The sequence below is a fragment of the Lepidochelys kempii genome, chromosome 20 (genome assembly GCF_965140285.1).
Source record: "Lepidochelys kempii isolate rLepKem1 chromosome 20, rLepKem1.hap1, whole genome shotgun sequence".
Classification (NCBI taxonomy): Eukaryota; Metazoa; Chordata; order Testudines; family Cheloniidae; genus Lepidochelys; species Lepidochelys kempii.
This window is the reverse complement of record NC_136399.1, coordinates 11,866,922-11,938,264: the sequence shown is the minus strand read 5'-3', so window position 1 is coordinate 11,938,264 and position 71,343 is coordinate 11,866,922. Positions and strand designations below refer to the sequence as shown.

The following is a 71,343-nucleotide window of genomic DNA, read 5'->3' as shown; positions in this document are numbered from 1 at the left end:
GTGTGCTAATAAAGTTTGCGGATGATACAAAGCTGGGAGGTATTACCAATTTAGAGAAGAACCAGGAAATCACAGGAGGATCTGGATGACCTTAATAGTAATAGGATGAAATTTAATAGTGAAAAGTGTAAGGTCATGCATTTAGGGATTAATAGCAATAATTTATTTATAAACTAGGGACACATCAATTAGAAGTAACGGAGGAGGAGAAGGACCTTGGAGTATTGATTGACCACAGGATGACTATGAGCCGCCAATGTTAGGCGGTTAGGGACTATTTAGAAAAGCTGGACGTGCACAAGTCCATGGGGCCGGACGAGTTGCATCCGAGAGTGCTGAAGGAATTGGCGGCTGTGATTGCAGAGCCACTGGCCATTATCTTTGAAAACTCGTGGCGAACCGGGGAAGTCCCGGATGACTGGAAAAAGGCTAATGTAGTGCCAATCTTTAAAAAAGGGAAGAAGGAAGATCCTGGGAACTACAGGCCAGTCAGCCTCACCTCAGTCCCTGGAAAAATCATGGAGCAGGTCCTCAAAGAATCAATCCTGAAGCACTTGCATGAGAGGAAAGTGATCAGGAACAGCCAGCATGGATTCACCAAGGGAAGGTCATGCCTGACTAATCTAATCGCCTTTTATGATGAGATTACTGGTTCTGTGGATGAAGGGAAAGCAGTGGATGTATTGTTTCTTGACTTTAGCAAAGCTTTTGACACGGTCTCCCATAGTATTCTTGTCAGCAAGTTAAGGAAGTATGGGCTGGATGAATGCACCATAAGGTGGGTAGAAAGCTGGCTAAATTGTCGGGCTCAACGGGTAGTGATCAATGGCTCCATGTCTAGTTGGCAGCCGGTATCAAGTGGAGTGCCCCAGGGGTCGGTCCTGGGGCCGGTTTTATTCAATATCTTCATAAATGATCTGGAGGATGGTGTGGATTGCACTCTCAGCAAATTTGCGGATGATACTAAACTGGGAGGAGTGGTAGATACGCTGGAGGGGAGGGATAGGATACAGAAGGACCTAGACCAATTGGAAGATTGGGCCAAAAGGAATCTGATGAGGTTCAATAAGGATAAGTGCAGGGTCCTGCACTTAGGACGGAAGAACCCAATGCACAGCTACAGACTAGGGACCGAATGGCTAGGCAGCAGTTCTGCAGAAAAGGACCTAGGGGTGACAGTGGACGAGAAGCTGGATATGAGTCAGCAGTGTGCCCTTGTTGCCAAGAAGGCCAATGGCATTTTGGGATGTATAAGTAGGGGCATAGCGAGCAGATCGAGGGACGTGATCGTTCCCCTCTATTCGACATTGGTGAGGCCTCATCTGGAGTACTGTGTCCAGTTTTGGGCCCCACACTTCAAGAAGGATGTGGATAAATTGGAGAGAGTCCAGCGAAGGGCAACAAAAATGATTAGGGGACTGGAACACATGAGTTATGAGGAGAGGCCGAGGGAGCTGGGATTGTTTAGCCTGCAGAAGAGAAGAATGAGGGGGGATTTGATAGCTGCTTTCAACTACCTGAAAGGGGGTTCCAAAGAGGATGGCTCTAGACTGTTCTCAATGGTAGCAGATGACAGAACGAGGAGTAATGGTCTCAAGTTGCAGTGGGGGAGGTTTAGATTGGATATTAGGAAAAACTTTTTCACTAAGAGGGTGGTGAAACACTGGAATGCGTTACCTAGGGAGGTGGTAGAATCTCCTTCCTTAGAGGTTTTTAAGGTCAGGCTTGACAAAGCCCTGGCTGGGATGATTTAACTGGGAATTGGTCCTGCTTTGAGCAGGGGGTTGGACTAGATGACCTTCTGGGGTCCCTTCCAACCCTGATATTCTATGATTCTATGATTCTATGTGATATGGCCGTGAAAAAAGCTAATGTGGTCTTGGGATGCATCAGGGGAGGTATTTCCAGTAGAGATAAGGAGGTGTTAGTACCGTTATACAAGGCACTGGTGAGATCTCACCTGGAATACTGTGTGCAGTTCTGGACTCCCATGTTTAAGAAGGATGAATTCAAACTGGAACAGGTACAGAGAAGGGCTACTAGGATGATCCGTGGAATGGAAAGCTTGTCTTATGAAAGGAGACTCAAGGAGCTTGGCTTGTTTAACCTAACCAAAAGAAGGTTGAGGGGAGATATGATTGCTCTCTATAAATATATCAGAGGGATATATACCGGAGAAGGAGAGGAATTATTTAAGCTCAGTACCAATGTGGACACAAGAACAAATGGATATAAACTGGCCATCAGGAAGTTTAGACTTGAAATTAGACAAAGGTTTCTAACCATCAGGGGAGCGAAGTTTTGGAATAGCCTTCCAAGGGAAGCAGTGGGGGCAAAACACCTAACTGGCTTCAAGATTAAACTCGATAAATTTATGAAGGAGATGGTATGATGGCATACCATGATTTTGGCAATTAATTGATCTTTAACTATTCATGGTAAATAGGCCCAGTGGCCTGTGATGGGATGTTAGATGGGGTGGGATCTGAGTTACTACAGAGAATTCTTTCCTGGGTATTTGGCTGGTGAATCTTGCCCATATGCTCAGGGTTCAGCTGATCGCCATATTTGGGGTCAGGAAGAGGCAGATTGGAAGAGGCCCTGGGGTTTTTTCGCCTTCCTCTGTAGCATGGGGCACGGGTCACTTGCTGGAGGATTCTCTGCACTTGAAGTCTTTAAACCATGATTTGAGGACTTCAATAGCTCAGACACAGGTGAGAGGTTTATTGCAGGAGTGGGGGCGGGCGGGTGAGATTCTGTGGCCTGCATTATGCAGGAGGTCAAGACTAGATGATCATAATGGTCCCTTCTGACCTTAGTATCTATGAGTCTATGAGACCCTGCAGACACAGCATTCTCCATCTGGCATCTTTAGATCCAGATTGGATGTCTCTTTCTAAAAGAACTTAAGCTCCAGTTCAACCACAAGGTGAATTGTGGGTGAAATTCTCTGGCCTGTGCTGTGACGGAGGTCAGTCTAGGTGCCCAAAATGGTCTTGTCTAGCTTTTACACCTAAGCCTTTATGGGTATGTCTACACGGGCATACAAACCCTGCGGCATCGCTGTGGTTGGCCCGGTAAACTGACTCGGGCTTGTGGGGCTCTGGCTGCATGGCTCGAAATAGCAGCGTAGACGTCCAGGCTTGGGCTGGAGCCTGGGCTCAGAAACCCAGCAAGGGGGAAGGGTCTCAGAGCTTGGGCGCCAGCCCGAGCCTGAACGTCTGTCTACACTGCAATTTTTAGCCCTGCAGCACGAGCTGAAGTCCATTGACCCCGGTGCTGAGCCTCATCTCCATGGATTTAATTTGCAATGTAGACATGCTCCTTGCCTAGAGATAAACAGAGCGTTATTATTATCAGATGGATGCAACCGATCTAGAAGAACCGGCTGATCCATTGTCAGTTAATTAGGAAGAGGTCTCAAAAGGAATGCGTGCTGCATGCTAAACCATGGCATCATGGGCCTGGCTTACATCAGACAGGAAAAGTGGGGGGGCGGCAATGTCTCAGAATGAGCTGAGCCTGCCTGACAGTTAGAGTCGCGTCATTCTTCAGTCGGGGGAGGCTGATTTCATAATTGAACTAGGCCAGGAGGAGCATCCAGTTAAAGCAAATGAGCTCTTCAGAAGAGCAACAAAAGAGTTCTTGATTTTCTCCTCATCAGAGGATATGGCTGCTTCTGCCACTCATTCATTGGTTAATAGCTGTGCAATTTATCATCATCCCGAGATAATGGTGCCTCTTAGCACAATGTGGCATATTCTGTGGCAAGCTTCCCTTAAATCTCGATGTTGCAAGGTTGCCTTGTTTCTGCAGTAGAGGCCTAACTCTCAGCAGGATGCGATTTTTCAGTTTGTCTGTAATCTGATAACTTTTGCTGGCAGTGTCCAAACAGCTCCAACATTTCGGGGAATGTTCTAGGCATTCATGAGAAGAACCCTCTGGATTTTGGTGACAACTGGGAACCAGAAAGGTCTGATTTCTACTAAAACAGCTGATTGGCTGATTTGCCTTTGATGTCACAATCCCACTGGGGAGCTTCTCTGGTGCTGAGACTGGGGAAATGGAGGACACAGAGAGCCCCTGGCATGGGGGGCAGAATGGGGGGCCTTGGTATGAGGGAATGGGGCAATGGAGGGTCACATGGGGGAAAAATGGGGGACTTTGGCATCGGTGGGCATGTGGGGCAGGGCCCTGTCCATCAAACTATTAATTCTATGACAGGTTTCAGAGTAGCAGCCGTGTTAGTCTGTATTTGCAAAAAGAAAAGGAGTACTTGTGGCACCTTAGAGACTAACAAATAAATAAATTTGTTAGTCTCTAAAGTGCCACAAGTACTCCTTTTCTTTTTATTAATTCTATGGCATCTTCTATTAACCCTCTGCCACATTAAGGGAGAATGACTTTGCAGGTGCATGGCTGGCATGGCTGGTATGCTGAGGAGGCCACCATCGGAGGCTGCAGAAGTTTGCTTTGAATGGAGGGGTGATGGTAGGGTTGCCAATTTGGTAATATTTAAAAAACGGTTTCAGAGTAACAGCTGTGTTAGTCTGTATTCGCAAAAAGAAAAGGAGTACTTGTGGCACCTTAGAGACTAACCAATTTATTAGAGCATAAGCTTTCGTGAGCTACAGCTCACTTCCTCAGATGCATATCGTGGAAACTGCAGCAGGCTTTATATACACACAGAGAATATGAAACAATACCTCCTCCCAGCCCACTGTCCTGCTGGTAATAGCTTATCTAAAGTGATCATCAGGTTGGGCCATTTCCAGCACAAATCCAGGTTTTCTCACCCTCCATCCGCAGGAGAGTGAATTTGTGTGGGGGGGTGGAGGGTGAGAAAACCTGGATTTGTGCTGGAAATGGCCCAACCTGATGATCACTTTAGATAAGCTATTACCAGCAGGACAGTGGGCTGGGAGGAGGTATTGTTTCATATTCTCTGTGTGTATATAAAGTCTGCTGCAGTTTCCACGGTATGCATCCGATGAAGTGAGCTGTAGCTCACGGAAGCTCATGCTCAAATAAATTGGTTAGTCTCTAAGGTGCCACAAGTACTCCTTCTCTTTTTATTTAAAAAACGGACACTCCAGCAGGAGTTCTGGAACCTCCCCTGCCCCTCTTCTTCTCCCCAAAGCCCCCGCCTCCCGTCCACTCCTCTTCCCCTCGCCCCCCTGTCACTCGCTGCTTTTCCGCTCCCACCCACCCCCACCCCTGCCCAGGCTGGGAGGGACTTGCCTGTAGGAGGTGGCCCAGAGCCTCCCTGCCTCCCCTGCCTGCAGTAATCAGACATTGGGTGTCTGGTCAATAGATCCGACTGGACAATGTCAGGTCCCCTTTTCGACCAGAAAGTCCAGTTGAAAAGGCAGGCACCTGGCTACCCTAGATGGCCAGGTGAGGAGAGGAGGAGGAGCAGGGCAGGCACTCTGTGTGAGAGCCGCTGAGACTCAGCAGGCAGGGCGGGAGCTAGCTCCAGGCTGGGAAGTCTGTCTCAGCCATTCTCTGTCTTGCCAACCATCGGGTAGCTGCTCCCAGCCCCAGCCTGATCACTCCGGTTCCTACCTGGTCCTTGTCACTGCAGCAGCCACTCTAGCCTCCAGATCCTGCTGTCTCCTCTGCCCCCGCCCTCGGAGGCATGTGTGCAGTTTACAGGGCATATTGGGTCCCGGGACGTGCAGTGGAACAGTGTGCATGGACAGGACGACAGATCAGCCCCCACAATATTTCCATTGCAGAGGCGCTAGCCCTCCCCCTGGTTCTGCGTGAGGGGGCGAGTCTGACAATGCACAGGGTGTATTGCTTGGAAGGGCAGGCTGCATAGAGCACTAGCATGTGTTAAGGACAGTGTTGTGAGCAATATGAAAGACGCGAGTGTCAGGCCAGAGCCCAGGACCTGTAGATTTAGAACCACGCACACCTATGGCCTGAGCTACAACAGCTGCGGCTAGGTCAGTGGCTGCAGCAGACTCACAGCTGTGAGATGTGTCTCTCTGCCACGGCGCAGCGTCTCAGGGCGGTAGGGGCAGGTGGCACAAGCAATGCAGGGGACTTAGGGCCATATTTACAAAGGTATTTAGGTGCCTAAAGATGCAGATAGGCTCCTAATAGGTTTTACACAAGCACCTATGTGAATTAGTCGCTTACTATATGTGGCCTCGTGGAGTACATGCTGGACTGGGGGTGTGGAAATGTGGGGTCTAGTCCCACCTCTGTAACTGGGTGACCGAGGGCAGGTCTGCTTCCTGCTCTGAGCCTGTTTCACCATCTACAAGACAGGGATAATAATTCTTGCCTCCTTTGGAAAGCACTTTGAAACTGACTAATGGCGAGGGGTATATAAGAGCTAGGAATTATTATTAATAATTAGAGGTTTCAGAGTAGCAGCCGTGTTAGTCTGTATTCGCAAAAAGAAAAGGAGTACTTGTGGCACCTTAGCGACTAACCAATTTATTTGGGCCTAAGCATTCAGTGCATCTGATGAAGTGAGCTCACGAAAGCTCATGGTCAAATAAATTTGTTAGTCTCTAAGGTGCCACAAGTCCTCCTTTTCTTTTTATTAATAATTAATTATTATAATTATTATTAATTAGTATTATGTACCTTTTTAAACCTGTCCCTTTTCTCTTTGCTTGTTGTTTGCTTTTAAGGTTTTGGATGGGTGGGTGGAGGTTTCTGACATCACTTTAAACTGTCACTAAACCACAGGTTTGTTGGTGTTTGTTCTGATATTAAACCCAACGCATTGTCATACATTTTCCATCTGCTGCAGGTTTTTCATATTAACACATCAGTGAGTCGTAACTGTCAAGGGGGAAGCTGGATGTTCCCAGCATCTGCCTGGGGCTTCTGAGATTCAGTGGGAAGCAATTGGCAGTTGTGACTGGCATGAATATATTTGCTTCAGCTAAGAAGATCATGGCGGAAATTGCAATCCTTACGGAATTTTCTTCCCCCTAGCAGACAAAGGCAGGATGAGATCTGACAGCTGGGATGTGGAGGGAGACAGGCTGGAAATAAGATGCACGTTTCTAACGTGGGAGGTAAGCATGGGAACAGATTCCTTTGGGATGTGCTGCATTCTCCAGGATCAGCCCGGGATAATGAACAAACTTTTGTAGCCTGTTGGGTTCGTCTGAACTGGAAGGTTTTGCCCTCAAAAGTTCTGCCGGCTGCTCTGCTGAAAATGAGAATGCATCACAGAATAGCTTGGCTTTCTTGTCCATTTAAGGACAGTGCAAACCATTTATTTATTTATTTATTTATGGTACGTTCAAGGCCACAATCTTCAGGCACAGGCTACTGAGGATGGGCAAAAAATAGAGCCGAGCAAATAATAGATTTTAAAAAAATCCAGTTCCATTTGAACTGAAGACAATGTTTTCTAATATTACATCAAATCTAAACTGGAACACTTTTTGTTTCAAATCGACTAAAATGTTTTGAATAGACTCAACACAATTATGTTTTGATTTTTATTTATTTCAAGTTGAATGAAACGTTTTGGTCAACTGGAAATGAATTTTTTCCTCCAAGTTTTTCATTTTGATTACGCTGTTTTGGGTGTTTTTCACCCTCTTGTTGGTTTTTTTTTAATTGGCCAAATCTGAAATGGAAACCCTGTTTGGAATTGAAAAGTCAAAGTGAAATGTTTTTGACTTTTTCAAGATTTCTTTTCCGCAGCGGAAACCGTTCTTCGAATTCAACCCAGATTCAGTGAATAGTTTCTAAACCCCCAAAATGGATTTTTCACTCAAAAACCCCCAAAGAATTTGTGGAAAAAATGTGGCGATTGAATGCAGTGGATGCATCTGTAGAGCTATTCATGGGACAGCTGCATATGATGGGGAGGGGTTTGCTGTCCATCCAACAAGCACTGAGTGGGTGACTCCACAGATCATGATGAGCACCTAGGATGGCCAGCAGCAGCTCCAGAACTTTTGGATGCAAAAGGCCACACTCCTGGAGTTATGTGCTGAGCTCACCCAGCCCCCACCCCCAGTGCCCAGATGCCAGGATACAGGGTGCCCTGGCTATAGAGAACCGGGTGGTGATTGCCATCTGGAAGCTTGTCAACCTGGATCACTATCAGTCAGAGGGGAATCAATTTCACCTTGATCACCTTGATTGATCAGTCCTTCAGCCTCTATATAAATTGTGCCGATCACAACACGTCTTCCATTCTTCTCTTATCCTGGCCTTCCTTCTCCATGTGCCTTTTCACTATAAAATCTTCCCATCTCTTTGGAGGTCGGCCGAGTGGTCGTTTCACTTCCCGCGGGTACCACTCAGTGACAGCTGCAATCCATCAATGGTCAGTGACTCGCTATATGCCTGGTCCATCGCATTTTATTGTACCTACCTGCTTTCAACAACGACGTCCTGCACTCCACTCTGCTGTCTGATCACTTCACTGGGGAGTCGGTGACAGATTGAAATCCCCCAAATTCTTCTTTCCATCGCCCTCTCCGTGACAGACAGCTGTTGCTCTTCTATCTTCGTCAGTGCCCATGTTTCACTGCGGCACCACATTGCTGGCGGTACTGTTGAGTTGAAGAGGTTGGCGTGTATCGCCTCATTGATTTTTCCTTTGAGAACATCCTTGATAGAACTGAATGCGTGCCAACCACTTTTCTTTCTTCGCGAGAGTTCACCTTCCTGATGGTGGCACACGTTAATTTCTTGGCCCAAATAAACGTATAGCTCAACTTCTTCTATGTGTTCTCCCTTGACTATTATGTGGGCTTTTGGCAAGACAGCAGCCCGCATACGCTTCCTTTTAGAGCGGCTCCTTTTCAGTCCGACATGGCTGCTTTTTTGTGTCGAGCCCTCGCAGCATTTGCTGTAGTTTGAGAGTGTTTTCGGCAATCAGCACACTGTCGTCCACCAATCGGAGGTGGTTTAACTGCTCTCCATCGAGGCGGATCAATTTGGCGCTGAAAGATCAACAGGTTGTCAGTGAAGTCTCTTTCTCAAAGACCTGCTCTAGCTCGGCCGGAAGCTATTGGGCTGGACACTGGCGTGAGAAGGCCTGCGTGATGCTGTGCAGGTGGTTGACCAAGATAATCATGGAACCTTTTAGCCTTCAAAGCAACAAGTTGCCCGTATTATGGGGGCCGTGTACATCATGCCTGCAGCGCAGCACAATCACTGAGTCAACCCATTGTCCTCCCAGCCACAGAGCTGCCCAGCCTGTTAGCTGAGCCCAGCTGGCATCTCCCTACAGTCATCAAAGGAAAAACGTGAAACACATCACCGATGAGTGTCCTGGATGAAAAGCAGCTGCAGGGAGGAATGGGGGTAGCAGCCCAGAGCTCATTGCCATGGCAATGGGCTCAGCTGGGACTCTGCTATTGAGAGGGGATGGCTGTAATTATATTAATGGGACTCAGAGACTGACTCGGGCATAGCTGGCAGCGGACATAGTGACGGGCACTCAGAGCCAGCAGGGGTTGCAGCGGGCTCTGGGGAGCTGCCGCCAGCCCCGCTCTCAGCCTTCGGGGTACACAGAGAGGGGGAGGGAGAGCAGGCAGCTGTGGGTGTGGTGGGGGGCAGCCACAGCCAGCAGCTCCTAGCAAGGGGGCGGGAGGAGGGGACAACGTGGTTCCAAGTGCTGATAGGTCATAAACCAAATCCTGAGTGCCCCCGTTCTCTGTCTCCCTTTCCCCACCCCCAACAGCCCCAACCAGTAGCTCCAGGGCAGGGGAGAAGACTGCAGTGTGTCCCCTCCCCCGCTACCCCCATATAGGGGGCACTGAGGCCAGACAGCGAGCGTGGGAGAGAGCTGCCCTGTCACCAACGGGCTCCTGTACCCAGCACTGAAGAGGCACAAGAGGGGCAAGAGCAAGACCAAGGGGCGGGTTGGGAAAAGAGGGGGGACCTTGCTGCTGCCCAGGCTGGAGCTGTTCTGGGGACAGAAGCCGTCAGTCTCCAGGACTGTCAATCCAGCCTCCCCGGCCGTCACTTAAACGCTGTGTGAGACGCAAGCTAGTGCAGAATGGAAATGCTGAGCGGGCAGGTCACTGCAGACCCAGCTCACCCCCGTGCGGTCGGGGGCTCGTTAGCCGTAGGGGGTGGGGCTAGGGTTGCCAACTTTCTAGTCGCACAAAACCGAACACCTTTGCCCTGCCCCCTGCCCTGCCTCTTCCCTGAGGCCCCACCCCTGCCCTCTCCTTCTCTGAGGCCCCGCCTCCCGCTCACTTCTTCCCCCCTCCCTCTGTTGCTCACTCTCCCCCACCCTCACTCACTTTCACCGGGCTGGGGCAGAGGGTTGGGGTGCAGGAGGGGGTGAGGGCTCCGGCTGGGGGTGCAGGAGGGGGTGTGGGGCTGGAGATGAGGCATTTGGGGTGCAGGAGGGGGCTCAGGGCTGGCAGAGGGAGTTAGAATGTGGGAGGGGGTTCTGACCTGGGGCAGGGGATTGAAGTGCATGCTCTGGGAGCAGGCTGAGGCAAGAGGTTGGGGTGAGGGGTGCAGACTCTGGGAGGTGCTTACCTCAGGTGGCACAGCTGTACACAACCCCTCCCCCTGCGGGGAAGGGATGTTTTACAGACGGGGAAACTGAGGCACAGAGAAAGTGACTTGCCCACAGCAGCTGGGAGGTGAACCCAGCCCTTTTGAGGCCCAGCCCAGTGGCTCTCAATCTGATCCAAGCCAGGAGTCCCGAGCCCCCTCACCCACATCTGGCCAGGCCCCCTCCCAGTGAGCAGTACCAGAAAGGCAGGGTGGTCCTGTCCCCACCCTCAACACCCGTCGAGAATTCCTGTCTTGCCCAGTAAGGATTTTGCTTGAGTGAGGATGGAAGAATAGAGTTCAGGGAGGGCACACCAGGACCCCCTGATACGAAAGGTGTGAGGGGAGATATTCTGCCATCTGATTCCATTGTCCCGTCAAAGGTGCCCAGAGAAACCACGCTGCCAGCTTTTCCGCGCCCAGATCCCAAGCTAAGTCACCCCTTATGGGAAAATCGGAAATCCTGTTGCAATTCAGCCACTATGGCACTACAGAAATTTCCTAGGGACCTATAGAAACCATGCTAACTCTAACCTGTAGATTTGAATAGATTGAAATGCCTTCTATAGGGGGTTTTTAGATGCACACTGCAGAAGTCTACAGCAGGCATCTGTTTAAATTCTACAGGATGGTGCAAAAAGAAAAAAAAGGCGACTGAAAAATGCTGATGTGCGGCTCAGTTCTAACAGCATTTTAGGAGCCAGAGCCATGAGGAAAGGGATAGATAATAGGGCAGAAAATACCATCACGCCTCTGTATAATTCCATGGCATGCCCACATCTTGAATCCTGTGTGCAGATCCGCTCGCCCTATCTTAAAAAAGATATATTAGAATGGGGAAAGGTACAGAGAAGGGCAACAAAAATGATGAGGGGGATGGAACAGCTTCCGTAGGAGGGGAGATTAAAAAGACTTGGACTTTTCAGCTTGGAAAAGAGACGATTAAGGGCGATGTGACAGAGGTCTACAAAGTCATGACTGGGGTGGAGACAGTGACTAAGGAAGTGTTATTTACTCCTTCTCATAACACAAGAACCAGGAGTCACCCTGATGAAATTAACAGGCAGCAGATTTAAAACAAACCTAAGGCAGTACTTCTTCAGACAATGTACAGTCAGCCTGTGGAACTCATTGCCAGGGAACATTGCGAAGGCCAAAAGTATAATTGGGTTCAAAAAAGAATGAGATGAGTTCATGGAGGACAGGGACATCAATGGCTATGAGCCAAGATGGTCAGGGACCCAGCCCCATGCTCTGGTTGTCCCTAAACCTGCAACTGCCAGAAGCTGGGACTGGATGACAGGGGGTGGATCACCCTATAATTACCTTGTTCTGTTCCTTCCGTCTGAAACCTCTGGCACTGGCCACTGTCGGGAGACGGGATACTGGGCTGGATGGACCATTGGGCTGACCCAGCCTGGCCGTTATGTTCTTATCTTAACTGAGGGCAGCCGTGGTGAGCAGAAGTCCATGGAGCCAGATGCGCTGCATCCGAGGGTGTGAAAGGAGTTGGCAGATGTGATTGCAGAGACATTGGCCATTATCTTTGAAAACTCATGGTAATCGGGGGAGGTCCCGGATGACTGGAAAAAGGCTAATGTAGTGCCCATCTTTGAAAAAGGAAACAAGGAGGATCCGGGGAACTACAGGACAGTCAGCCTCACCTCAGTCCCTGGAAAAATCATGGAGCAGGTCCTTAAGGAATCAATTCTGAAGCACTTAGAGGAGAGGAAAGTGATCAGGAACAGTCAGCATGGATTCACCAAGGGCAAGTCATGCCTGACTAATCTAATTGCCTTCTATGACGAGATAACTGGCTCTGTGGATGAGGGGAAAGCAGTGGACGTGTTGTTCCTTGACTTTAGCAAAGCTTTTGACACGGTCTCCCACAGTATTCTTTCCAGCAAGTTAAAGAAGTATGGGCTGGATGAATGGACTATAAGGTGGATAGAAAGCTGGCTAGATTCTCAGGCTCAATGGGTAGTGATCAATGGCTCCATGTCTAGTTAGCAGCCGGTATCAAGTGGAGTGCCCAAAGGGTCGGTCCTGGGACTGGTTTTGTTCAATATCTTCATTAATGATCTGGAGGATGGCATGGATTGCACCCTCAGCAAGTTTGCAGATGACACTAAACTGGGAGGAGAGGTAGATACGCTGGAGGGTAGGGATAGGATACAGAGGGACCTAGACAAATTAGAGGATTGGGCCAAAAGAAATCTGATGAGGTTCAACAAGGACAAGTGCAGAGTCCTGCACTTAGGATGGAAGAATCCCATGCATCGCTACAGACTAGGGACCGAATGGCTCGGCAGCAGTTCTGCAGAAAAGGACCTAGGGGTTACAGTGGACGAGAAGCTGGATATGAGTCAACAGTGTGCCCTTGTTGCCAAGAAGGCCAATGGCATTTTAGGCTGTATAAGTAGGGGCATTGCCAGCAGATCGAGGGACGTGATCGTTCCCCTCTATTTGGCATTGGTGAGGCCTCACCTGGAGTACTGTGTCCAGTTTTAGGCCCCACACTACAAGAAGGATGTGGAAAAATTGGAAGGTGTCCAGCGGAGGGCAACAAAAATGATTAAGGTGCTGGAACACATGACTTATGAGAAGAGGCTGAGAGAACTGGGATTGTTTAGTCTGCAGAAGAGAAGAAGGAGGGGGGATTTGATAGTTGCTTTCAACTACCTGATAGGGCGTTCCAAAGAGGATGGCTCTAGACTGTTCTCAGTGGTAGCAGATGACAGAACAAGGAGTAATGGTCTCAAGTTGCAGTGAGGGAGGTTTAGGTTGGATATTAGGAAAAACTTTTTCACTAGGAGGGTGGTGAAACACTGGAATGGGTTACCTAGGGAGGTGGTGGAATCTCCTTCCTTAGAGGCTTTTAAGGTCAAGCTTGACAAAGCCCTGGCTGGGATGATTTAGTTGGGGATTGGTCCTGCTTTGCTCTGGGGGTTGGACTAGATGACCTCCTGAGGTCCCTTCCAACCCTGATATTCTGTGATTCTATGATTCTATGAAGCGGGGGCCATTTCGAAAGGGGGCAAAAGTTACGCGCCTTTGTGCTTGTTCTTCACTCACTCACTGGTCTGGTGAGAATAGCACAATATGATGATAATGTTGTGAGACTGGTTACTCTTGGGATGGCAGGCTGCATGGGAACTGCACATCCAGGGGGCAGGCAGGGGAGTGCAGGCCAGGGGGATTGTGGGAGACAAGAGATGGGTCAGGTGGGTGCTGGGGAGCAAGGGGGACTCGTCGGGTGAGGAGTGGCCCCCAGAAACACAAACACAACTATGCTGCTGGTTCCCCCCACCCCTATGTCACTTCATAGAATCATAGAATATCAGGGTTGGAATAGAGGAGAACGATCATGTCCCACTTCCCTTGCTCAGAACACAGTTCATTGTGTAACTCTGTGCCATGCAATTTCCTGGGGCCCTTGCATCACACTCAGCCTATGGGGCAATTGGCCCTGGCTCTTTCAAGCTGCTCCCAGACAGTAACAGGGCTTGGGGAAACCGCTAACCTGCATGGGGAGCTGGAATCCTCACCCATGGGAAGTCAGGGCCTCATTTGGCACCAAAACCAGGACATGAGGCTCTGCCTTGCGGCTAGGCACAAGGGGATGGACACTAAACTTGGAATCCCCACTCTCTACCAGGAATTTTTCAGGAAGTGATGTCACTGCTCCAGCCACTCAGGGATGGGATTTCCCAGGGCCAGGTAGCACCATGCTGCTATTCAGCATGTGCACACCTTGGCTGGAACTTGCTGGAGGCAGTGAGGATAGAGCTGATAAGCCTAGGCTCCTACCAGAGCTAAAGGAGAATCCTTGTTAACAGTATGGAGCCTATGACCCATGGTCACTAGGTCTGCTTCCCTCCAGCAGAGGGAAGTGATGATATAAACCTGGCAGCTCATTCCAATGCACTACTGATGGATAAACCTGCTTCCCAAGTCATGAATCAGAAATAGATCCCAGGAGTCCTATGTCCTACCCACTAGGCAACTCCACCAGCTCCTGCCACAATGTGGCCTGCTTCTCCCAGAGGCAGGACTGTCCTGACACGAGGACTTAGCAGACACACTGAGACCATGGAGAGCGATTTATGGGGTGGGTGTGTGTTTGTGGGGGGAGGCACAAGGCTGGAACTGCAGGACCCCATCTGAATCAGGATGCCCCCGAAGCGCGGTCATGTCTGGGCTTGCTGTTCTGCTGTGGCACAGTCATAAGGCTGTCACCTTATGGGGAGGCAGTGTGGCCTAGAGCTTAGAACACTGGATTAGACTTGGAGAACTGGGTTCCAGTTCTGGCGCTGCCAATGAGCAAGTCATGACTCCTTCTGTGCCTCAGTTTCCCCATCTGTAAAATGGGGACAATGATACCGACCTCCTTTGTGAAGTGCTTTGAGATACAGTGATGGAAAGTGCTGTATGGGTGCTCGGGACTAGTATTGCTTGCACCCAGGATTCATTTGTTGACTGTAGTGGAGTCACTCCTTTTTGACACCGGTGTGAGTGAGGAGGGAAGCAGGCCTGAGTCCTTGCCCCAGGGTGCTCACGATCCAAAGAGGTGCTCAGAAGAGAGGACAGGACCTGGGGATGGGGTTCTGGGGATAGGGCAGGAGCTGCCTTCTTGGTCTGCGTTCGTGCAGCACCCAGCACAATGGGGTCCTGATCCATTGGTACCTAGGCACTAAAATAGTACACCTAATAAAAAATGTACAGCGCCTAGCACAGTGGGGTCCTAGTCCATGACCTGGACTCCAGCACTACCGTGATACACCTAATAAACGACCAAGACCACACTGGGCCAGTTTGCCATGGAGATACAGATTCTGATCCGAAGAGCCCCAGAGGATCTGATTTCGTCATCTCACCCCAACTTTGGCCCCAGCTGGTGTCTTGAAATTCCCACCCTTTGCTTGGGTCATTTCTCTGCCTGGGCTGGAGAGAACCTCCCTTCCCACACCCACGCATCTGCCCTGTTGCTCCACACCTGGAGGCAGTGCTGGTTTGAACAGCAGCCCCCAGGCACCTGCTCTCCCAGGGCCAGCATAGTCAGGAGACGCTGCTATAGTCCTTTGCTCTTGGACTCAGCAGCAGCGTCTCGGAAATGCAGCCCCTTTGGCTCCCCCCTGGCTCTGACGCCATCTGGGATTATGCAACAGGGCCCGTTGTTGAAATAAGATGCTCTGTTGCGTCATCGGGATCAGTGTTGGAGAGACAGCTCACAGAATGGTTGAACCCAGTTGCCATACGAATGAGATATATGTGAACGACGAGGTTATGGTGAGGTCGCCAGACAGGAGGATGAAAAGAACCAGTCCCAAGCCAGCAGGGCATGGAGGTAAAAGCCAACACCAGTCGCCAACTCAGACCCACGCGGCATCCAAGCAGCGGGTTCCAATAGCGCGGAGCCTGTCCTGACAGCACCCCATCCGGAATAACAGCCCTGTGGCCGCTACAGCTCACGTGGAAGAGGAGCCAGCTGCCCACAGACCACCAGCAAGCTGTCCATGGGCCACAACATGGGAACCTCTGGCTTAGGCAGCTCGGTAGAGCAGAACTGCAGCCAAATTTGAATCACTAGAAGGATTTTGGGGGGCTGATTTGAGCCAGGATTTAATTTCCACCCCAGCTTGCCTGACCCAGAGGTGGCTGATCATAGCGCAGTCAGGAAAGGCAGTACTAGTTGTTATTTGTAATAGTACCCAGACCCACAGCTGAGCAGATTTGAACCAGTGTTAGCAGGGAAGTACAGAGACCACAGAGGGCAGAGGTTTATGCCAGTGGAGGGCAGCCATGGCACAGAGGCACCAGTCAGCTAGTGACTAGATCAAATCAGGACTTTTTTTTTCACCCTGGAGAAAAATATCAGCAAAAATATTGATTTCTTTCATCACAATTTTTTCTAATATTTTTGGGGTTCTTCAGAAAATAAATATTTCCAATGAACCAAAAGCCCCAATGCATTTTTGGGCTTTTCCACAAGGTTTTGGATGAAAATTGAAAAAAAAAATTGTTTTTGAAAAAAAGAGTCTGGTTTGTAACAAAACAAATAAAATTACACACACACATGTTTATATGGGAAAATTTTTCAATTTTCAACTCTGCTAATGACAAGGCTTAGTTTGTTCCAGTTTGAAATCATCCTTTTTTAAAAAAAACCCTGCCTGTTTTGCAGCAGTGGAGTGGTCTGATGATGAAATTCCTGTTTACGAAAATATATCGGTGACGACTGACAAGAAGAATCACCAGCCTCCAGCAGAAATGCCTCCCTCAGACCCAGGTAAGTCAGAACAGCATGGCACGAGCACCCCCAGCCCCAGAAGTGGCTGCATTCTAGTGCCAGATGAAGGATCTCAAAAATGCTTTATACTGCTTACATGGAAAGGGATCAGCTGTCCCACGCTGAAATGCAGCCACGGCTGGGGTGGGATGTAGCAACTGTTTAACAGCTGCACTGTGGTGCGTCACAGAGATCACTCACTCACACAGCGCTGAAATGCAGCCACTTCTGAGGAGGGGGCAAGGCAGCTGTCTAACAACAGTTTAGGACAGGAAGTGAAGAGGAATCCTGTATCCAGCTGGAAGGGTAACAGGATGGAATTACTCCAGTGGAAATATGGCCTGGAGGCAGAGGGAAGGGGAGTAAGCAGTAAAATGGGATGCCTGTCCACGGGGGGGTGGGAGGAGGGAAAGACACCTTAGCCGAGCAACAACCTCCCTGCCTTCTCCGTCCCACAGGGCAGCTGTACTGGTGGGAGAGGCTGTGCAAGGGTCTTGCTGGGGAGACATCTACCTGGAAAGTTGTGAGAGGCTGGTCCCTGGGCTCATAGACAGCTGCTTCCATTACTCCAGCCCAGCTAGCTGCAGGCATGGCCAACACCGGGGCAAACACAGCGTTCTTCCCAAACTGTCTAGGAGAGATGCTGGAATAAAGACCATTCCCAGCTCTCGGGGATTAATACCCCCTGCTAGAAGCGGCAGCCTCTTTGTGGTGGTGGGGGCTGAGGTGGGTCTTAGCTCCTCGTTGCCACAGGGCCTCACACCCTGCAGGCCCTGCCCCCTGGCCAGGCCAGAAGCCAGCACTGGGCCATGGTCCTGTGCCACTGTGGGGAGCCCTGGACCCTCCACCTGCCCTGGGCAATGCACCCCAGGGGGCAGGGACACCCTGCCCCCCCCCAAGGGCAGGTGGAGGGTACGGGGTTCCCCCTAGCAGCCCAGACTCCCTAGGCGGCTCTTACCATGGCCCGGCTCTGGCTTCCAGCCTGGCCAGGGGGCAGGACCTTGGGGGGAAGAGGAGGAGCAGGGGGCAGAGGGCAAGGCCACAGTTCCGGCACCAGTAGCCTCCCCAGACTTCTACACAGGTTCCAGTGCTCCTGTGGGGGCCCCCAAATTGTCCGGGCCCTTGGGCACAGGCCCCGTGGGCCCATGCATTAATTTCCCCCTGTGTACAGCGCATATCTTAGCACATAGGGAACATACCCAGAACCTGCTCAATTGTAACAACAGCTGTTTTCCAGCCCCTATAGCTCCATCCACCCCACAGCCTGCCAAAGGGAGAACCCGGGAGCAGAAACACATGCTGATGCTGTACCTCCTGATGGCCGTTTGCTTTCTCATGTGGATCGCTCTCCTCTCGCTCACAGTCGTGAACGGTGAGTCTGCCCCATCCAGCCCTGGCCACCAAGCGGATGGGTGATCACCTGTGAAAGGTTCAGAGAAGACCCCAGGTCCTATGACCATTCGAGGTGTGGAACACCTGCCTGAGAATGAGACACTAAAGGAGCACCATCTGTTCAGTTTATCAGAGAGAAAGTTAAGAGGTCACTAGGGATCTATGGGGAGGAACTTCTGCAGCACGGCCGGCCCTAAAAGATCTACCACAAATACAATATGAGTCAACAATGTGATGCTGTTGTGAAAAAGGCAAATGTCATTCTGGAGTGTTGCATGTAAGACACACAGGAGCTAATTGTTCTGCTCCCCCCGGCACTGGGGAAACCTCAGCTGGAGTCCTGTGTCCAATTGTCCGTGCCACACTTTAAGAAAGACATGAACAAACTGGAGAGTCCAGCAGAAAGCAACATAATTGATCAGGGGGTTAGAAAACCTGCCCTCTGAGGAACGATTGGAAGAACTGGGCATGTTTAACCTAGAGAAGAGAAGGCTGGCAGGGGACACACACCCGATGACAGTTTACAGATCTGTAGCAGGTTGTTATAATGAGGACAGTGATCAGTTGTTCTCCATGTCCCAGCTTTGAAGAAACTGGTGCAGTTTGCAGCAAAGGAGATTTAGGCTGGATATTAGTTAAGCTCTGGAACAGGTGACCTTGGGAGTTGTGGAATCCCTATCATTGGAGGTTTCTAAGAACAGGTTGGACAAACATCTATAGGGATACTTGGTTTACGTGGTCCTACCTCAGTGCTGGACTAGATGACCTCTTGAGATTCCTTCAGCCCTGAATTTCTATGTTTCGATGACTTTTCTGACAGCCAGGGGGCTCTTTAATCTAACAGATCCAAGGGCTGGGAGCAAATTCAGACTGTGCTATATAAGGTGCATAGTTTGAACAGGGCAGAGAATTAATCATTGGGACAGTTGACCCAGGGGTGTGGTGGATTGTCCTGGACTTTAGCTGCTTTAAAACCAGACTGAGTGGTTCCTGCTATCCATGGGAGTCTGTCCATTGATATCGTTGGGCTCTGGATTAGGCCTCAAGTCAGCCTGCATGTGATCCCAGCAATTCAACACAACGTGAGATCCTTATGAGATAGAAACATACAGACTCCGGGGTTCCTAGAGACCCCAAGCGAGATCAGGGTCCTCTTGTGCCAGGCTCTGCCTTAAAGAGCTTATGATCTAAGTAGGCAAAGGATGGGAAACTGAGACATAGAAAGGGGAAGTGACTTGCCCAAGTGGCAAGAGCCAGGAATAGAACCCAGGTCTCCCAAAGCCAGTGCCCTATCCACTCAATGGTGCTGCTTACCTGGTTTTGTTAAACTATCTATTCTCCATCTTTCTCAAGACATCAGAAGTCAAAGTACTTTCCAAAATAATGGCTAAAGATATTAACTGATAATACCAGAATCAGACATTCAAACAAATAAACAATCCACAGATCAGCGTCAAAGCTCTTGTGTTAAGATGAAATACGTGTTTGTCTGCACTGGATATGATTGTTGTGTTTGTATTTCTTATGTGGGCTGTGCTAGATAAATTGTATCCACAGCTAGTCTGTCCCTTGCTTGTGGGTGCCTGGGTTTTGTGAACGTAATGATAGGTCAATACATTAATGTCACGTAGTGACCCTTACATGGTATTTTACAGAATTGTTTTTTGTTTTGGAATAGATGAGTACATGCAGTGTGATGGCTAAATATATGTGCTAATACCGATGGATGGAGAGGTGTATGTATGTATGCCAATGGATGGTTGGCAGAAGGATGAGTATTTATGCTGATGAGTGAATGGATAGAGGAGTATGTATACCAGTGGAAGGAGGATGGAGGATGGATGGATGGATGGATGGATGCATATGAATGCCAATGGATGGATGAATGTGTATGGATGCTGAAGTGAATGTATGTTGATGTGATGGATGGAAGTGAATGTATGTTGATGGATGGATGGCTGAGTATGTGTGCTGATGGGTGAATGGATTGAGAAGCATATATGCTGATGGATGGAAAGATCATAGAATCATAAAAGATATAATTGGAAGAGACCTCAGGAAGTCATCTAGTCCAATCCCCTGCTCAAAGCAGGACCAACCCCAACTAAATCATCCCAGCCAGAGATGTGTATGCATACTGAAGGATGGAGGTTTGTTGAATGAGTATGGATGCTGCAGGATGGAGGATGTGTCCATGGATGTGTCTATATGCCGATGGATGGAAGTGTATGTATTCCAATGGATGGATGGATGAATACATGTGTACGGATGCCGATGCGTATGTGCGTAGAGAGATCCTTCCTACCAGACAGTCATCAACTCTCCCCATTCCTCATTCCTCCAGACTGATAAAGTTAAGGAAATTGTAAAGCTGCAATGAAAATGATGCCAGTTTAACATTTTGTTGTTGCTTTAAGACCAGAAGATGACTGGGGAACTTGAGACTATTGCTTCTTGTTCTGCCACCACTGAGAACAGCCCAGCTCCATCCTCTTTGGAACCCGCCTTCCAAGGTTGCTATCAAATCCCCCCTCGCTCTTCTCTTCTGCAGACTAAATAACCCCAGTTCCCTTAGCGTCTCCTCGTAAGTCATGTGCTCCAGTCCCCTAATAATTTTCGTTGCCCTCCACTGGACTCTTTCTAATTTGTCCACATCCCTTCTGTAGTGAGGGGACCAAAACAGAACGCAATACTCCAGGTGTGGCCTCACCAGTGCCAAATAGAGGGGAATAATCACTTCCCTTGATCTGCTGGCAATGTTCCTACTCATACAGCCCAATATGCCGTTGGCCTTCTGGACAACAAGCGCACACTGGTGACTCATATCCAGCTTCTCGTCCACTGTAATCCCCAGGTGCTTTTCTGCAGAACTGATGCTTAGCCAGTCGGTCCCAAGCCTATAGTGGTGCATGGGATTCTTTCTTCCTAAATTCTAGACTCATCACTTGTCCTTGTTGAACCTCATCAGATTTCTTTTGGCCCAATCCTCCAACTTGTCTAGGTCACTCTGGACCCTATCCCTATCCTCCAGCATATCTACCTCTCCTCCCAGCTTAGTGTCATCTGCGAACTCACTGAGGGTGCAATTTATCCCATCATCCAGATCATTAATAAAGATGTTGAACAAAACTGGCCCCAGGACCGACCCCTGGGGCACTCCACTTGATACCGGCTGCCAACTAGACATGGAGCCATTGATCACTACCCATTGAGCCTGACTATCTAGCCAGCTTTCTATCCACCTTATAGTCCATTCATCCAGCCCATACTTCTTTAACTTGCTGGCAAGAATACTGTGGGAGACCGGATCAAAAGCTTTGCTAAAGTCAAGATATATCACAACCACTGGTTTCCCCATATCCACAGAGCCAGTTATCTCATCATAAAAGGCAATCAGGTTAGTCAGGCATGACTTGTCCTTGATGAATCCATGTTGACTGTTCCTGATCACCTTCCTCTCCTCCAAGTGCTTCAAAATGGATTCCTTGAGGACCTGCTCCATGATTTTGCCAGGCTCTGAAGTGAGCTGACCAGTCTGTAGTTCCCTGGGTTCTCTTTCTTCCCTTTTTAAAATATGGGCACTATATTTGCCTTTTTCCAATCATCCGGGACCTCCCACAATCACCACAAATTTTCAAAGATAATGGCCAGTGGCTCTGCAATCACATCAGTCAAATCCCTCAGCACCCTTGGAAGCCTAAGATCTGGACCCACGGACTTGTGCGTAAATAGTCCTTAACCTGTTCTTTCACCACTGAGGGCTGCTCACCTCTTCCCCATGCTGTGCTGCCCAGTGCAGCAGTCTGGGAGCTGACCTTGTCTGTGTAGACCAAGGCAAAAAAAGCATTGAGTACTTCAGCTTTTTCTACATCCTCTATCATTATGTTGCCTCTCCCATTCAGTAAGGGCCACACACTTTCCCTGACCTTCTTCATGTTGCTAACATACCTGTAGAAACCCTTCTTGTTCCCCTTCACATCCCTTGTTAGCTGCAACTCCAATTGTGCCTTGTCTTTCCTGATTACACCCCTGCATGCTCGAGCAATATTTTTATACTCCTCCCTAATCATCTGTCCAAATTTCCATTTTTTCCTTTTTGAGTTTAAGCTCACCAAAGATTTCACTGTTAAGCCAAGCTGGTCGCCTGCCATATTTGCTATTCTTTCTGCACATCGGGATGGTTTGTTCCTGCACCCTCGATAAGGTTCTTTGAAATACAGCCATCTCTCGTGGATTCCTTTCCCTCTCATATTAGCCTCCCGGGGAAGGATGCTGAAGGATGGGGGATGTGTCGATGGATGTGTCTATATGCCAATGGATGGAAGTGTATGTATGCCAATGGATGGATGGATGAATACATGTATATGGATGCCGATGTGTATGTATGTATAGAGAGATCCTTCCTACCAGACAATCATCAACTCTCCCCACCCCTCTGTGGGAAATGTCCAGACTGATTGAGTTAAGGGAATTGTAAAGCTGCAATGAAAACTACACCTGTTTAACATTTTGTTGTTGTTGCTTTAAGACCAGAAGATGACTGGGGAATTAAAGAGGATAAACGCTGCCCTTTCCCAGAGGATAAACCAAGGTACGTTTGATTCCTGTCTAGACTGCAGAACCATATTTCTAGGTCAACAGACAACACAAGAGGCTGGAGCATCATCCATCACACGCGGCCCATAAGGAGCAGTCATGGAGTCCAGGGGCATGGGCATTGCCAATAGAGCATCTGAGCCACTGATGGCGTGGGCCCGGGGCACAGCTAATGGGCATGCTCCATAACCTCCTGTGGGGAGAGGCTGGGTTCTGTGAGCACAAAGGCCAGGAGAGTTAGGCCCAGGTAGCCCCAGCATGTGGTGCAGTGGGTAGGGCTAGGGGGGAAATTTCCATCCAAACTTTTTTCTGACAGAAAATTGGGCTTTTGACTAAACTCATTTTGCAGAATGTATCTGCCTCCGGCAAAGATTTTTGATTTTTCATCAAAAAAACAAAGCAAAAAAATATATATATTTTTTTGGCCAGAACTGAAATTGTTGTACGTTTTTGGGCCATTCTCAGCTGCAGCAGCTGCTGAACACCAAAAAGTTGTGGATTTTCTGAAAAAAATGTGAAAATTTTGGCAGATATGATTTTCCCCTCTCATCATTTTCGTTGAAATTTTCCATGGAATGCCCTCCTCCCATTCTGTGGCTAGCTTTCATAGCTGGGGACCTGGGGGGCTAGGAATCCTTGTGATCTGAATTCCAGTAGAGCTAGAAGCCCCAGCCATGGACCATGACCTCGTTGTGCTGGGCGCTGTACATTATAAGATGTATTACGGTAGTGCCTCAGAGCCCCAGTCTTGGCCCAGGACCCCATTAGTCTGGGTGCTGTTCACTATGTATTAGGTGTATTTGAGCAGCGCCTGGGAGTCCCACTCATGACCCAGGATCCTGCTGTGCTAGGCGCTGTACAAACTGGATACCAAGAGAGTCGATGACCGAAAGAGCTGACACTCTAAATAGATGGAATTGATTGGGGGAGGGGCCCTCATACTGAAATCGCCTTGTTGTGCTGAGATCAGATGCCTCTTGCTTGTGTCCTCAGTGTCTAAGGAGTTGAAAGAAGCCCAGGTTCAGCTAGGAAAGGCATTGGCAAAACAGAAGGCAGAGGAGGCAGGTAAGAAGAGCTACAGAGGTGTTTCCTGGCTCTCACCCCTCCTGGCCATTGCGCTGCACCTGGGAAGTGGGTATTCACCAACCTCGGTAGGCAGAGCTAGTGGGGGTCAGGTGGGTGCTGCTAGGATTGGGGTCAAGGATGGTGTCTAGGACCAGGAGTCTGACCCCTATCCCCTCACCCTACAGCTGCAGAGCCCGCCCCATCTTAGCGCATCCTCCCCGTGCAAACTGCCTCTCAAGTGCCATTTTCCAGCCACCTGGACTGGGCGAGAGTCCGCTCCCTGGCTGGAGGTGGAGGGTGAGAGCAGAGCACAGGCAGGGCTAGCAGAAGGGTGGTGTAGTCCGGGCACCCAGCAAGGGATAGAGTGGGAGGATGTTTCCATGGGCTCCTAAAGGCTCCACAAACTTGAAGCCGGGCTTGCTCAGACAGCAACAATACCAGAGTTTATTTCAGCTCCAAAAGACTAATCCTTAGCAAGCAGGCAAACTGAGGCACAGGGCAATTGAAGTGACCCACCTAGGATCAATGGCAGAGGTGGGAATAGGCCCTGGGCATCCTGGCCCCACTGCTCCTTCTCCAGTCACTGCCTGGCTATGCAAGAACATAGCACAATAGTCCTCTGTGAGGAATGGGCGAGATTCTTCGTGTTTAGCACGCTGGGGGCAGAGCCCCCTTGAGAAATTGGCCATAACCCTCCCAACGGGACTGCTGAGGAGTCTGGGAAATGAAGCCCTGATGGTGGCTGGAAATCCAAGCCTTGAGCTTCTTTGGGAAATCAGGCTCCATAAGACAAGAGTGACCCAGGGACCCCATTCACTACCCCACACGCATGGCTGGATCAGCCCTTCTCACCGAGCAGCAGGAAGAGAGCCTGTGGCATACAGCCCTTGGGCTGTGTTCTCTGTGGGGCTCCTTTAGGCCCAGCGATGCTGCTCCATGCATCCCCTGTGGGCGTGAAGCAGTGATTGGGGCACAGACAGGTGCAGATCATGGGGCGCTGCTGGCCAAGGTAACTCCACTTCTCACAGATCCGAAGCACCCACCTCTGTACGTGGGTGAGTCCCTTCATCTGCCCCATCCCTGCTCACCAGCTGCTCAGAGTCCCCGTCATGGGCCAGGCCCCTCTTGTGGATGGGTTCGCTGTGGATGGGTTCGCTGTGTTCCCACACAGAGGGATCTGGGCCGGTCCAAAGGATGGAAGCACTAGGTGGCAAGAGGAGGGGCTATCAGAGGGCTCAGGTGGAGGTGAGCTTGGTTGCCATGGGAGGGGATGGGGAACTGGCTCCCACGCACTGGGCCTTGCTGAGCAGGGATGTTTTTGTCTTGTTTCCAGCCTCGATGACCAAGCCTCCAAGCTCCTGAGGAGCTCAAAGGGGGCAGCAGCTTGCCTGAGCCCTGGACTGGGGACAGTGCGCTGTGGGTCCCCCTTCTCCACAGCCCACTCAGCCCTTGGCCTCTCCGCCAGATGGCATTTGTGTGGCTTGTGGGGAGCTAAGCCAAGACCCTCCCATGCATTCCCACTGAGCAGCCACTGGGTGGGTAACAACCCTTTGCCACAACAAACCAGCAGCAGCTTTGAAGTGCTCACCTGCTGTAAAAATGAAAGGCTCCGAGTCCTCTCTCTTGGCATCAGTGTCTGATAGAGACACAAAGGGCCACCCACACCCCGATCTGAGGTGTGACTCTAGTGTGGCTTCACTCTGGATCTACCCTGGGCTGGCTGAGAGCTGGCATGCAGCTGTCACCAGTGTGTGCATGGAACAAACTGATGCTCTCAGACAGGTTGGACAGATGGAGCGAGTAGAATTGGCCCACTGTATTTTTTTCTAACACTTGGGGGTGGAATTTTGAAGTGAATAATGGCTTTCTCAGTTCTTTGGCAATCCCAAAGAAACAGGGCGAAATAGTTTCAGGTTGAACCCAAAATGAAATTTTCCAAATTCGTAGGTAAAGCAAAAAGTTTTTATAAAATTGTGTTGGGCTAAATTGAAAACTATGAAATTTTGACTGAATTGAAAAGTAAAAAACACCCCTTATTTCATTCAATTAGTTTTTATTTGAAGCATTTTTGAATGTTTTTGATTTTTTTCAAATTAAATTAGAGAGACTTTCAAAACAAAAACTAGTTTGGAACCAGAAAATCAAATTCTTTCAATTTTTTTTTTGGAGGTTTTTTTCCCAACTGAAACAATTCAGAGACATTGGCATGAATTTGAGGAGTGTTTCTGTGGTGCCAAATCCACATTTTTCTCTGAAAAATGATTTTGGGTGAAAAATGTCCTCCAGCTCTTCTTAAGAGCCCAAGTCTCTGAAAATCAGCAATTCCCCCTGACTTTCAAAGAGGCTTGGACTCCTAAGGGCCAGATTCTCAGAGGCTTCTAACTCCCAGTGATTCCAATGGGGAGGATATTTCCATGGGCTCCTAAGAGCTCCACAAACTTGATGCCGGGCTTGCTCAGACGGCAACAATACCAGAGTTTATTTCAGCCCCCAAAAAGTTTTGGAGTCTCAAGCTCCCACTGCCAGCATTCAGTCAACAAGAGCTCCCTGCTATGCCAGGTGCTTCCAAGCCTCACTGTGCATTTCACCCTGTATCCGGGACCCTCATCTATTGCACGTCTGCTTTGCTGCATCTCCGAGGAGGTAACGGGAATCCTCAGCAGTGTGGATGATGACATCTGCTCCCGCCCTTGCCTTTATGGCCCCTCTTCACCCCACCCCTCATTTAAATGATGGCCAGCCAGCCACTGGGAAAAAGTCCTCATTAAAGAGAAAAGATTTTCCTTGGGAAATGTGGCTCATTTCATTCTTGATGGCTCATACATTTACTAGGATGCTGTCTGGGGAGGGGCCCTTGGGGAAGAGTGAAGGCATGGCATATCTGAACTACAATTCCCAGGAGACATCGTGGTACCTAGAGCAGAGTCTACTCCTGTCAAGGTTCCTTCCCCACTATGAACTCTAGGGTACAGATGTGGGGACCTGCATGAAAAACCCCCTAAGCTTATTTTTCTAGGCAAAACCTTAAGTTACAAAAAGACACAAAAACAGGAATATACATTCCATTCAGCACAACTTATTTTATCAGCCATTTAAACAAAACAGAATCTAACGCATATCTAACTAGATTGCTTACTGACTCTTTACAGGAGTTCTAACCTGCATTCCTGTTCTGGTCCCGGCAAAGGCAACATACAGACAGAGAGAACCTTTATTTCTCCCCCCTCCAGCTTTGAAAGTATCTTGTCTCCTCACTGGTCATTTTGGTCAGGTGCCAGGGAGGTTATCCTAGCTTCTTATCCCTTAAAGGGTTTTTTCCTCTGGCCAGGAGGGATTTAAAGGTGGTTAGCCTTCCCTTTATATTTATGACAACTCCCCAAATTCCCAGTCTGTGTCTCCACTCCATTCCCGACATCCTGTCCTGGACTGGGCAGTAGTGGAAGGCCGAACTACTCCCCTAGCTCTGTGCAGTTTGTCTCTTGGATCTGGGCTTCATTAGCTGGGCCCATCTCTGGTGGGAACTTTAGCAACATTTCCTGGAGTCTCTCTGTTCCTGGTAGCGCCTCCAGATCCCCAGCACAACGCCACCTTCCTAACAACCCATTTGAATCAGTTATCAATGGCCCATGACTTCAGCCAGGCTAGATGCAATGGCAATAAAAAAGCCATGTTTCCTAGCAAAAATCTTGCCTCTTTAAGAGCATCACCAGCCCCAAACCTTCAAAAATGATGAGTCGAGCAAAATCAGGGGGTTGGCTGAAAAGTCGTAATTAAAAAAAAAAATCATATGCATTGGATTCTGTTTCTTTACCTGCTGGATTCTGAGCCTTGCCTCGTCACATTTTCCAGCTTTCCTGTGCGCGGGCAGAAAACCTGCTTTAAAAAAAAAGAAGAAAGCAAGAGTCTCCTGTAATCCCATGACTCCCAGAGCTGGGGCTTTAACGTCAAACAGCATGAGACTCGTGACAAAATCGTAGCACTGGGAATGCTTTGGATCTGGTATTGTAGCTTGGGCCAAACTCCAGCGGAAACAAGTCCTGAGGGTGTTCCTTGGCTATTTTCTAAAGACTTCTCTGCTGCTGGAAACCCTCCTGGATCCCCAACCTAATGCCACCTCCCTGACTCTACGCACCATGCCCTTCCAAACAGTCAGCCCCAGGACCTGGGTCAATCCAGTCCCATTGGCATTAGTATTATTTCTTAGGTGTATTACGGACTTTGGAGGTTCATCCATCAGTAGTGCATTGGAATGAGCATCCAGTGCGGTCCTAACCCTAACCAGTGGGGTCCTACCACGATACACCTAATAAACGATCGAGACCACACTGGGCCAGTTTGCCATGGAGATACAGATTCTGATCCGAAGAGCCCCAGAGGATCTGATTTCATCATCTCACCCCAACTTTGGCCCCAGCTGATGTCTTGAAATTCCCACCCTTTGCTTGGGTCATTTCTCTGCCTGGGCTGGAGAGAACCTCCCTTCCCACACCCACGCATCTGCAGTGGTTTTCTCCTACCCTGTTGCTCCACACCTGGAGGCAGTGCTGGTTTGAACAGCAGCCCCCAGGCACCTGCTCTCCCGGGGCCAGCATAGTCAGGAGATGCTGCTGTAGTCCTTTGCTCTTGGACCCAGCAGCAGCGTCTCGGAAATGCAGCCCCGTTTGCTCCCCCCGGCTCTGATGCTGTCTGGGATTACGCAACAGGGCCTGTTGCTGAAATAAGGTGCTCTGTTGCGTCATCGGGATCAGAGCTGGAGAGACAGCTCACAGAATGGTCGAACTGAGTCGCGGGACGGGGCCATGGACATGAACGACATATATGTGAACCGCAAGGTTGTGGTGAGTTCACCAGGCAGGAGGATGAAAAGAACCAGTCCCAAGCCAGCAGGGCATGGAGTGCCTTCTAGTGCCACACTGGGGCACTGGGGCCAGCGCTGACTGCCAGGGGAGAGCGCCCCCTACTGAACCCCCCACCCTGCTCCCTTCAGCACAGCACCTCCTACTGCCACACTGGGGCATTGCGGTCAGCACTGACTGCATGGGGAGAGCGCCCCCTACTGAGCCCCCCACCTTGATCCCTTCCGCACAGTGCCCCTGTCCTCACCACCTTCCCTGAAGCACAGCACTGAGTTCACACCACCCTCTACAGCATCCAGGGAGCTGTGGTTTGTTTGGGGAGGTCACCCAACTACTGCCCGGGCCCAGCTCTAGGCAGATAGGGCTGAGTCATCCATCACTCCCTCCCCCTACCTTCCCCTCCCGCTCCACCCATAGGCAGCATGGCAGCTGACCATGGAATCACCAGGCCAGCCAGGCTCTGGTATCTAGGGGTGGAAACCCCTGTGTAAATGCCAGGTATTATTGTGATGTACGGCCCCAGAGGCGGATTATGATTTATTGGGACCCTGGGCAAAAAGAACATTTGGGCCCTCCACACCCCGGGGACCCAAGAACACCGGAACTGGGGTGGAGGGGCGGGGGGGCAGAGGGGCCATAGCCCCCGACTTTTAAAAGAGGGAGGCCCATGCCTGCACATCTTTTAACATGGGCAGGCGCAGAGCAGCGGCCAGGGCTGAACTTTGCGGCAGGGCGCTGAGAAGGTGATCAGCTCCCCCGCTATGCAGCACAGTCCCTGTTAGAAGCGCCAGCCTTTTCGTGGTGGTGGGGGCAGAGGTGGGCCTTAGCTGCTTCTCACCACAGGGCTTCACACCCTGCAGGCCATGCCCCCTGGCCAGGCTGGCAGCCAGAGCTGGGCCATGGTAAGAGCGGGCTCCGGGCCACTTTGGGGAGCCCCGGACCCTCCACCTGCCCTGGGCAATGCACCCCAGGGGGCAGGGACATGGGCTGGGGCCTGCTTTCGGGTACCCTGTGCACCCCACCCTCCCACTCCTCAGGCAGGAGATGGGTTCAGGGTTCATCCCAGGCTCCTTGGGTGGCTCTTGCCATGGCCCGGCTCTGACTTCTGGCCTGGCCAGGGGGCAGGGCCTTGGGAAGAGAGAAGGAACACGGGCAGGGCCACAGTTCCAGCACTGGTGGCCTCCCCAGATTTCTACACAGGTTCCAGGGCTCCTGTGGGGGCACCCAAATTGGCCAGGCCCTTGGGTACTGGCCCCATGGGCCCATGTGTTAATCCCCTACTGTGTACGGCACATGTTAGCACATACAGAACATACCCAGAACCTGCTCAAATGTAACAACAGCTGTTTTCCAGCCCCTACAGCTCCATCCACCCCACAGCCTGCCAAAGTCCTGCTTTGAGCAGGGGATTGGACTAGATGACCTCCTGAGGTCTCTTCCAACCCTAATCTTCTATGATTCTAAAGGGAGAACCCGGGAGCAGAAACACATGCTGATGCTGTACCTCCTGATGGCCATGTGCTTTCTCATGTGGATCGCTCTCCTCTCGCTCACAGTCGTGAACAGTGAGTCTGCCCCCATCCAGCCCTGGCCGCCAAGCAGATGGGTGATCACCTGTGAAAGGTTCAGAGAAGACCCCAGGTTCTATGACCATTCGAGGTGTGGAACACCTGCCTGAGAATGAGACACTAAAGGAGCACCATCTGTTCAGCTTATCAGAGAGAAAGTTAAGAGGTCACTAGGGATCTATGGGGAGGAACTTCTGCAGCACGGCCGGCCCTAAAAGATCTACCACAAATACAATATGAGTCAACAATGTGATGCTGTTGTGAAAAAGGCAAATGTCATTCTGGAGTGTTGCATGTAAGACACACAGGAGCTAATTGTTCTGCTCCCCCCGGCACTGGGGAAACCTCAGCTGGAGTCCTGTGTCCAATTGTCCGTGCCACACTTTAAGAAAGACATGAACAAACTGGAGAGTCCAGCAGAAAGCAACATAATTGATCAGGGGGTTAGAAAACCTGCCCTCTGAGGAGCGATTGGAAGAATGGGCATGTTTAACCTAGAGAAGAGAAGGCTGGCAGGGGACACACACCCGATTACAGTTTACAGATCTGTAGCAGGTTGTTATAATGAGGACAGTGATCAGTTGTTCTCTATGTCCCAGCTTTGAAGAAACTGGTGCAGTTTGCAGCAAAGGAGATTTAGGCTGGATATTAGTTAAGCTCTGGAACAGGTGACCTCGGGAGTTGTGGAATCCCTATCATTGGAGGTTTCTAAGAACAGGTTGGACAAACATCTATAGGGATACTTGGTTTACGTGGTCCTACCTCAGTGCTGGACTAGATGACCTCTTGAGATTCCTTCAGCCCTGAATTTCTATGTTTCGATGACTTTTCTGACAGCCAGGGGGCTCTTTAATCTAACAGATCCAAAGGCTGAGAGCAAGTTCAGACTGTGCTATATAAGGTACATAGTTTGAACAGGGCAGGGAATTAACCATTGGGACAGCTGACCCAGGGGTGTGGTGGACTGTCCTGGACTTTAGCCGCTTTAAAACCGGACCGAGTGGTTCTTGCTATCAGATCCACTCCAGCTCCACCAGCAGTTCCTGGGCTCCAGTCAGGGTTCACTGTGTGGACTGCTCTGGCCTTTGTTTTACAGGAGTTCAGACTGAATTACATTGGTCCCTTCTGGTATTGAACTTGAGGGGTGGAACCCTGGCCCCATGGACATCAATGGCAAAATGCTGTCTGGATTTCACCCTAGCAATCTGTGAATCAGACAGTGAAAATCAGGGGGAAAGCATGAAACCTCCTTGGGACAGGATTCTGGAGCTACAGAGATGGGGTGCAGTTGGCAGTTTTAACACAGATGGTTAGGGTGGGAGGAAAGACCTCATCCCAGGTGGGGAAAGACCCTTCCACCTATATACAGCCCAAAGACTCCTCTCTGCTGAGGGCCTGATCCATGGGAGTCTGTCCATTGACATCGTTGGGCTCTGGATTAGACCCCAAGTCGGCCTGCATGTGATCCCAGCAGTTCAACACAACGTGAGATCCTTATGAGATAGAAACATACAGACTATGGGGTTCCTAGAGACCCCAAGCAAGATCAGGGTCCTCTTGTGCCAGGCTCTGCCCCAAAGAGCTTATGATTTAAGTAGGCAAAGGATGGGAAACTGAGACATAGAAAGGGGAAGTGACTTGCCCAAGGTCACCCAGCAGGTCAGTAGCAGAGCCAGGAATAGAACCCAGTCTCCCAAAGCCAGTGCCCTATCCACTCAATGGTGCTGCTTACCTGGTTTTGTTGGGGTATAGCCTGTTAAACTATCTATTCTCCATCTTTCTCAAGACATCACAAGTCAAAATAATGGCTAAAGATATTAACTGATAATACCAGAATCAGACATTCAAACAAATAAACAATCCACAGATCAGCATCAAAGCTCTTGTGTTAAGATTAAATATGTATTTCTCTGCACTGGATATGACTGTTGTGTTTGTGTTTTTTAGGTGGGCAGTGCTAGATAGATTGTATTCTCAGCTAGTCAGACCCTTGCTTGTGGGTGGTTGGGTTTTGTGAACGTAATAATAGGTCAATACATTAATGTCACTGTCATAACCATACAGCTAAGGGTAGCCTAGAATTCCTCCTTACCTGTAAGGGGTTAAGAAGCTCAAATAACCTGGTTGGCACGTGACCAAAAGGACCAATGGGGAAATAAGATCCTTTGAAATCTTGGGGGAGGGGAGGCTTTGTTTTTGTGTGTGTTCTTTTGGAAAGCAGAGAAGCATCAGGTCAGAAAACTCCTTCTCCTATAAACCATCCTAAAAGTCTCTCATATTACAGAAATTGTAAGTAAAAGCCAGGCAAGGAGTGTTAGATTATCTTTTTTTCAGCTTGTGAATTTTTCCTTTGCTGGAGGGAGGTTTATTCCTGGTTTTTGTAAATTTGAAACTTAGCCTAGAGAAAGTTCTGCTGTGTTTTTGAATCTTTTGTTATCCTGTAAAGTTATTTTCCATCCTGATTTTACAGAGGTGATTTTTACCTTTTTTTTAAATAAAATCCTTCTTTTAAGAACCTGACTGATTTCTCTATTGTCTTAAGAGCCAGGGGTTTGGGTCTGTGGTCACTTTGTAACCAATTGTTTAGGATATTATTCTCAAGCCTCCCCAGGAAAGGGGGTGTAAGAGCTTGGGGGGATATTTTGGGGAATAGGAACTCCAAGTGGTCTTTTCCCTGATTCTTTGTTAAATCACTTGGTGGTGGCAGTGTACCCTCCAAGAGCAAAGAATTTGTGCCTTGGGGAAGTTTTAACCTAAGCTGGCAGAAATAAGCTTAGGGGGTCTTTCATGCGGGTCCCCACATCTGTACCCTAGAGTTCAGAGAGTAGAGGGAACCCTGACAGTCACTTAGTGACCCTTACATGGTATTTTACAGAATTAATTTTTGTTTTGGAATAGATGAGTACATACAGTGTGATGGCTAAATACATGTGCTAATACCAATGGATGGAGGGGTGTGTGTATGTATGTCAATGGATGGATAGACAGAAGGATAGGTATTTATGCTGATGAGTGAATGGACAGAGGAGTATGTATGACAATGGATGGATAGGTGAGTATGTATGCCAATGGTTGGAGGATGGATGCATATGAACACGGATGGATGGATGTGTGTGGATGCTGATGGATGGAAGTGTATGTATGTTGATGGATGGATAGATGGAAGGCTGAGTATGTATGCTGATGTGTGAATGGATAGGGAAGCATATATGCTGATGGATGAAAAGATCATAGAATCATAAAAGATTAGGGTTGGAAGAGACCTCAGGAAGTCATCTAGTCCTACCCTCTGCTCAAAGCAGGACCAACCCCAACTAAATCATCCCAGCCAGGGATGTGTATGCATACTGAAGGATGGAGGTTGGTTGGATGTGTATGTATACTGAAGGATGGAGGTTGGTTGGATGTGTATGTATACTGAAGGATGGAGGATGTGTCGATGGATGTGTCTATACGCTCGGATGGATGGAACTGTATGTATGCCAATAGATGAATATGGATGCTGATGCATATGTATGCGTAGTGAGATCCTTCCTACCAAACAATCATCAACTCTCCCCACCCCTCTGTGGGAAATGTCCAGACTGATTGAGTTAAGGGAATTGTAAAGCTACAATGAAAACTACACCTGTTTAACATTTTCTTGTTGTTGCTTTAAGACCGGAAGATGACTGGGGAATTAAAGAGGATAAATGCTGCCCTTTCCCAGAGGATAAACTGAGGTACGTTTGTTTCCTGTCTTGACTGCAGAACCAGTATTTCTAGGTCAACAGAAAACACTGAAGAAGCTGGAGCATCATCCATCACACGCAACCCATAAGGAGCAGTCATGGAGTCCAGGGGCATGGGCATTGCCAATAGAGCATCTGAGCCACTGATGGCGTGGGCCGAGCTACTGGGCATGCTCCATAACCTCCTGTGGGGAGAGGCTGGGTTCTGTGAGCACGAGGTGTCACGGAGTCCCCGGGCGATGCTCTGGAACTGCTCCCTACGAAGCCAGTCAGGACTCTAGGGAACCTCCTCGCTGTGAGCAGACTGTGTCCAGGACAAGAAGCTTCCACAGCTTCGACCTTCCTGGGACTGACCTCGGAGCATTCAGCATCCCCTTCCACACCATGTGCTTCCCCTAGCGAGTCCGCACAGACGGGGCTCCTGGGGAAGCCAGAGGGTCCTGCACCCCAACTCCACAGTCAGACGTGACTCTCAGCCAGCTAGAAAAAGAGAAGGTTTATTAGACGACAGGAACACAGTTAAAACAGAGCTTGTAGGTACAGAGAACAGGACCCCTCAGTCTGGTCCATCCTGGGGGGCAGGGAGGCCAGAGCCACATCTGGGCCTCCCTCCATTTCCCCAGCCAGCTCCAAATTGAAACTCTCCAGCACCTCCTCTGGCCTTTGTCTCTTTCCCAGGCCAGGAGTCACCTGATCTCTTTGTTCTCCAACACCTTCAGTTGGCACCTTTTCAGGGGAGGGGCCCAGGCCATCAGTTGCTAGGAGACAGGGTGTCGGCCATTCTCTGTGTAGACAGCATCAATCTGGCCCTCTAAGGCTCTGCAACAATCACACCGCCTAATCCCCCCACCTAGACACCCAAGAAATGCACAGGGGAAACTGAGGCACCCACACCACATTCAGAGAAAACGTCAAGAACATTCCCACTTCGTCACACGAGGCCAGGAGAATTAGGCCCAGTCTAGCCCCAGGGGAAATTTTCCATCAAAACTTTTTTCTGACAGAAAATTGGGCTTTTGACTAAACTCATTTTGCAGAATGTATCTGCCTCCGGCAAAGATTTTTGATTTTTCATCAGAAAAGCAGGGGGAAAAACAAAAACAATTTCTTTTTAGCCAAAACTGAATTTGTTGTACATTTTTGGGTAGTTTTCAGCTGCAGGATTTCAGCTGCTGAACACCAAAAAGTTGTAGATTTTCTGAAAAATTGTGAAATATGATTTTCCCCTCTCATCATTTTCATTGAAATTTTCCATGGAATGCCCTCCCCCCATTCTGTGGCCAGCTTTCATAGCTGGGGACCTGGGGGGCTAGGAATCCTTGCGATCTGAATTTCAGTAGTGCTCAGATCCATTACATTACATGATCCATGTACATTATTAGATGTATTACTCTAGTGCCTCAGAGCCCCAGTCTTGGCCCAGGACCTCATTATAATGGGTGCTGTACATTATGTATTAGGTGTATTAGAGTAGCTCCTGGGAGTCCCACTCATGAACCAGGACCCTGCTGTACTAGGTGCTGTACAAACCGAATACCAAGAGGGTCCCTGACCCAAAGAGCTGACACTCTAAGTAGATGGAAGCGATTGGTGTCTTCAGTGTTTACGGAGGTGAAAGAAGCCCAGGTACAGCGAGGAAAGGCGTTGGCAAAACAGAAGGCAGAGGAGGCAGGTAAGAACAGCTACAGAGGTGTTTCCCAGCTCTTGCCCCTCCTGGCTATTGGGCTGCACCTTGGTAGGGGGATCTAGTGAGGGTCAGGTGGGTGCCGCTAGGATTGGGGTCAAGGAGGGTCTCTAGGACCAGGAGTCTGATCCCTATCCCCTCACCCTACAGCTGCAGAGCCCGCCCCATCTTAGCGCATCCTCCCTGTGCAAACTGCCTCTCAGGTGCCATTTCCCAGCCACCTGGACTGGGCGAGAGTCCACTCCCCGGCTGGAGGCGGAGGGTGGGAGCAGAGCACAGGCAGGGCTAGCAGAAGGGCAGTGTAGCCCAGTCACCCAGCAGGGGATAGAGCGGGAGGATGTTTCCATGGGCTCCTAAAGGCTCCACAAACTTGATGCCCGGCTTGCTCAGATGGCAACAATACCAGAGTTTATTTCAGTACCAAAAGACTAATCCTTAGCAAGCAGGGAAACTGAGGCGCAGGGCAATTGAAGTGACCCACCCAGAATCAATGGCAGAGGTGGGAATAGGCCCTGGGCGTCCTAGCCCCATAGCTCCTTCTCCAGTCACTGCCTGGCTATGCAAGAACATAGCACAATAGTCCTCTGTGAGGAATGGACGAGATTCTCACTGACCTCCCTTGTTTGGGCAGTGGCCTGGCTGCAAGGGAGCCTCAGGGCCATACCCTGGGGGCTGGGGAGGAGGAGATAGCAGGGCACCTCGGTGCCCCCCATGACTCCCGTCCTGCCACCAGCTGCTCCCCTAACTCACCTCTCACCATCCCCCCACAGGGTACAAGCCCACAGGCTGTGCCTGCGGAATGGGCTGTGGCTCCTGGGACATTCGCACCAACTCCACCTGCCACTGCCAGTGCGCCGGCATTGACTGGACGGCCGCACGCTGCTGCAAGATAGGCCTGGAGTGATGCCTAGCCCCAGCCTGGGGCACCGGAGAGCCCCACCCGGCCTGCTGCCCCTGCCGTGGGCCCTGGCACAGAACCATACTGGGCCTCTCATGCAATGAATAAGCTTGGATCTGGGTCTGTTGAGGCTTCTCTCGGTCTGTCCTTCCCCTGCCCTCCCAGACTCTGGTACCCAGGGCTAGAGCATGGGCAGGGGGCTCAACTCTGCCTCCCTCTCCTATTTCCCCCAGAGAGGCCTCTCTTCCAGATCCAATTGGGCTGCCCGTGCTGGCGGCTCACCAGATCGCTACCAGAGTCCAGACACTGAATCACCCTGGACAGTGTTTTCCCCAGGAATTGAAATTAGGGGAAGTGTTCGAATTTACGGTGAGAGGGGGGCGTAAGGGCAGATAAGGGGTCAGACCGTGAGGGTGAAGGTGGGCTGTGTGGCACCATAGTAAAAACTGAAAAATGTTTCTATTCTGTCATGATCATATAGCAGTCGCATTGCTGGTAGTGCCTCACTCCACTCAACTGTCAGTGTTTTATAGGACAGGGATCTGTAAAAGCTACACAGAGGTTGAGTAGAATCTAGAAGTCGCTGTTGCAGGTTTTTTAGAATCAAGTCTGTGTACTTTTTCAGTTGTCTTAACAAACACTTCTTGTCCTCTTCACTTAAGGATTCAATATAAATGGCTTCATTAGTCAACTTCTAGACTGAAGTCTTTGCTTCTTCCAGTACTTTTTCAATGGATAGCTCTCTGATTGGTCCAAATGTAGCTTCTGTTGCTGGACAAAGATCTACTACTGTTGTAGCAGATGCCTGGATGGCATTGTTCAATGACCCAAGTGGTTTAAACAGTAGACTTACAAGAGAGAGAATGGCAATAGTCTTCTCTGAACATAGTAGCAAAAGTAATCCACCAGCCTCACTACTTAGATCCATCCCATCTTGTAGATACTTTCCAAAGTCAGTAATAATGGTTGCACTAATTTTAAGACAACAGCCAAGGTTCGCTCATGAGAAAGCCAGAGGGTTTTCCCAGGTTGGACTAATTTCAACTTCTGTGCTAGTGTATCTTCGATATTTTCCAAGATATTCAGTCTTTTTGGTCTCTTGCTGAAAAAAGAATATAATGAAAACATTACATTTATAGCTTTTTTAATGTCTTTTGAAGAGTCTGCAGCTTGTACTAGAGCTAGGTGGAGTAGATGGCCTCTGCAGTGTGTATAGGAGAGATTAGGGTTACACTTTTTTCTGAGCAAAGGTTGTACTCCACCATGTCTTCCAGAGAAGTTTGCAGCTCCATCAAATGCACAAGCAGCCATCTGTTTGTTTGGGGTCCAACTGACAAGCATTTAACTCTTATAAGATGTGGGTTTTCACAGGTGCAGCCGATGTGTCTTCTGTAACTTGAACATCTAGAAATGCATCTACTGGCCTACCACTGCCATCAAGATAACGTACACAATGACTTAATACTTGATGCCCACTTGCATCGGTGCATCCATCAGCCAGGTATGCAAATTTTTTGAATGTGGTGAGAGAGTTCTTCACTTTTTCAGCTGTTGAGTCTTTCACTCTTGCACCACATGCTTCTAGCCAGTCAGTCGAGTTTCTTGCAGAAAATTACTGAGCATTTACCCATCTTGTTTGGAACCAGTGTTCAACTTCAGGATGGACAAGTGACAATGCACTTAACTTTGGCCTCCAGTTTGTAGTGTGTGGTATCTCTTGCTTAAATAGAAAGTATGATGTCACAGCCATGTTTGTTCACATGAACTGTGTTGTGTTTCCAGCATTCTTAAGAGTCTCATTAAGTACTTCTAAAATTGGCTTTGAAAAGGGGCTTATAAGGCTTTCTGCATGTTGATGCAGTCCAGAGGCATGGTGTTTTGCAGCCTTTTCACATAGTTTGTCAGCATTGGCTTTGCTGATCGATCTGACAAACAAACCTCCTCCACTTTTACCAGTTATAGCATTGGGAAGCTTTCCTTCTTCATAAGCTTTTTTGCAAGAGGTGCGCCAGTAGCCATCTTTTGTAACTTCAATAAATGGGCACACTTTGACCGACAAACCTCGGGAAATGCCCTTAGGTTTTGGAGACATGGTTTCTTCAGTAGGTAGCTGTATTTGTGCTTCGGGCTGGTTGGATGTAGATACACCACTTGACCCTTCAGATGACATGTTGATATAGTCTTAGTTCTTGATATGTTCTTCAGCTTGGTTAGTTTTTGAGGCCTTTGAGTGGAGAAATTGTTGTATTGTTTTTGTCTTTTCATTTTCACTTTGACCTGCAACATATAAAAGAGATATGAATAAATTAAATGTTTTGTTAGGATAATGCAAATTTAACATAAGGATAATGCTAACTACACCAAAACACATAAGAGTTCTAGATTTCTAAAACAAATATAATTTAAAGAAAAATAATAATTTAAATTGACTTTTGAAAAGTAAGCCATCATGGAATAAGAGGGAAGTCCTCTCATCGATCAGTAACTCGTTAAAAGATGGAAACAAAGGGTAGGAATAAATTATCAGTTTTCAGACTGGAGAGAGAAAAATAGTGGTATCCCTGAGGGGTCTTTACGAGACCAGTCCTATTCAACATATTCATAAATGATCTGGAAAAATGGGTAATCGGTGAGCTGGCAAAATTGCAGATGGTACAGAAAGAGATCTTGGAGTCATTGTCGATAGTTCTCTGAAAACATCCACTCAATGTGCAGCGGCAGTTAAAGAAGTGAACAGAATATTGGGAATCATTAAGAAGGGACAGCTAATAAGACAGAAAATATCATGTTGCCTCTATATAAATACATGGTACGCGCACACCTTGAATACTGTGTGCAGATCTGGTCACCCCATCCCAAAAAAGATATACTGGAATTGGAAAAGGTGCAGAGATGGGCAACAAAAATGGTTAGGGGTATGAAACAGGAGGACAGATTAAAATGACTGGGACTTTTCAGTTTAGAAAAGAGACCACAAAGGGGGGGATATGTTAGAGGTCTATGAAATGATGATTGGTGTGAAGAAAGTGAATAAGGAAATGTTATTTAATCCTTCACATGACACAAGAACTAGCAGTCACCCAATGAAATTAATAGGCAACAGGTTTAAAAAAAACAAATGGAAGTATTTCTTCACACAACATAAAGTCAACCTGTGGAACTCTTTGCCAGGGGATGCTGTGAAGACCAAAACTATAACAGGATTTAAAAAAGAACTAGATAAATTCCTGGAGAATAGGTCCATCAGTGGCTATTAGCCAGGATGGGGACTGGTGCGCTGAGCTTCCCTGGGTCTCAGCAGGCTGTAGCGCTGGTTTCTCATGTGGCCTCTGGGGCACATTTCCTGGGCACTTGACTCTGTCTGTTATCCCTTCAGAGAAATGGAGCCCCATGGCCCAGCTGCCTTAGACCCCCAGGCCCAGCACTGACCCCCAAATAGCTCAGTAACTGAACCCCTAACCCCTTCTCCCAGAATTCCCTCTGAAGACGTGGGCTAGGTGGGTTCCCTCTTCCAGGGGCCGTGTGGCCAGTGTAGCCTGGCACGCACAGACACCGCGTGCAGGGTTCTAGCCCCATTGCTCCTCACTTAACAGAGCCCAGAGAGCCCAGATCACAAGCAAACAACCATCTCCCACCACAGTGCTGCTTGCAAGCTCGCCTTTCCCTTGGGAATCCTTCGGGGTCTGGGTTCAGGTCACAGGGTCCCCTTTACCTCCTCAGGATCCTGCAGCAGCCGGGGGGGGGGGTCGCTCTGGGGTCGCGCCTCTTTAGCTGGTGAAACGTACGAAGACCCAGAATAGATCAGCCCCTGCCCTTTATAACCTTCCAGCCCTGCTGTCACCTGCCTCAGCCTCCCCGGGTGATCCCAGACCTTGACCAGGTGCCTTCGTGGCCAGGCCACCGCCTCCCCCACAAACCCCTGGGAGCCTGTCTATTGTCTAGGGTGTCTGTAGTAGAACAAAAAGAACAGGAGGACTCGTGGCACCTTAGAGACTAACCCATTTATTTGAGCATGAGCATAAGCTACAGCTCACTTCATCGGATGCATTCAGATGAAGTGAGCTGTACCTCACGAAAGCTTATGCTCAAATAAATGGGTTAGTCTCTAAGGTGCCACAAGTCCGCCTGTTCTTATTGCGGATACAGACTAACACGGCTGCTACTCTGAAAGCTGTAGTAGAACAGAGGATCAGCCCGAGTTAACAGCCCTCAGCTGTCAGCCCTTTGCCCCTGGCCTCTGGAGCGTCAGTCCAGCATGGAGGTAAAAGCACAGCAGAGGCGGCAGCTGGCCCCACGTTTCCAAAGGGGTTTGCAGCTTGGGAAAGATACAGAAAGTTCATCACCTCGCCCTGAAGTCACAGCATGCCGCCCACTGCAGCTCTCCCCACTGGCTGCTCCCCTTCTCCCCCGTGCTCACACCGCTGGGTGGTGCCTGCTAGTCCCAGCCCCGCAGGTCTCCAGAGCCAAATGCTCGGCCAGAAGCTGCCCCCAGTTGTCTGCCTTTTGAATGATTTTTCTGAGGTGTCCATCACAGGCCAATGGAGGTGCACGGCCAACACGGAGGGCAGGCTTTGGCTCATTGCACATTCAGATATCTGAGTTAGGGCAGAGGCTAGTTAGGAGGGGGCTAGGATCTGGGCCTTTGGAAAGACGCTGCGTCTGGGTGTGGAGACATCGGCTGAGGTCTTTCAATTGAAAGGGGACGTTGCTATGAATGGTATTATAGTAGCACCCAAGGGGGGACGTTGCTATGAATGGTATTATGGTAGCACCCAAGGGGGGATGTTGCTATGAATGGTATTACAGTAGCACCCAGGAGCCCCCATCATGGGCCTGGCCCCCATTATGCCAGGTGCTGTACAGACCCCAGAGAAGCACATACCCAAAAGGAGTCCTGCCCCAGAGAGCCCACATAGGCCAGCAGCATTCATGTCTTAGAATCATAGAATATCAGAGTTGGAAGGGGCCTCAGGAGGTCATCTAATCCAACCCCCTGCTCAAAGCAGAACCAATCCCCAATTTTTGCCCCAGATCCGTAAATGGTCCCCTCAAGGTTTGAACTCACAATCCTGGGTTTAACAGGCCAATGCTCAAACCACTGAGCTATCCCTCTTGCTAGCACAGTCACTGCCCTGACACAGCTCAGTCCCACCCCTTCCCTGAGGCCCCACCCCTAGCTCAAGCCATCCCCCCTCCCTCCATCACTCACTGTCCCCCACCTTCACTCACTTTAAACACTGGGGAGGCTGTGTGCCAGGACTCCTGGGTTCTATCCCCAGTGCCGGGAGGAGAGTGGGGTCTAGTATCTCGTCCCCCTCTGTTAAGCAGAGGTTATGATGCTGATCTAGCTCACGGGGATGGGGGGTCAGCCTTTCAAAGCTTAATTAATTAACCAATCAAATCACCTGGGCATGGAATGGGGGGGCACGGTACCAACAGGGGGTGTCACCCAGAGCAGGTGCAAGAGCTGCCCAGGGAGCACTGGCAAGTGGAGCGGCAGTGGTTGAAAGCTCCAAACTGGCAGAGGGGCTTTGAGATCTCGGGAGGAAGAGGCTGCCGTGTAACCGAATCTCCCCACTGAGACAGGAGGTTTGTGCATGTTCCACCCACTGCCAGGTGCTGGCTGCGCTGAGCCTGGGCGCCGGCCCATCAGCACCAGGCAGGGGGGTGATCGTTGCTGGCAGAGAAAGGAATGAAAAGCAACAAGTGGGTTTCAATTAAACAGCACCCAGGCAGGTTTCAGAGCAGCAGCCGTGTTAGTCTGTTTCCGCAAAAAGAAAAGGAGGACTCATGGCACCTTAGAGACTAAAAGAAAAGGAGGACTCATGGCACCTTAGAGACTAACCAATTTATTTGAGCATGAGCTTTCGTGAGCTACAGCTCACTTCATCGGATGCACCCCGGCAGCGGCACAGGGCTAGGGCACCTGAGAGCCCCTGGCACAGATGACTAGAGGGAAATAAATGAGAGATGGGAGAGGTTTGGTGTAGCTGATCCCGAGGATCAATCCATCAACCCTGCTGGCTGGCTGGCTGCAGCAGAGTGGCCAGTGCCCTGAGCTGGGAGATCAGAGACCTGGGGTCCAGTCCCAGTTCTGCTGCTGGAGGAAAATCCCTTTGCCTCTCTGTGCTGAGGCTGAGCTCACAGGATCCATGACTCCGTAACGAAACCGTATCCTCAGTTAACAGTGTCAAGGGCTCTTGAGGGACAAGGTGACTTGGTCACAATCTCTAACCAGCCCCCACAGAAGTACCTGCCGGAGGAGCTGCTCTTTGGTAACAAAGCCGCTCTTCAATGCCACAGACAAAGGTTTAACATGATTCAATGGCTGGAAGCTGAAGCTGACAAATTCAGCCCAGAAATAAAGTGCAGTTTTGTCTCAGGGACAGTAATTAACCAATGGAGCGACTCCCCAAGGGCTGCAGGGAAGGTTTGGACTCCAGATCGGCTGTTTTTCTCACAAATCTGCTCTGGTTCAGACAGGAGGGAATTCAGGGCAGTCACCTGGGCTGCCTTAGGCAGGAGGTCAGCTTAGATCACAGTGGCCCCTTCCTCCTTGGACTCTAGGAAATCACAAGCAACAATTGCATGGGAACGACCCTGTGAGTTCTGCATTTTCCATTCCTGGAGATGGGGATGGGGGACTCAGCCCCACGGCATAGGCACCAACTCTGTGGGTGCTCCAAGGGCTGCAGGGGTAGCTCAACAGCTGCTGGGAAGCGCTCAGCTTGCTGCAGGATCCAGCCCTAAGTGAGAAGATGATGAATTTTCCTTCATTTTCACTCCCTGTTATCCCCTCATTACTGTGATTTTCTTCTGGCTATCTCAGTGTAATTGGCTCTGCAGCTCAGGACGGGGAGGAGGCAGAGTCTCAGGCATTTCCCAGTATAGGCCAGACCCTGGGGGGCTTGTCTTAGCTGGAATGATGCAGCCTCTTGGGGAGCAGGGGATGGTTGGTGTGGAATGAGTTTGCTGGGTCTCATGGCCATTTCACACAGAAAGACCCACAACTACAAACAGCATGAGTGTCCCTCTCGCAGGACTGAATGGGCCCCAGAACCTGAGCCCCCTTTCCCCCACGGCAGGGTCACTCTGAGGTCTTGGCTACACACAGAAGTTGCCCTGCTGTAGCCGGCGTGAGAATAGATTTGGTTTAGCCCTGTGTGCACACACGTGTCCATCGCTGTACACTTCACGTGGTAATTTACCCGTCGCTGAGTCCAGAGCTCCACCTCAACCATGAGTAGAGTTGCAGCACCTACCTTTTCAACTGAGGATCCGTATCACCCTCGCCTGCAAAAAGGGGGACCCATGTTATTCGTAGGGGCAGGATGCAGAAAGTCCTGGGTAACCCACTACAGTATAAAACAGGTAGAAATATCTGTACCGGGAGTCTCAGTTGCTAGTGTCAGTGGTAACTGCAGTCAGTGTATGGTGGCACTCCTCACTGGGTGGGACAATTGGTGGAGGTCATGAACTACCTGAGGCAGTTCAGAGCTAGAAGGAGCACTGCAGGGGAGGTACTGGGAATCACGGGCATAGGAGCTCTCAATCCAATTGATCTGGAGGTGCTGCAGAATAAAGTGGGTGTAATAGGAGGGGCACTGGAATAGTTGCATACCCTGTTAATCTGTTCACTGCAAGCATTAGGCCTATTGCGGTGCTTGGAGGCTAATTTGACTGAAGCCGGGTTTAATATCTCCTTGCAGGATCATCAAGTGCTTGTGCAAGCTCTAGAGGAACAGGGGCAAGCCACCTGCTTGGCTATTACTGGTGCGCAAGCCCAGGCCTGGGTACAGACAACAGTAGAAGGAATCATTTGAGAGGAATATGCTGGAAATTTGGAAAATCACCGGCTGAGATTCGGAAAGTAGTGTGGGATAATGCTTCCCAAGGGGAAAGAGATCAACAAGCTTGGTGAACTCTTCATGACTTTGTATATTTCCATCAGAACAAAACTATTGTTGTGTACATGGTTAAGTCAGCAAGGGTGAAGTATACAAAATCGCCCATTGTTATCTCTGGGGCTATGGAAAAATAATGTGTAAATGATGCCCGAAGACCACTATGGGCGAGTCTAGCGAAAAGGACCTCGGACATCTACACTTTAAAGCTTGAAGAAGAGAGAGGACTGGGATATATTTCTGACAAGCGAGATGAACGCAGCAACACACCCTCCAGAGGTCACTTTGAGCTGAGACAGAATTCCTCTAACATGACTATTGCTGTATATACTGGACATGGTAGTTTTTGTTTTAGGACAAAATGTGGTTTGGTGGTAAATGGACATAATCTGACTGTTAGTGACAGTAACTATTGTAACATAATGTAAATAATTTAGCTTCATGTGATAATGTTAGCACTCCCATACAGACACAACAAGATTTAAAGGTGTCAAGGTCCCTTCCCCACTCTGAACTCTAGGGTACAGATGTGGGGACCTGCATGAAAACCTCCTAAGCTTAGTTTTATCAGCTTAGGTTAAAACTTCCCCAAGGTACAAACTATTTTACCCTTTGCCCTTGGACTTTCGCTGCCACCACCAAACATTTAACGGGTTACTGGGAAAGAGTTGTTTGGAAACGTCTTTCCCCCCAGAATCCTCATCAAAACCTTGGACCCCCCTTCCTGGGGAAGTTTGATAAAAATCCTCACCAATTTGCATAGGTGACCACAGACCCAAACCCTTGGATCTTAAGAACAATGAAAAAGCATTCAGTTTCTTAAAAGAAGAATTTTAATAGAAGAAAAAGTAAAAAGAATCACTTCTGCAAAATTCCTTGCAGGGTAATTAGATTCAAAACATAGAGAATCCCTCTAGGCAAAACCTTAAGTTACAAAAAGACACAAAAACAGGAATATCCATTCCATTCAGCACAGCTTATTTTCTCAGACATTTAAAGAAATCCTAATCCAACGCATATCTAGCTAAATTACTTAGTAAGTTAGAATCATAGAATCATAGAATATCAGGGTTGGAAGGGACCTCAGGAGGTCATCTAGTCCAACCCCCTGCTCAAAAGCAGGACCCATACCCAATTAAATCATCCCAGCCAGGGTTTTGTCAAGCCTGACCTTAAAAACTTCTAAGGAAGGAATTTCCACCACCTCCCTAGGCAATGCATTCCAGTCTTTCACCTCCCTCCTAGTGAAAAAGTTTTTCCTAATATCCAACCTAAACCTCCCCCACTGCAACTTGAGACCATTACTCCTTGTCCTGTCCTCTTCCACCACTGAGAATAGTCTAGAACCATCCTCTCTGGAACCACCTCTCAGGTAGTTGAAAGCAGCTATCAAATCCCCCCTCATTCTTCTCTTCTGCAGACTAAACAATCCCAGTTCCCTCAGCCTCTCCTCATAAGTCATGTGTTCCAGACCCCTAATCATTTTTGTTGCCCTTCGCTGGACTCTTTCCAATTTATCCACATCCTTCTTGTAGTGTGGGGCCCAAAACTGGACACAGTACTCCAGATGAGGCTTTACCAATGTCGAATAGAGGGGGACGATCACGTCCCTTATCTGCTCGCTATACCCCTACTTATACATCCCAAAATGCCATTGGCCTTCTTGGCAACAAGGGCACACTGCTGACTCATATTCAGCTTCTCGTCCACTGTCACCCCTAGGTCCTTTTCCGCAGAACTGCTGCCTAGCCATTCGGTCCCTAGTCTGTAGCTGTGCATTGGGTTCTTCCATCCTAAGTGCAGGACTCTGCACTTATCCTTATTGAACCTCATCAGATTTCTTTTGGCCCAATTCTCCAATTTGTCTAGGTCCTTCTGTATCCTATCCCTGCCGTCCAGCGTATCTACCACTCCTCCCAGTTTAGTATCATCCGTAAATTTGCTGAGAGTGCAATCCAAACCATCCTCCAGATCATTTATGAAGATATTGAACAAAACCAGCTGGGGCACTCCACTTGACACCGGCTGCCAACTAGACATGGAGCCATTGATCACTACCCATTGAGCCCGACAATCTAGCCAAATTTCTACCCACCTTATAGTGCATTCATCCAGCCCATACTTCCTTAACTTGCTGACAAGAATACTGTGGGAGACCGTGTCAAAAGCTTTGCTAAAGTCAAGATACAATACATCCACTGCTTTCCCTTCATCCATAGAACCAGTAATCTCATCATAGAAGGCGATTAGATTAGTCAGGCATGACCTTCCCTTGGTGAATCCATGCTGACTGTTCCTGATCACTTTCCTCTCATGTAAGTGCTATAGGATTGATTCTTTGAGGACCTGCTCCATGATTTTTCCAGGGACTGAGGTGAGGCTGACTGGCCTGTAGTTCCCAGGATCCTCCTTCTTCCCTTTTTTAAAGATTGGCACTACATTAGCCTTTTTCCAGTCATCCGGGACTTCCCCGGTTCGCCACGAGTTTTCAAAGATAATGGCCAATGGCTCTGCAATCACAGCCGCCAGTTCCTTTAGCACTCTCGGATGCAACTCGTCCGGCCCCATGGACTTGTGCACGTCCAGCTTTTCTAAATAGTCCCTAACCACCTCTTTCTCCACAGAGGGCTGGCCATCTATTCCCCATGTTGTGATGCCCAGCACAGCAGTCTGGGAGCTGACCTTGTTCGTGAAGACAGAGGCAAAAAAAGCATTGAGTACATTAGCTTTTTCCACATCCTCCGTCACTAGGTTGCCTCCCTCATTCATTAAGGGTCCCACACTTTCCTTGGCTTTCTTCTTGTTGCCAACATACCTGAAGAAACCCTTCTTGTTACTCTTAACATCTCTTGCTAGCTGCAGCTCCAGGTGCGATTTGGCCCTCCTAATTTCATTCCTACATGCCCGAGCAATATTTTTATACTCTTCCCTGGTCATATGTCCAACCTACCTCTTCTTGTAAGCTTCTTTTTTATGCTTAAGATCTGCTAGGATTTCACCGTTAAGCCAAGCTGGTCGCCGGCCATATTTACTATTCTTTCGACACATCTAGATGGTTTGTCCCTGTAACTTCAACAGGAATTCCTTGAAATACAGCCATCTCTCCTGGACTCCTTTCCCCTTCATGTTAGTCCCCCAGGGGATCCTACCCATCCGTTCCCTGAGGGAGTCGAAGTCTGCTTTCCTGAAGTCCAGGGTCCATATCCTGATGCTTACCTTTCTTCCCTGTGTCAGGATCCTGAACTCAACCAACTCATGGTCACTGCCTCCCAGATTCCCATCCACTTTTGCTTCCCCTACTAATTCTTCCTAGTTTGTGAGCAGCAGGTCAAGAAAAGCTCCCCCCCAATTGGCTCCTCTAGCACTTGCACCAGTTCTAAGACTCCATTCTTGTTCTGTCCCCGGCAAAAGCACAGACAGACCCAGACCCTTTGTTTCTCCCCCTCCAGCTTTGAAAGTATCTTGTCTCCTCATTGGTCATTTTGGTCAGGTGCCAGCGAAGTTATCCTAGCTTCTTAACCCTTTACAGGTGAAAGGGCTTTTCCTCCGGCCAGGAGGGATTTTAAAGGTGTTTACCCTTCCCTTTATATTTATGACAAAAGTTAATCATCAAATTTATAACAGTACATGTGGGACCTAATATGAAGTGAATCCGGCAACTGTTGTCTCACCCTGACCCAGGGAATATGATTAAGCATTTGTAACTCTTCTGCTGGGTGGAGTTGTGTAGACATTGAGTAGACCCCACTCCTCTCCCAGAGCTGGAGATAGAACCCAGGAGTCCTGGGCACATGCGCTTCCTCTGCACACAGCAAGTGCAGAGCTCTGAGCTGGACCCACATCTGGCAGGCGTCTCCACTAGCCATTGGGTTTTGCTCAGCTGGGAGGGAGGTTGACAGTTTAAAGTCTCTGCATCTCAGTGGATTCAGTAGCTCAGGGCTTGTCTACTCTTACGGCGCAGCTGACACACTGTAATGCTTAGTGAAGAGTTTCTCCACTGGCTTTTCCACACCTCTGAGCGACGTAGTTATACTGACATAGCATAAACCAGGGCTTAGAGTCAACCCCCTCGTGTCCAATAAGGAGGGTTCTCCCTGGAAGGCTGCCTGGTTTCTATTACCTTTCATTGGATGCCTGAAGAAAAAAAATCTCGGAAAGACCCAATGTTTTCAAGTGTGTCAAAGACATGCAAGAGGCCCAGCTCTTTCACAAATGAAGTTCTAGTGAGTCTCACACTGTGCGTCATTCCACTCGCCTCTGGCACGCCCTGTGAGATGGATACAGTGTTTCAGTGTTATTAACACTGGGGAAACCTGCGGACCAAGATCTGAAAGAGAAGAAGGAAACATTTCCAGTGGATAGCTCAGTACCAACGTGGACACAAGAACAAATGGATATAAACTGCTCATTAAGAAGTTTAGACTTGAAATTAGATGAAAGTTTCTAACCATCAGAGGAATGAAGTTTTGGAATAGCCTTCCAAGGGAAGCGGTGGGGGCAAAAGACCTATCTGGCTTCAAGATTAAACTCGATAAGTTTATGGAGGAGATGGTATGATGAGATAACATGATTTTGGTAATTAATTGATCTTTAAATATTCATGGTAAATAGGCCAAATGGCCTGTGATGGGATGTTAGATGGCGTGGGATCTGAGTTATCCAGGAAAGAATTTTCTATAATATCTGGCTGGTGAATCTTGCCCATATGCTCAGGGTTTAGCTGATCACCATATTTGGGGTCGGGAAGGAATTTTCCTCCAGGGCAGATTGGAAGAGGCCCTAGAGGTTTTTCACCTTCCTCTGTGTCATGGGGCACGGGTCACTTGCTGGAGGATTCTCTGCTCCTTGAAGTCTTTAAACCATGATTTGAGGACTTCAATAGCTCAGACATAGGTGAGAGGTTTTTCGCAGGAGTGGGTGGGTGAGATTCTGTGGCCTGCGTTGTGCAGGAGGTTGGACTAGATGATCATAATGGTCCCTTCTGACCTTAGTATCTATAAGTCTATGAGTCTATAAATCCAATCCAGTAAGAAACCTCTCCTCAGGGAGTCAGCTGATCCAAGACCGTAATTTACAACAACAACAAAAAGAAGTCTACAATACGCATAATGTACCTGCCTGTCTGTCCCTGGACACTCCCATCTATCCCCATACAGTCCTACCTATCTCTCCCCATATACTCCCATCTGTCTCCATACATGCCCATCTATCTAACCATCCCCATGCACACCTACCTATAATCTTCCATCTACCTATTAATCTCCATACACTCCCATCTATCTATCCATCCACAGGTGCTGGAACTAGAGGTGCTGGGGGTGCAGCACCCCCTGGCTTGAAGTGGTTCCCATCATATACAGAGTTTACAGTTTGGTTCAATGGCTCTCAGCACCCCTGACCATACAAATTGTTCCAGCATATCTGTATCCATCCCATTCACTCCTTCCTATTTATCCCTACACACTCCCATAGAATCATAGAATGTAGGGCAGGAAGGAATCTCGAGAGTCATCTAGTTCAGTCCCCCGTGCTGAGGCAGGACCAAGTAGACCTAGATCATCTATGACAGGTGTTTGTCCAACATGTTCTTAAACCTTCAGTGATGGGGATTCCACAGCTCCGTTGGTACCTGTTCCAGTGCTGAAGTAGCCTTAAAATTAGAATCTTTTTCCTAATATCGAACCTAAACCTCCCTTGCTGCAGATTAAGCCCATTACTTCTTGTCCTTCCTCCACAATCAAACACTGTCCTCCATGGGCAGTGAGTGAACCGCTGACTGGGGGAGGCTAGCCCCCCACCCTGCCCCTTCCAACCGAGGCCACGCTCCTTCCAACCCTGCCGGAGACCAGAGCTGCCCCCTCTGCAGCCACCAGCCCCGTCCCACCCCAGACTAGCCCCCCAGCCCTGGAGTGCCAGAATGGAGGGTGGCACATGGCCACAGCCTCCCCAACCCCAGCTGGGGCACTAGGGGGCTGGACCAGGACTGGAGCCACCGCACACAGGGAGTGGGGGGCCACGCCTGGCTGTTTGGGGAGGCAAAGCCTCCCCCAGCCTATGCGACCAGCCACCCATGCTGTCCTCTTTATAACAGTCATTAATGTAGCTGAAGATAATTATCAGCCCCTCCTCAGACTTCTTTTGTCCAGACTAAACTTGCCCGTTTTTTTAAGTTTTCCCCACAGGTCAGGTTTTCTAAACCTTTTATCAGTTTTGTTGCTCTCCTTTGGACTCTCTCCAATTTGTCCCCATGTTTCCTAAAGGACGGCATGCAGAATTGGACACCGTACTCCAGCTGAGGCCTCACCAGTTCCTCACAATGGAGCTACGCATTTGATTTTTTTCTTCTTAAGTGTAGCACTTTGCCCTTGTCTTTATTGAAGTTCATCCTCATGATTTCAGACCAATTCTCCAATTTGTCACAGTTGTTTTGAATTCTAATTCTGTCCTCCAAAATTCTTGCAACCCCTCCCAGCTTAGTTTCATCCACAAACTTTATAAGTACACTCTCCACTCCATTACCCAAGTCTTTAATGAAAATCTTAGATAGTACCAGATGAGGACAGACCCACTAGATACATCCTCCCAGTCTGACAGTGAACCATTGATAACTACTCTCTGAGTACAGTCTTTCAAACACTTGTGCACCCACCTTGTCATAATTTAATCTAGACCATATTTCCCTAGTTTGCATATGAGAATGTCATAAGATCTACCATGTCTACTGCTTCCCTCCCTACCCACTTGGCCAGTAACACCGTCAAAGAAGGAAATTAGGTAGGTTTGGCATGATTAATTCATGACAAAAGTGCCTATTTCTTATAACACTATTATCCTCTAGGTGCTTACAAACATTGTTTAATAATTAAGGCTAAGATTTAGTCATGGGTATTTTTAGTAAAAGTCATGGACAGGTCACATGCAGTAAACAAAAATTCACAGCCCGTAACCTGTCCATGACTCGTACTATATACCCCTGACTAAATCTTGGGTGCTCTGGGGGGCTCCGGGATCGCTGCTGCTGCTGGGGTGGCCAAGCTGCTTGGGCGGCCCTGGGGTCAGTTGTGCCGGATGCTGCAGAAATCACAGAGTTCCCGGAAAGTCACGGAATCCGTGACTTCCATGACCTTTGTTACAGACTCGCAGCCTTATTATTAATTTATTCCAATATCTTTCCAGGTATTGATGTTAAGTTGAGTGTTCTATAACTCCCCAGGTCCTTTTTGTTCCCTCTTTTAAAGACAGGTACTATGTTTGCCCTTCTCCAGTCCTCTAGGACATCACCCGTCCTCCTTGAGTTCTTGAAGATAATCGCTTACGGTTCTGAAATTGTGCCAGCTAATTCCTTAAGTACCCTATGGTGAATTTCATCAGGCCCTGCCAATTTGAATACATCTAACTTATCTAAATATTCTTTAACCTGTTCTTTCCCTATTTTGGCTTGTGGTCCATCCCCCAGGTTGTTAATATTAATTGTGTTGAGTACCTGGTCACCATCAACCTTCTTAGTAAAGACTGAAGCAAAGGTATTAATTATCTCAACCTTTTTGATGTCACCAGTTATTAGCTCTCCTTCTACACTAAGTAGAGGACCTCCACTTTCCTTCATCTTTCTCTTGCTCCTAATGTGTTTCTAGAACCCCTTCTTATTGCCTTGTTTGTCCCTTCCTAGGTGTAATTCCTTTTGTGCCTTTGCAGGAGGGCAGGGGGCTGGTGGAGATTGCTGGAGGGGCACAAGGGTGGGGACCCTCCTGCTCCAACTTATTGTTGAGGACAACCAGGTCTGTGCTGTGGCCAATATATGAGCTCCTGGTCTTCTTCCTGGTCACCTTTAGGGAGGAGGAAAAAGTAGTACTTCTTCTGCAACTCCTCCCAGTTGTGTGGGCAGCACGGAGAGCTTTGTGGGCAGCACGGGAACCCTGCAACACAGGGAGCAGGCTCACCCAGGGCACAGAGACCTGTGCTGGTAACACCTTGCTAACCCTGCATCCCAGCCCTGGCTGGGCTCGGTGACTATAATGGCCAGTGGCTTGATCCCAACCCTGAGGTTCTGCAGCTCCCAGCCCTTGCTGCCCAGTCACCAGCTGAGGCTTCCCTCACTCCTGGCCTGTACACAGTCGGTTGTGGTACCTCCACAGGACAGGCCAGGAAACAAGGGCTTCATTTAATGGAAGGTTTTAACATTTGTTTTTATTCCCATTCAAAATGAAGCCAAGACTGGTGCAGAATAACCAATGGCCCAGTGGAGAGGGCACCGACCAGGGATAGGGGACAGCCAGGGCCAAGCCTCTGGTCTGACTCAGGTAAAGCAGGACTTGAACCTGGGTCCAACTCCCACAGCACCCCGGCACACGCCCTCAGGACCCAGATATAGAGTCGCTCACTGGCTCAGATTTTCACTGGCTCTTGCTGGAGCTGTTCTGTTGTGTATTGATAATCAGCTATTCATCAGCCCAGAGTGCACCCATGCCAGGGTGGTCAAAGACCCAGGTCTGAGTCCCTGCTGTGCCTGGTTTGGTCTCCCACATCCCAGCTGTGTGCCCCAGGTTATGCCCAGAATAGGATGGGACTTGCTATTGCTGCTTCTGACCAGAGCTTCCACCGCGGCCCTGACAGACCTTCCCGTGGAACATTTAGTCAAAACCGACCCATTTCTGTGAAAAGTTTTGGTTTTGACAAATCGCCGTTTTCCTGGGAAAAAAGGTTTTGTCCAAAAGTTCCTGACCACCTGGGCTTCCCTCCAGGTGAGAGCCGAGCCCTGAGTCCTCTCCACCAGCCCCCACACCCCACACCCTAACTCCAACCCCCCGCACCCTGGGGCCCTAAGGAGCCTGTCGTCCTGCTTGGGGGAGGAGCGTGTGTGCTGGAGCCTGTGATCGCAGAGTCATGGTGAGACACACAGCCTCCACCCCCACGCCCGATCGCTGCCTGGACACATTTGTCCCTGTTTTGCATCTTTGGCTTTTGCGAAATTGGGATCCCAAATAAAGAGAGAAATAAGAAATTGGCACCGTGAGAAACCAGCTCACTCAGAGCAAAACCACCGCTATGTAGGATAGGAAGCCACACTGGAGCGTCAGCCATCCTGACTATAAGCAAAAAGAAAAGGAGGACTAGTGGCACCTTAGAGACTAACCAATTTATTTGAGCATAAGCTTTCGTGAGCTACAGCTCACTTCAGCTGTAGCTCACGAAAGCTTATGCTCAAATAAATTTGAGGATACGTAACATGGGGAAATAGAGTCAATATGTGTAATGACCCAGCCACTCCCAGTCTCTGTTCAAACCCAAGTTAATGGTATCTAGCAAAGTAGCTGCACACCTTCTTGTCAACTGTCTAAATGGGCCATCTTGATTATCACTACAGAAGTTTCTTTTTCCTGCTGATAATAGCTCATCTTCATTAATTAGCCTCTTACAGTTTGTATGGAAACCTCCACCTTCTCTGTATGTGTATGTGTATGTGTGTCTTCTTACTATATGTTCCCTTCTATGCATCCGATGAAGTGGGCTGTAGCCCACGAAAGCTTATGCTCTAATAAATTTGTTAGTCTCTAAGGTGCCACAAGTCCTTCTGTTCTTTTAGCTTCTAGAGTTCTCCTCTGCCCACAGATCCCTCCAACCTGTCTACACACCCACTTCCTTACACTTCAGTGCCCAGTCCTGTGACATCTGGCAACCTGCAATGTGCACAGACTCACTGCCCCCAGGGAAGCAGCCGCCCCATGGTTCATTAGCTTCACCTCAGTCCAACCCTCTCCTTAGCACACACCACTTCGTCGCGCCTAGAGTAAAACCAGATGGAAGTTGATTTGACAGAGTTTAAGAGAGTTAAATAGAAGCTGGATTGGATTGGAAACATATGGTTACAGAGAAAAGAAAAATATAAACTGCAGTCTTGAGAGGGCACTTATTAACCAGGTCCTTTCCTGTCTAACTAGGTACTTCGGCCCCAACAGTCAGTCCGTACGGCGCTTGTGCGGTCCAGAGAGCTGGACTCCACCTTTTATGAGACAATTCCGGTGGCAGAGTGCCTGTCACCTCCATCATGGATCCCATCTTGTGCCTTCCTGCCTCCTCTTGTACAGTCCCCGATTGGCGTTCTCCTTCCATAATCAGGAAGATTCGTTAATGTTAGTTCGCTCCTTTCGGGGCCCCTATTCAAAGTCTTTTTCTTGGGCTCTTCTGTGCTTTGCAAAGGCCCACACCAGCTCCTTGTGAACACTTGGCTGGGCTGGGCAGAAAGACGTCAGGGGGGCTCACTCTGGATGGAGTTAGCTCTGACCCGCCCTAAGCGACCGGTTTCACTGCCAGCAGTTTTGGAGCATGCTATTCTACACGTTACATAATGCAAAAATGACTGGGGCTCCTGGGCGCTACCGTAATACACCTAATAAATAATGTATAGTGCCTAGCACAATGGCATCCTGGCCCATGACTGGGGCCTGCTCTGAGGCACTACCATAATACACCTAATAAATCATACTAATCCCAGTGGGACTGGCCTGGCCCATGCCATGGAGAATGAGACAGTGCGGGGACAAGGTCAGGGAAGTGGCCATAGAGTTTCCATCAGCAGGGAAGGCTCCAGAAATGGCACTGGAGCAAACTTTCCAAGGCCAGAGGGGCTCATTTTTATTTCTAGTCTCACCTCCTGGGTAACCCAGGCCAGAGAACTTCCCTACAGTAATTCCTGGAGCAGAGCTTTCAGGAAAACATCCCATCCTGGTTTAAAAATGGTCAGTGATGGAGAATCCACCATGACGTGTTTCCACTGGAGTTGGGCCTGGCCCATGAATCCCAGATCCCAGCTCCAGAGTTTCCCCAGTGTTATGATTTGCACAGAGGAGCCAAGAGGCCAGTGAAGAAGCTTGGCAACATGTGACCTCCAGAAGAGGTAAGCGGAATGTCCCGGTTCCAGTAACACAGACACAGGTAACTAACCACTTTCATGTTCTCTCCACAGGTACCGTTGCAGAGAGTGGACCAGATGATATGTCTGGGGCGAGAAAGCAGAAGGAGACTCCGCTGGTTGGAAGGCATGAGATGCGATGTCGTGAGGTTGGGGGTTCCAAGACCACCACTCCCAAGAGGAGAAGGCGGGTGGTGGTGGTCGGGGACTCTCTCCTCCGGGGGACTGAGTCATCTATCTGCTGCCCTGACCGGGAAAACCGAGAAGTCTGCTGCTTGCCAGGGGCTAAGATTCGCGATGTGACGGAGAGACTGCCGAGACTCATCAAGCCCTCGGATCTCTACCCCTTCCTGCTTCTCCATGTGGGCACCAATAATACTGCCAAGAATGACCTTGAGCAGATCACTGCGGACTACGTGGCTCTGGGAAGAAGGATAAAGGAGTTGGAGGCGCAAGTGGTGTTCTCGTCCATCCTCCCCGTGGAAGGAAAAGGCCTAGGTAGGGACCATCGAATCGTGGAAGTCAACGAATGGCTACGCAGGTGGTGTCAGAGAGAAGGCTTTGGATTCTTTGACCATGGGATGGTGTTCCATGAAGGAGGAGTGCTGGGCAGAGACGGGCTCCATCTTACGAAGAGAGGGAAGAGCATCTTTGCCAGCAGGCTGGCTAACCTAGTGAGGAGGGCTTTAAACTAGGTTCACCGGGGGAAGGAGACCAAAGCCCTGAGGTAAGTGGGAAAGCAGGATACCGGGAGGAAGCACAGGCAGGAATGTCTGTGAGGGGAGGGCTCCTGCCTCATACTGGGAATGAGGGGCGATCAACAGGTTATCTCAAGTGCTTATATACGAATGCACAAAGCCTTGGAAACAAGCAGGGAGAACTGGAGGTCCTGGTGATGTCAAGGAACTATGACGTGATTGGAATAACAGAGACTTGGTGGGATAACTCACATGACTGGAGTACTGTCATGGATGGTTATAAACTGTTCAGGAAGGACAGGCAGGGCAGAAAAGGTGGGGGAGTAGCACTGTATGTAAGGGAGCAGTATGACTGCTCAGAGCTCCGGTACGAAACTGCAGAAAAACCTGAGTGTCTCTGGATTAAGTTTAGAAGTGTGTGCAACAAGAGTGATGTAGTGGTGGGAGTCTGCTATAGACCACCGGACCAGGGGGATGAGGTAGATGAGGCTTTCTTCCGGCAGCTCACGGAAGCTACTAGATCGCATGCCCTGATTCTCATGGGTGACTTTAATTTTCCTGATATCTGCTGGGAGAGCAATACAGCGGTGCATAGACAATCCAGGAAGTTTTTGGAAAGCGTAGGGGACAATTTCCTGGTGCAAGTGCTAGAGGAGCCAACTGGGGGGGCGCTTTTCTTGACCTGCTGCTCACAAACCGGGTAGAATTAGTGGGGGAAGCAAAAGTGGATGGGAATCTGGGAGGCAGTGACCATGAGTTGGTTGAGTTCAGGATCCTGACGCAGGGAAGAAAGGTAAGCAGCAGGATACGGACCCTGGACTTCAGGAAAGCAGACTTCGACTCCCTCAGGGAACGGATGGCCAGGATCCCCTGGGGGACTAACATGAAGGGGAAAGGAGTCCAGGAGAGATGGCTGTATTTCAAGGAATCCCTGTTGAGGTTACAGGGACAAACCATCCCGATGAGTCGAAAGAATAGTAAATATGGCAGGCGACCAGCTTGGCTTAATGGTGAAATCCTAGCGGATCTTAAACATAAAAAAGAAGCTTACAAGAAGTGGAAGGTTGGACATATGACCAGGGAAGAGTATAAAAATATTGCTCGGGCATGTAGGAATGTTATCAGGAGGGCCAAATCGCACCTGGAGCTGCAGCTAGCAAGAGATGTCAAGAGGAACAAGAAGGGTTTCTTCAGGTATGTTGGCAACAAGAAGAAAGCCAAGGAAAGTGTGGGCCCCTTAATGAATGAGGGAGGCAACCTAGTGACAGAGGATGTGGAAAAAGCTAATGTACTCAATGCTTTTTTTGCCTCTGTCTTCACGAACAAGGTCAGCTCCCAGACTGCTGCGCTGGGCATCACAAAATGCGGAAGAGATGGCCAGCCCTCTGTGGAGAAAGAGGTGGTTAGGGACTATTTAGAAAAGCTGGACGTGCACAAGTCCATGGGGCCGGACGAGTTGCATCCGAGAGTGCTGAAGGAATTGGCGGCTGTGATTGCAGAGCCACTGGCCATTACCTTTGAAAACTCGTGGCGAACCGGGGAAGTCCCGGATGACTGGAAAAAGGCTAATGTAGTGCCAATCTTTAAAAAAGGGAATAAGGAGGATCCTGGGAACTACAGGCCAGTCAGCCTCACCTCAGTCCCTGGAAAAATCATGGAGCAGGTCCTCAAAGAATCAATCCTGAAGCACTTGCATGAGAGGAAAGTGATCAGGAACAGCCAGCATGGATTCACCAAGGGAAGGTCATGCCTGACTAATCTAATCGCCTTTTATGATGAGATTACTGGGTTCTGTGGATGAAGGGAAAGCAGTGGATGTATTGTTTCTTGACTTTAGCAAAGCTTTTGACACGGTCTCCCACAGTATTCGTGTCAGCAAGTTAAGGAAGTATGGGCTGGATGAATGCACTATAAGGTGGGTAGAAAGCTGGCTAGATTGTCGGGCTCAACGGGTAGCGATCAATGGCTCCATGTCTAGTTGGCAGCTGGTGTCAAGTGGAGTGCCCCAAGGGTCGGTCCTGGGGCCGGTTTTGTTCAATATCTTCATAAATGATCTGGAGGATGGTGTAGATTGCACTCTCAACAAATTTGTGGATGATACTAAACTGGGAGGAGTGGTAGATACGGTGGAGGGCAGGGATAGGATACAGAAGGACCTAGACAAATTGGAGAATTGGGCCAAAAGAAATCTGATGAGGTTCAATAAGGATAAGTGCAGAGTCCTGCACTTAGGATGGAAGAATCCAATGCACCGCTACAGACTAGGGACCGAATGTCTAGGCAGCAGTTCTGCGGAAAAGGACCTAGGGGTGACAGTGGATGAGAAGCTGGATATGAGTCAGCAGTGTGCCCTTGTTGCCAAGAAGGCCAATGGCATTTTGGGATGTATAAGTAGGGGCATAGCGAGCAGATCGAGGGACGTGATCGTTCCCCTCTATTCGACATTGGTGAGGCCTCATCTGGAGTACTGTGTCCAGTTTTGGGCCCCACACTTCAAGAAGGATGTGGATAAATTGGAGAGAGTCCAGCGAAGGGCAACAAAAATGATTAGGGGTCTAGAACACATGACTTATGAGGAGAGGCTGAGGGAGCTGGGATTGTTTAGTCTGCAGAAGAGAAGAATGAGGGGGGATTTGATAGCTGCTTTCAACTACCTGAAAGGGGGTTCCAAAGAGGATGGCTCTAGACTGTTCTCAATGGTAGCAGATGACAGAACGAGGAGTAATGGTCTCAAGTTGCAGTGGGGGAGGTTTAGATTGGATATTAGGAAAAACTTTTTCACTAAGAGGGTGGTGAAACACTGGAATGCGTTACCTAGGGAGGTGATAGAATCTCCTTCCTTAGAGGTTTTTAAGGTCAGGCTTGACAAAGCCCTGGCTGGGATGATTTAACTGGGAATTGGTCCTGCTTCGAGCAGGGGGTTGGACTAGATGACCTTCTGGGGTCCCTTCCAGCCCTGATATTCTATGATTCTATGATTTTATCTTATATCTCATGATGTTTAGTGTTAAAGCCCCAACTCCAGCAGTCGTGGGATTAAGGAAAAATCTCGGCTTTTTTTTTTTAAGCATATTGTCAGCCCTTATGGTGGCAGGGAAAAAGTGGAAGAGTGACCCTGCAATGCTTAGAGTTCAGAAGGCAAAGAAACAGAACCCAGGGGGTATCATTACAAGTCCATGAACTGCAGGAATGAGCCAATGCAAAAAGAGCAAAGAGCAAAAGCAAAACTGCGATTGTGGTCACTGCTTACAGTGAAATGCCCACAGCGCGTTATAGCAAAGGGATTAATGTACAGATGGCAACAACTTAGGATAATGCTGTGCAAGCTTCACAGAAATCCGTCAAAATGCACAGCGCCATCTGGAGTCAAATGCCCGGCACAAGCTGAGCATCTGATGTGCCTGGAGGGATCAGCTTAGCTAGTTATTCCTTGCTGTGGGTAAAATGTGGGCAGGAAGGTTTTTTTTCTTTCCAGATTCTCACGCCCCTCCCAACACATTCCTCACCCCCTAAGGGGGGTGCACCCCCCCCAGTCTGAGAACGTCTGGGTTAGAGCGGGTGTGCCCTGAGACAGATCCCTTAGTGACTCCGTCTTGCCTTCCCTATTGGGATCATAACTGGAGGAAACTATAAGATTTGCAAGTGTGAAATGCTCCATATTTAGCAGGTTTCCGTTCCTTTGGTGCTAGGACTGTCCTTACATTGCTACTGGGCAAGTCTGCAAAGAAATAATAAATCGTAATAATTGTGGCTGTACAGAAAGGACGATGACCCTGCTTACACTGTTATAGCCACTGATGTACCAACACTCTTGCACAACTGTGATAAATCTTATACAAAGTAAGGTGTCACTGGCTCAAGTTGTGATCTGCTGAACAATGTTACCCTGTTGATATGTGCGTATTATCGCTGTATTTTGAAGTTACAAACCTTTGCTGTGTGGCCATATCTCAGACATGTTGTGTTCCTGGGTGTTGTGTTCCTGTCATGTCCCACATGACAAATTTCCGTCAGGAGCAGCCAGCCGTAGGCTGATGGGCCATTGCAGAGAATCGACTCTTCCAAAGGGCCCCTCCCAAGGACACCTCATCAGCATGTGGACAATGGAGGCCCCGTGACTCAACAGGGCATCTAGAACTCCCTGTTCCAGACAGTAGCTTGCCAGGCACACGGCAGCGGGGATAATTTGAAGAGGGTGACATCATCCCCTTGCCTCTTTCTCTGGACTATGATTTCTAACAAAGAAGAGCTTTGAACAATGGACTGAGGAGCCCAATATTTGGGATGAACCAGAGAGACTTATTACAAACTGGCAGATTTAACATCACTGCTATTATCCTGATCTACTAACTCTGAAATCAACTGTAAAGTACCTGATTCATTTTAAATTTTTAAAAAAGAACAGGAGGACTTGTGGCACCTTAGAGACTAACCAATTTATTTGAGCATGAGCTTTCGTGAGCTACAGCTCACTTCATCGGATCCTGTAGCTCACGAAAGCTTATGCTCAAATAAATTGGTTAGTCTCTAAGGTGCCACAAGTCCTCCTTTTCTTTTTGCGAATACAGACTAACGCGGCTGCTACTCTGAAACCTTTAAATTTTTAATAAGTCTCTTTCTTTCTTAATAAGACTAAACCTTTAGTTTTTAGTTACTAAAGGATTGGCTACCAGCATGCTGTTTGGGGTAAGAGTTGAAGTATATTTTGCCCCGAGGTGTTTGTCTGGTTCTTTGGAACTGGAAGAACCTAATACATGTGATTTCTGGTTTTAATAATCATTTATCACAGAAGTCTGGTATGTCTGGGTGGTTCAGGAGGGGCTAGAGGGGCCTTTCTGTGGATCCATAATAACTAGTGAGTAGTTGAAAGCACACATCTGTTACTGGTTTGGTGAAATTTTACAAGCGAATATACCACCAGTTTGGGGAACATGCCCTGTTTCCTAGCAGTTTGGCCTGAGATTGGCGCTCTTAGATGTGGCCCATACCAGGCAGCGTGACAATCATAATTGCATTGTGAATTTTAAATGTGTCTTATTTGTGCCTGGAGGCAGGAGCGCCTGCAGGGAGATTGGATCCGTTGTCCGATAGCTTGGTAAGGTGGGCTCATCGGAACGATACGTGTTCCAATAAAGCCAGATGCAAGATCAGGCATCTAGGAACAAAGAATGTAGGTCACACTTATAGGATGGGGGATCGTATCCTGGAAAGCCCTAAAAGGGAAATGGGGTCATGGTGGGAACTGGCTGAACAAGAGCTGCGGCTAAAAAGGCTAATGCCACCCTGCTTTGTATAAGTGGGGAAATCTCACTAGCAGCAGGGAGGGGTGTTACTCTGTATACAGCACTGGTGAGCCCATCACTGGATACTGGGTCCAGTTCTGGGGGCCGCACTGCAAAAAGGACGGTGACGAATTGACATGGGTCAGAAAAAGAGATTCTTGTGCTGGGAAACCTGCCTTAGAGCAAGAGCCTGGGAGCTCAGTCTCTCCTGTTTCTCCAAGAGAAGGTTCCGAGGTGCCCAGGTCCCTGGCTGTATCCACCTCCATGGGAAGGAGAGTTCTGAGAAGAGAGGGCAGACAAAGGCAGAACGAGATGCCAGGGCCGCGGGCTGAAGCTAGATAAATTCAGGTTAGAAATAAAGGTGCAGAGTTTTAACAGCAAGGGGAATTAGCCATTGGAACAACTGCCCCAGGGATTGTAATAATCTCCCTTAACTCAGGTGACCAGGTGTCCTGATTTTATAGGGACCGTGCCAATATTCAGGGCTTTTTCTTATATAGATGCCTATTACCGCTCACGCCCCCCCCCCCCCCCCGTCCTGCTTTTTCACACTTGCTATCTGGTTACCCTAAGCTTGAATATAGCACCTTTCATTGGTAGAACTCAAAGTGGCTTTATCCTCACACGCCCCCCTGAGGCAGGACAGGGTTATAACCCTAATTTTTACACCTGGGAAACTGAGGCACAGGCATGCTAAGGGCCAGACTTCTAAAAGGTTTTTGTGTCTAGTGGGGTTTTCAGAAGTCCCTCGGGACCCATTGATTGTTTAGTGCCCTAGCCCCTGGGCCATTCTCCAGCAGAATCCGAGTGCATGGGTCTTCACCGCAGAGGATGTGAGGGAGAGCCCCACAACCGAGCCATTCTTTTCAGGTGACAGATCTGAGGAGCTGTCCCAGACGGAGGTGTCAGTAAAGCAGGTTTGGGAATAAAATGATCAATTTAGCAGTAATAAGTCCCCAGGCCCAGCTGGCATTCACCCAAGAGCTCTGAAGGAACTCAAAAGAGAAACTGTAGAATTACTAACTGTGGTATGTACTCTAGTGCTTAAAGCAGCCTCTGCACCAGATGAAAAAAGAACAGGAGGACTTGTGGCACCTTAGAGACTAACCAATTTATTAGAGCACAAGCTTTCGTGAGCTACAGCTCACTTCATCGGATGACTGGAGGAGAGCTAATGTGACGCTAATTTTAAAAAAGGCTCCAGATGTGATCCTGGCAATTACAGGCCGGCAAGCCTGACTTCAGCACCAGGCAAAGTGAATCATAGAATCATAGAATATCAGGGTTGGAAGGGACCTCAGGAGGTCATCTAGTCCAACCCCCTGCTCAAAGCAGGACCGATCCCCAATTAAATCATTCCAGCCAGGGCTTTGTCAAGCCTGACCTTAAAAACTTCGAAGGAAGGAGATTCCACCACCTAGCTAGGTAACGCATTCCAGTGTTTCACCACCCTCTTAGTGAAAAAGTTTTTCCTAATATCCAACCTAAACCTCCCCCACTGCAACTTGAAACCATTACTCCTTGTGCTGTCATCTGCTACCACTGAGAACAGTCTAGCTCCATCCTCTTTGGAACCCCCTTTCAGGTAGTTGAAAGCAGCTATCAAATCCCCCCTCATTCTTCTCTTCCGCAGACTAAACATTCCCAGTTCCCTCAGCCTCTCCTCATAGCTCATGTGTTCCAGTCCCCTAATCATTTTTGTTGCCCTCCGCTGGACTCTTTCCAATTTTTCCACATCCTTCTTGTAGTGTGGGGCCCAAAACTGGACACAGTAGTCCAGATGAGGCCTCACCAATGTCGAATAGAGGGGAACGATCACGTCCCTTGATCTGCTGGCAATGCCCCTACTTATACATCCCAGAATGCCAGTGGCCCTCTTGGCAACAAGGGCACACTGTTGACTCATATCCAGCTTCTCGTCCACTGTAACCCCAGGTCCTTTTCTGCAGAACTGCTGCCGAGCCATTCAGTCCCTAGTCTGTAGCAGTGCATGGGATTCTTCTGTCCTAAGTGCAAGACTCTGCACTTGTCCTTGTTGAAACTATAATAAAGTTTATAATTGGTTGAAACTATAATAAAGAACAGAATTATCAGACACATAGATGAACAAGGTGTGCTGGAAAAGAGTCAACATGACTCTTGTAAAGAGAAACCATGCCTCACCAATCTATTAGAATTCTTTGAGGGGATCAACAAGCATGTGCAAAAGAGTAATGTAAATGATATAATGTACCTGGAGTTTCAGAAAGCCTTTGACAAGACACTAAAGGCTCGTAAGCAAAGTAAGCTGTCATGGGATAAGAGGGAAGGTCCTCTCATGGATCAGCAACTGGTTAAAAGATAGGAAACAAAGGGTAGGAAGGTCACTTTTCAGAATGGATATAGGTAAATAGTGGGGTCTTCCAAGGATTTGTATTGGGACTAGTTCTGTTCAACATATTCATAAATGATCTGGAAAGTGAGGTGAACAGTGAGGTGCCAAGATTTGCAGATGACACAAAACTACTCAAGATAGTTAAGTCCAAAGTAGTCTGCAAAGAGCTACGAAAAGATCTCACAAAACTGGGTGACTGGGTAACAAAATGGCAGATGACATTCAGTGTTGATAATCCAAAGTAACACACATTGGAAAACATAATCCCATCTATACATACAAAATGATGGGGCCTAAATTATCTGTTATCACTCAAGAAAGAGATTTTGGAGCCATCATGGATAGTTCTCAGAACTCATCCGCTCAATGTGCAGCGGCCGTCTAAAAAGCAAACAGAATGTTGGGAGCCATTGGGAAAGGGGTAGATAATGAGACAGAAAATATCATATTGCCCCTATATAAATACATAGTATGCCCACACTTTGAACATGGTGTGCAGATCTGCTCGCCCCATCTCAAAAAAAGCTATATTAAAAATGGAAAAGGTGCAGAGAAGGGCAATAAAAATGATCAGGGGGCTGGAACAACTTCTATATGAGGGAAGATTAAAAAGACTGGGACTGTTTTGCTTAGAAAAGAGACGACTACGGTGACAGAGGTCTATAAAATCATGCCTGATGTGGAGAAAGTGATTAGGGAAGTGTTATTGATCCCTTCACATAACACAAGAACCAGGGGTCACCTGATGAAATTAATAGTCAGCCAGGTTTAAAACAAACCTAAGGAAGTACTTCTTCAAACAACATACAATCAGTCTGTGGAACTCATTGCCAGGGGCTGTTGTGAAGGACGAAAGTATCGCTGGATTCAAAAAACACCTAGATAAGTTCCTGGAGGACAGGTCCATGAATGACTATTAGCCATGGTGGTCAGGGAGGCAACCCCATGCTCTGGGTGTCCCTAAGCCTCTGTCTGCCAGAAGCTGGGATTGGACGACATGGGATGTATCACTCGATGATTGCCCCATTCTATTCACTCCCTCTGAAGCATCCAGCCATGGTTGGAAGACAGGACACTGGGCTAGATGGACCCTTGGGCTGACCCATTATGGCGGTCCTTATTTTCTGAGTTGAAGTCTTTAAATAAGGCGTGGGTGTCTCTTTCTAAAAGATATGGTCCCGCTAATCAGAAGTTCCGGGCTGGGTGCCAGGACCCCTGGCAGCCATCTCTGGCCTGCCCTATGCAGGACGTCAGGCAGGATGGCCTAATGGTCCCTCCTAGCTTTACCATCTCTGAATATCGAATTGCTTTCTCTGTGGCATTCTGCACAGGGTTCTCAGCGGGAGAATTTCCCCTTGCTCTAGATGACAGCGAAGAAGAGCAGCTGGTGTTTGGTGTGAGGGGACCCAGTGGAGGGATGCGAAGAGGGGGCGGCAGGGGCAAAGCAGCGGGCTGGGAGAATGGTCATTCTGAAGATGCTGAGGGCCAGGGGACCCCTGGATATTCAGGCTCCTGTCAAGTGTAGCCCTGCGGAATGGAGCTGGACATACATTCTGCAGCTGCCTCTGACCCCCCCAGCTTGGCCCCACTCCTAGAGTAATGGCGCCACCGTGTGGCCATTCCCTCTAAGAGCGCCTCTGTTTGATTCTTCCCCCAGGTATTGGCTCTCTCACACACTGCCCTGCTCTGATGCCAGGGGTCGTGCAGGAAAATGGCCAGAGACAGACAGGCTGTGGCAGCGGCATGCTCAGCATGATGTAGAGGTGAAGCGGTGTGCTCGAGTGGAGTCAGGCCTCCTTCTTCTCTCTACTTCTCTCCCCACTGCTGGGAGGGGAGTGGGGTCTAAGGCCTTGTCTACACTACAAAGCTTTGTCAGCAAAAGCTCCCCTTTCAAAGCTCCGGGAAGTATCGGACAGCTGATCTTGCTGGGGAACAAAGAGCAAATCATTCATGTGGCATGCTCCTGTTCTGCCCTGCACTAGGAACACAGGCAGGCTGCTGCTGCAGGGAGCAGGGAACCGCTGGGCTGCTTTGACAGTCCGCAGCATGGAGAGCTCCCAGGGCTGCTCAGGATGCCGCTCGCTCGGAGGGAATCACAGAACCATAGGCAGGCAGGCAGAGCAGGCTACTTGTGCTTGGGGAGAGACTGCTATGCTGAGCAGAGTCAGGGGCTGATGGGGGGCGGGGGGGGGAGGGGTGTCCCATTCCCCCTGCCGCAGGATAGGTCGGTCAGCCTGCTGTCTTCTCCATCCCAGACATACCACTCCCCCGCACACTTCTTTTGAAAAAGCAGCTGACAATCTACTCTGGGAAGGATGAGATTGAGAAACCTGCAACATGTGACGCTGTACCTGCCCCATGAGGCACTGCAAACCTTTCCCAAAGCACCCTGCGGCCAGCTGCACTGGGAGATAGCTACCCACAGTGCACTGCCCTCTGTGTTGATGCAAGAGCTGCTAGTGTGGATGCACTCTGCCGGCACAAGAAGATAGTGTGGAGATGCAACAGCCATTTTAATTAAAGGAGCACAACTTTTGCCAACAAAACTTCGTAGCGTAGACAAGGCCTAGCAGTTAGAGCGGGGCTGGGGTGTGGGGGGGATCTGGGTGTCTGGATTCCTGGGTTCTCTCCCCAACCCTTCCACTGACTTGCTGTGTGACTTCAGGTGGGTGACTCACTGATGGCAAAATGCCTCCTCCTGTCTAGTGCCGCTAGCTCTGGGCACCCCGGCAGGAGGGACTCGGGGCTGGCAGGAGAAGCCGGGCATGTCCAGGATCAGGCCCTTACAGCACTGTTCACTGGAGTAGAAGAGGGATTTCTGCAGAGTTCTGAGTGCCCAGTGAGCTGAACCCAGACACACACAGATGTTCTCTGCACTGGCTAGGGAGACACAGCAGATACTTTTGCAGGAAACTGGAACTGCTGGGGGATCCCTGCCCTCAGTGCACAGAACTCCCCGTAACCTCAGAAGCAGAGTTCTTTGGGCTTCAGATTTAAATGCCAGCACAGCCAATTTGTGCTGTACCCTGGGAGCTAAACCTAGTGGGAACGAGGGACCGTGGAGAGCGAGGGGAGAAGCAGAGGGACTGTCGGTCTCATCACGACCGAGGCTGACCACTTCTGACTTTAGTGGCAGTCAATGGCACTCAGCACCTGGCCTGGATCTTACATGACCCTTGCCAGGTCACACAGGAAGTGCAGAGCTCTGAGCTGGACCCAGGTCTGGCAGCCTCTCAGCTAGACATTGGGTTTTGCTCAGCTAGGAGGGAGGTTGACAGTTGAAAGTCCTGTAGAATGGATCTCACCGTTCTTTGTAGCGCCGACAGCCCGGTGGCGTTCAGTGAGGTGAACTAGCCCACGAAGGCACCTAGGGCTCTGCTGACTTTTATTGGCTGCTTAAAGAAAATAAACCTCAAAATGGCAAAATGTTTTCAAAGGTGCAAATTACACACAAAAGGTCCCAGATCTTTCACAAACGAAGTTATAGTGAGTCGCACACTCTGTGTTATTCCACTTGCCTCTGACACCCCCTGTGAGATGGATGCAGTGTTTCTGAGTGTTATTAACACTGGGGATCCCTGAAGACCAAGATCTGAAAGAAACAAGGGGAATATTTCCAGTGGCTAGAGCAGCTCCTGGGGAATCCATTCTAGTCAGGAACCTCTCTATCATGGATCCACATGATCCAACAGAGCAACTTACCACAACCGCTGAAAGGGAAGACTGCAATATCTCTCTATCCACCCCCATATCACACATCTATCCATCCATCCCAGGCACTCAGCAGGGCACCAGGATGGAGCATGGGCGGGGCCATTGCCTGGGTTAGGGGACGTTTAGCCTCCCCTGGCCTTCAATACCTGCTGCCTATCTATCTACCTATCTAGCTATCTATCTCCATAAACTTATGCCTGTCTCTCCCTGGACATTCCCATACAACCATTCCCATTAGAGCTGAGTGAATTTTTTTCCATTTGAAAATCTGACACAAATTCATTGACTAGATTCGGCCAAAATTTTGGGAGGCACCAGGGTCAGTGGGGAAGATCAAGGAGAAGTGATGAGCTCCCTTTTGACTCTGATCCTGAGGAAACCTGCAGTGTTGCCCCCTGAGCCCACTTGGTCTGGGGTCTCAGAGGGACGGTGCCCCCCAGAGCGCAGCTACCTCAGGGTACCAGCTCAGAGCAGAGCTGCACTGCACTGCACAGGGCTCAGTGTCTGTGAATAAAGCTCACTTTCCTCCCCACTCCCCGTGCTAATCCCAGCCTCCCCACTGCGATCCTATCCAAGGTTTATTGCAGGACTGCAGGGGGTTAGAGCCAGACTTCCTGGTGCTGAGCACCTGCCGCTTCCACTGAGAACAGCTGAGATCAGCTCATGTTTGGGTGCCTCATGTCCTATTCTCCTCTATAAGGTGGGCTCCTTGGCTGGACTACATCTCTCACAGTGCACTATGGTATTCCCTCTGGAGGGGAGAGGTGAAGCATCCTGGGACTCCCTGGCCATGATGCATCATGGGAGATGTAATCCTGCTGGGAGCCCGACTCATGGGGGAGAATGATGACATACAGCAACTGAACTCTGGTCTTCCCTCTGGAGAAGAGAGGCAGAGCATCATGGGAGATATAGTCAGGCTGGGGAGGCTGACCTATAATGGAAAAGAAGAACATGCAGTAACTGAACTACAACTCTCATGAGGCACTAGGGCACTATTTCTGAAGGAAAATATTTTGCTTTTGGGGCATATATTTTTCAACAAAAAATCGAGATGTTTTGCAAGACGATGCAAAAAATGTTGAGTCAAAATCCCGATTTCTCATCAAAGAACCGTTCAGTGGAAAATTTTCAACCTGCCCCATTGACTCCCCTGCTGGCTCTAGGCCGTGTAACAATGCTCGTCCCCAGCCATGCCAGCCTGAAGTCAGCTGGCTATTCCCTTCTCCCCATAGTCCTGACCCTGGGACTCACCAGCCCGAGGGGCCAGACTGTGCTTTGTGGGAGGAGGCCAGCCACCTTCCCCACTCCAGGGGAGGGGGTGAGTGAGGTGTAGTGTACAGGTCCCTGCTGGATTTGGGAGCAGGGTGAGGAGGCAGATGAAAGCAGGCAGAGGACAGTAAATGCTAGGGCATGTCTACACTACCAAGTTTACTCCTGGGGCAATTCTGCATTGCTGCACATGCACAGAATTCATGTCTGGTGCAGAATTTTTTTTCCCCACAGAAAATACATTCTGCCCAGGAAGTGCTGAAGTTCCGACTGTTGCCCACCAGAACAACTGACTGACCGGCAGTAACAGCGAGCAGCTGGTTGCGTTCGTTACAGCAGCCTACCAGTGGAGCCAGGTTAGGAGGCACAGTGGGGCACACGGTGCTGCCAGGGGCTCACAGCCTGGGGTTCAGAAGGGATAGTGAGGGGGACTGACTGGGGTGCGGGCTCAGAAGCTAGTGGGGTGACAGCATTGATCCAGGGGCTGAACAAGAGGGGGGCTCTGGGCCACATGGGGACTGGGGGTAGGGGGGCTCCAGGGCCACATGGGGACAGGGGATGCAGTGACACACAGGGACGGGGCCAGATATGCCTGACTGAATAGGAGAGGCTCGGGGTCAGCCAGGATCTGCATGGGGGAAGCTCCCCAACAATGCCCCCAGCCCCAAAAGAAACTGTTCCCCCACCCACACCCAATAAAATTCCAGGTTCTCTCCTGAGCTCCTTCCCTCTCCTTCAGCTCCTCCATTACCCCTGACTCCCCCAAGCCTTTGCACTGCTTCTGAGAGGTGCGGAAATACAGTTCTGTATTGTAGTTTAAATGAACTACTCAACGTTCTGTATTACTATACCTAGTAAGGAATCTAGTTGTCAAAAAAAAAAAAAAAAACCAACCATTTCCTGAATCTTTTTTTTGCATGTATTCCTACAGACATACTTGCTAACAGGTATTTTTAAATAAATTACCTAAATAATTGTAACTGGTGTGATTCTATTGTGTTATTTGAATATATTGTGTGCAGAATTGTAAATTTTTTGGCACAGAGTTTAATTTTTCAGTGCAGAGCTCCCCCAGGAGTAAAAGTGAAGTCAATGTGAGGTAGCTTATGTTGACCAAACTATGTAAGTGTCACACTACAGTGTCCCTCCCACCGCTGTAACTCACCTGCTAGGCCAACTTCACAAATCACCTCAACGAGAGGCATAGGGCTTAGGTCAACAGAGCCCCAGTGTTGCAGTATCTGTATAGACACTGCTTTATCATAGACTCTCAGGGCTGGAAGGGACCTCAGGAGGTCATCTCGTCCCACCCCTGCTCAAAGCAGGACCAATCCCCAATTTTTGCCCCAGGTCCCTAACTGGCCCCCTCAAGGATTGAACTCACAAACCACTGAGCTATCCCTCCCCCCTTTACTTGCATTGCCTGTTGGCTGTCAGCCTGGCTGACTGCTGGAGCCGTGAAATTGACAAGAATGTCAATTTCACTGCTGGTAGGGTCCCTGTTTTGAAATGGATCGGGCGGGGGTGTTGGGGCTGTGAGCCCCAGCAGTGCTGGCAGCTGGAGCCTCGCTGCCCGGTGCTGCTGTGAGCTCCCTCCCAGCTGGAGTCCCCACAGCTGGAGCCAGCTGCCTCCCAGGCTCTCAGCCCCTGGCACTGCCCCTGATGAGCACTCACACCTGACAGGAGGGCAGGGTGAACATGATAAACCACAAAAAGAAAAGGAGTACTTGTGGCACCTTAGAGACTAACCAATTTATTAGAGCATAAGCTTTCGTGAGCTACAGCTCACTTCATCAGATGCATATCATGGAAACTGCTGCAGACTTTATATATACACAGAGAATATGAACCAATACCTCCTCCCACCCCACTGTCCTGCTGGTAATAGCTTATCTAAAGTGATCATCAGGTGGGCCATTTCCAGCACAAATCCAGGTTTTCTCACCCTCCAGCCCCCCACACAAATTCACTCTCCTGCTGGTGATAGCCCATCCAAAGTGACAACTCTTTACACAATGTGCATGACAATCAAGTTGGGCTATTTCCTGCACAAATCCAGGTTTTCTCACATCCTCCCCACCCCCATACACACACAAACTCACTCTCCTGCTGGTAATAGCTCATCCAGACTGACCACTCTTCAAGTTTAAATCCAAGTTAAACCAGAACATCTGGGGGGGGGGGGTAGGAAAAAACAAGAGGAAACAGGCTACCTTGCATAATGACTTAGCCACTCCAAGTCTCTATTTAAGCCTAAATTAATAGTATCCAATTTGCAAATGAATTCCAATTCAGCAGTTTCTCGCTGGAGTCTGGATTTGAAGTTTTTTGTTTTAAGATAGCGACCTTCATGTCTGTGATTGCGTGACCAGAGAGATTGAAGTGTTCTCCAACTGGTTTATGAATGTTATAATTCTTGACATCTGATTTGTGTCCATTTATTCTTTTACGTAGAGACTGTCCAGTTTGACCAATGTACATGGCAGAGGGGCATTGCTGGCACATGATGGCATATATCACATTGGTGGAGAACACTTCAATCTCTCTGGTCACGCAATCACAGACATGAAGGTCGCTATCTTAAAACAAAAAAACTTCAAAT

At 49.1% G+C, this 71,343-nt stretch overlaps 2 protein-coding genes across 2 annotated transcripts in view; one reads left to right on the top strand and one right to left on the bottom strand.

Annotated features, from left to right (window-relative positions):
• The first annotated feature begins 15,737 nt into the window (after window positions 1-15,737).
• On the top strand, window positions 15,738-26,603 carry LOC144929569 (uncharacterized). Its single transcript, XM_078849498.1, has 6 exons — window positions 15,738-15,856; window positions 16,694-16,798; window positions 18,036-18,170; window positions 22,719-22,781; window positions 23,780-23,851; window positions 25,185-26,603. Exons 1-6 carry the CDS (start codon window positions 15,745-15,747, stop codon window positions 25,211-25,213), a joined length of 516 nt encoding a protein of 171 aa, XP_078705624.1. The 5' UTR covers window positions 15,738-15,744; the 3' UTR covers window positions 25,214-26,603.
• A 39,668-nt stretch (window positions 26,604-66,271) lies between these two features.
• LOC140900726 (C-type lectin lectoxin-Phi1) overlaps window positions 66,272-71,343 on the bottom strand; it is a 15,648-nt gene continuing 10,576 nt past the window's right edge. The window contains exon 6 of the mRNA XM_073318438.2: window positions 66,272-67,347. Within this exon, the coding sequence (XP_073174539.1) occupies window positions 67,200-67,347 (148 nt within the window). The 3' untranslated portion in view covers window positions 66,272-67,199. The remainder of the gene's footprint in view (window positions 67,348-71,343) is intronic.

What these genes read in the sequence shown, in the direction of transcription:
- LOC144929569 (XM_078849498.1), top strand. Translation starts at nt 15,745, where the DNA reads ATGGTTGAACCCAGTTGCCATACGAATGAGATATATGTGAACGACGAG. An exon ending in AATGCCTCCCTCAGACCCAG is followed by an intron (nt 16,799 to 18,035) that starts GTAAGTCAGAAC and finishes GCTGTTTTCCAG; the next exon opens with CCCCTATAGCTCCATCCACC. An exon ending in TTCCCAGAGGATAAACCAAG is followed by an intron (nt 22,782 to 23,779) that starts GTACGTTTGATT and finishes TTGTGTCCTCAG; the next exon opens with TGTCTAAGGAGTTGAAAGAA.